This window comes from Myodes glareolus, chromosome 5, assembly GCF_982192425.1.
Source record: "Myodes glareolus chromosome 5, mMyoGla1.1, whole genome shotgun sequence".
NCBI classification, from domain to species: domain Eukaryota; kingdom Metazoa; phylum Chordata; class Mammalia; order Rodentia; family Cricetidae; genus Myodes; species Myodes glareolus.
Window position 1 is genome coordinate 87,649,056 of NC_142030.1, and position 71,807 is coordinate 87,720,862.

General features: G+C 43.7%; 2 protein-coding genes, 1 long non-coding RNA gene and 2 pseudogenes across 5 annotated transcripts; 3 read left to right on the top strand and 2 right to left on the bottom strand.

Annotated features, from left to right (window-relative positions):
- The first annotated feature begins 5,707 nt into the window (after nt 1-5,707).
- LOC125398363 (small nuclear ribonucleoprotein F pseudogene) lies at nt 5,708-5,959 on the top strand (annotated as a pseudogene).
- Nucleotides 5,960-6,193: 234 nt separating this feature from the next.
- LOC125398227 (uncharacterized) lies at nt 6,194-7,504 on the top strand. The gene is made up of 3 exons (XR_015001415.2): nt 6,194-6,400; nt 6,782-6,878; nt 7,397-7,504. It is a non-coding gene; the product is annotated as an uncharacterized LOC125398227 (long non-coding RNA).
- Nucleotides 7,505-8,318: 814 nt separating this feature from the next.
- Ddx59 (DEAD-box helicase 59) lies at nt 8,319-33,419 on the bottom strand. 3 transcript variants are annotated; one of them, XM_085688176.2, is made up of 9 exons: nt 33,264-33,419; nt 31,272-32,083; nt 29,502-29,669; nt 24,679-24,768; nt 18,793-19,044; nt 17,503-17,655; nt 16,714-16,842; nt 12,150-12,417; nt 8,319-8,457 (listed from the first exon to the last, which is right to left on the bottom strand). In XM_085688176.2, the coding sequence occupies exons 2-8, from the start codon at nt 32,070-32,072 to the stop codon at nt 12,154-12,156; spliced, it is 1,857 nt and encodes a 618-aa protein (XP_085544302.2). In that variant the 5' UTR covers nt 32,073-32,083; nt 33,264-33,419; the 3' UTR covers nt 8,319-8,457; nt 12,150-12,153. The 3 variants fall into 3 exon arrangements, with proteins under 3 accessions (XP_085544302.2, XP_085544301.2, XP_085544300.2); XM_085688175.2 differs by lacking the exon at nt 8,319-8,457 and adding an exon at nt 10,237-11,535; XM_085688174.2 differs by lacking the exon at nt 8,319-8,457 and having other exon boundaries at nt 11,580-12,417.
- Nucleotides 33,420-42,992: 9,573 nt separating this feature from the next.
- On the top strand, nt 42,993-43,062 carry LOC125398391 (U6 spliceosomal RNA; annotated as a pseudogene).
- A 6,580-nt stretch (nt 43,063-49,642) lies between these two features.
- LOC148122134 (large ribosomal subunit protein uL16-like) lies at nt 49,643-50,387 on the bottom strand. Its single transcript, XM_087906469.1, has one exon. It carries the CDS (start codon nt 50,347-50,349, stop codon nt 49,705-49,707), a length of 645 nt encoding a protein of 214 aa, XP_087762595.1. The 5' UTR covers nt 50,350-50,387; the 3' UTR covers nt 49,643-49,704.
- Between the last annotated feature and the right edge of the window lie 21,420 nt (nt 50,388-71,807).

The window sequence follows — 71,807 nt, forward strand, 5'->3', positions numbered from 1 at the left end:
CCTTCGCTGCTCCTGTCGCATGTGAAATAAAAGCTCGATCTTAAGACGCGGGTTCACAATGTATTTGCCAACCATAAGACAGCTGGGGTCCAACAGCAAGGCAAGGGGCAGAATTCCAGCTTCCAGTGCTCCCCCTGACTCATACTGCTTGGCCTTCCTACTAGTACTCTGTCCAGGCTTTTACTGGCCTTGGCTATTGAAGGTCTGTGTGTGATTTAAAGCTACCTCAGATACCATAAATTCGGAGCCCACCATGATTCTGCAGTAACCAGATACCTGACTGGGCTCAAGTCAGTGTTAGTTCAGAATTACTCCATGCCCAAAGCAGCCGTGATGACACCTGCCTGTAAGTGCAGAGCTGGGACATGGAGGCAGAAGATCAGAGCTCAGGGTTGAAGCCAGTCCAGGGTGTCTGAGACTCTCCAATTTCTTTTATTCTCAGCTTAAACCCCGTGTGCTTTCCCTGTGATTAATCCAAAAGCCTTGTGCCAAAACATACCAGCGACAAGGGACACATTTGTGCAAGAGGGAAGCGAAAGCATAAAAAGTATAGGGTCTCTATCCAGGACTCAGACCAAAGAGTGATTCTTCCGTACTGCAATCAGGAGGATGATGGAAAACGCCTCCTGAAAATACTGTGACCGCCGTGGGGCACATACCTCCAGTCCCAGCTGGATAGGCAGAGGCAGAAGGATTTGAAGTTAGAGGCATGTCTGGACTACAGAGTGAGACCTAGTCTCAAAAAACAGACAAGTAAACAAGTGATCACATTGCATTTCTGGGCCCCATAGCAACCCCTCCTTTTTTCTCTCCTTTTTTTTTTCTCTCCTTAGCTGGATGCTATTTCTGGGTAGCAAGCCTGGGGATTCACCAAGGTGCTAAATGAGATGTGGCCATTTACAGGGAAGCCATCACTCCCTCGTTCCACATGGAAGGTCCCTGTCAGCAGATAGACTCCGAAGGTGTCAACATCTAGCCCCGGGGCTCCTTTCTCATTATTTGCCGCAATTCTACCTATTGAAGCACCATTTGAAGTCTACCTTAATGCTTAACCGTACTCTTTGGGAGACTGGATTTCATTAGCTTCCTCTCTGCCCGGTTCCCCAAACGGTTGAAATCCTCAGTGACCTGACCTGTTCCTGGAATGTGGCAATCGATCCTCTCAGCACAGCTCCATCTGGAAGCTCAGCTTCCTCCCCAGGACACAATGGACTGATTCTCTCTGTGTGTGAAAGGTGTTAATATGGGATGGTAGGAGGTACAAAGAGGACATAGGGCTTCTCTGATGGGTCGCTCTGACCCGAGGGTGGGGCCCGGCCCCCTCACAGCTCTTCCTGGCTCTTGCTTCTCTGTGGAGTGAGTCAGGGAGCACTTTTCACATTCAGATTCCTACAAGTCCGGCATCCTACCCTGCTGTATATGGGATCGGCCCTGACTGGAGTTTCATTTCTGTTTCCGTTTCTGGGAAGGTTTTCACTGGAGAGCAAAAATGGGCAGTGATGCTGGGATTGTCTCCCTTCACCTGCCTTCCCAATGCACCCCTCCCTTCTCTCCCCAACATCCTGGCTTTCATCACAGCTGATTTTAACCTGGTGATGGAGTTGGAAGTGACCTGCTGCTGTGGGCTAGTGTTTCTGTCCTTGGTGTCACAAGCTGAGCCTTTAAGCCATGCTCAGCCTCAGTCACCTGTGTCTATGTTTGGCCCCCGTGGCAGAGTCTGCACAATGACAGAATGGCAAACTGGAATTCCAAATAAAGCCAGGCTTTGGGGAAACTCAGCAGACAATTGTGTGGAATCATAAGAAATATATATAGAGAGAGGTGTGGGTGGAGCCCCCAGGGCAGGGAGACCAGATGAGGTACTGAGTCAGGGTGATGAGTGACTTGATTGGCACTAGGGGTAGAAATGAGGCAGATGCCACGACATGTACGCTGAGGCTGAAGAAGAGGGAGATATAGCTGGCTGACACTCAGAGCACCGACCAAGGAGTCCAACACAGAGCTCAGCAATAAAGAGACGGCTCACGGTTCAGAGCTTACAAGAACACACTGCTTTCCAGAGGACTGGCGTACAGAGCACCCAGGTGGCTCACAACCACTGTAACACCAGCTCCAGGGAATCCTGCTCTCTCTTCTGGCCTCGGTGGTGGCCTCTGTGCCCCTGGCTGTGGGTGAAGCTCATTCCAGAATTGGCAGGAGGGCAGAGGGTTCAAGGTCCGCCTGGTCTACAAAGCTCCGGCTGAAAAAGAAAAGGGAGACCCTAAAGGGCATTGCCTGGGTTTGGATTCCTGCTGCGGCATTTAATTGTGTGATCTTGAACAGTTTAAGTCCTCTGTGACTCAGTTTCCTCACTTACCAATGCAGATAATAATAGCGCCCAGCTTACCGAGTCTTCAGAGGGTTAAATGAGACAACACATGTACCTGAGAAGCAATATTTAGTGATTCACGTAAACTATGTCTTGATTCCTAGTAGCCTACCTTTACAGTCTATCAGAAGAGCTCATTGCTTAGGAGGAACTGGTTCATCAGTCACTCTCACTGACCTGTAGCAGTTTGATCCAAAGCGGCTGGAATGACAGGCATGGGCCCCAGGACTGATGAGCAGAAATGGACAGAGCAAAAAGGTCCTGGATTTGGACAATGGGACAACAACAGGAGCCCAGAGGAGTGGGCAGCACTCTAGGATGGCAGAGCACAGAATGAAGAAGGTGCTGCAGCTCCCTAGCTCTGCAGCACTGGCCCACATGTCCAGATTTGAAACGCCGCATTCCTGGGGAAGCCAAAGCACGTGTGCACCCCCCAACACACACACATAAGACCAGGAGGACCCCAACCCCTCCTGTTCTCACTGGCCATAAGAGGGTGAGAGAGAGAACCAGTGGTCACTGAAGGGCAGAGGAACCATTGTAGGAAGCAGTTTGGGCGGCCGGCCTCCTGCCAGACTCACTCTGCTAAAAGAGAACAGGGCAGAAGGGCAACCGCTAGCCACAGCCCATTGCTCAGCTTCCCAAAGAACTTCTGAGGACAAGGCCGTTGTCCGCCCAGAAGGGGCTTTCTGGGCCAGAGAAGTGCTGACCCCAGCCCCTGTGGGGGAGTGGAAGAAGAGAATTAGTATTTCCAATTTTTCACAGTTACAGGATCTATTGTACCCTTTGCTCTTGTTCCTAGTGACTCTAAAAACTCTAAACTGGTTCTTCTATGTAGGTTTGTCTGTTTTACTACGACCTACAAAGACAGAATCTGTCTCCTCAAATGTCACTGAGTGTCACTGTCATTGAGCGTGCTCTCACAGCTAATGCTCAGTATCAATTACTAATATTAATATTTAAATATGTAAAATCAAATGTCTCTTAGCTCACATTGTCTTACACACACACACACACACACACACACACTCATATGAAGGAGGAAGGAGAGATCTGACTCCATAGATTTGTACTTTAATCTACACTTATGTACACACAGACTGCAGCATGCATTCCCACACATACATGATGTACAATAATAACAATAAGTGAAATGATAGTTTTAAAAAATAAGAAGCTTTATTATTCCAACAACAAAGCTGTTGGAATACTTAACGTTTAATGATCTTACAATAATATACGATGCAGGAGTGAAAAAAAGACTTGGATTTCTGTTTGATTGCTTTTGGGACAGGGTTTCTCTGTGTAGCCCTGGCTGCCCTGGAACTTGCTCTGTAGACCAGGCTGGCCTCGAACTCACAGAGATCCGCTTGCCTCTGCCTCCCAAGTGCTGGGATTAAAGGTGTGCAATGCCACTCCTGACTGAAAGTTTCTTTTCTTTAGCATTTAAAAAACTTTCTGTGTTTGTGTGCTTGGGTGCACGTGGGGGCCCACAGAGGTCAGAAGAGGGCATCAGAGGCCCTGACGCTGGAACCACAGGAGGTTGTGAGCCCCGTGACAAGAATGCTAGGAGCCCAACTCCAGGCTTTCTCCTAGCCACTGAGCCACCTCTCCAGCCACCTCTCCTGCCAGACTTGGGTTTTAACTCATGCTTTAGATGAGTAAATCTTGGGGATGATACTGACCTCCACTCTGCTTCCATTTCCTCATCTGTAAACTTCCCACCATGGAGTTGTTGGAAGGAGCGCATAGTAGGTGTTAGGAAACATCAGCACATAGTAGGTGTTAGCTAACATTGGTGCATAGTAGGTCTTAGCTAACATTGGTGCATAGTAGGTGTTAGGAAACATCAGCGCATAGTAGGTGTTAGGAAACATCAGCACATAGCTTTGGAGCCTGTTCTGGAACTTGCTCTGTAGACGAGGCTGGCCTCGAACTCACTTAGATCCACCTACCTTTGCTTTCCCGAGTGCTGTGATTAAAGGTCTGAACCACCACTGCCTGGCTTCATCTGTCTTTCTAATGCATAACTTTGCAGTCTTATTTTATTCCAAACCATATTCTTTGTAAATCCTCCTGAAGTATTCACTGGGAGCCAGCACAGAAATGAAGCAGGCACAACGAGTCACAGAGTCCAAGAGTTTGGGCTCTGGTCCTGGTCCTCCACAGGCCCTGGACTCTCCCAGCTTTCTTTGGGGAAGGTGAAAGTGGAGGAAGAAAACCCCAGACTACAGGTCTGGCTTCTCAAAAGTAAATGGTCCTGTCTTGGAGAAGAAAGAAGAATGTTGTAGGCACCGAGTAAGAAGCTTGGGTCCTGTCCTGCAGAAGTCCCAGCTGAGCACAGAGGAAAGGAGGATGTCCACGGGAAATGTTAAAGCCCACAGAACCTGGAACTGTCTTTGACCTTGGGCACGGGGGGGGGGGAGGGCTCTGAAATCTGGGTCATGAAGAATACCTACTCAAAGAGCTCTTGTGTGAAAAGTAATTAGGGTGTTTCTGATAGGCAGGGAAAGTTAGCAATGGGTTTTTCACTGCTTCTGCTAAAGTGCAGAAGTCTGGTTCATTGCTTTTGTTTCTTAAAAAAAAATCACTAAAGGTGCTGGAGAGATGGCTTAGCAGTTAAGAGCACTTGCTGCTCTTGCAGAGGATCTGGGTTCAGTTCCAAGGACCCACATGGTGGCTCACGACTGCCTGTAACCCCAGTATCAGAGATCCAATGTCCTCTTCTGAATTACATGGATACTGTACATGTGCACATATGTACAGACATTCATGCATGCAGTCAAAACCCTCATACATAAGAGTTAAAAATAAAGTTTTATTAACTTGATAAATAAACTTTAATTTCTATAGGCTCTTTTCGCTTATTGGAGAACCGGTGCCTGATACCTAGTCAGAAAGGAACCCCATGTTCTATTATCTTAGAAGTAATTTAATCATTAGCTTTGCAGCAGTCTTTAAATTGTGCAGCTAATAACCAGCCTATTTAAGAAAAGGCAATTACCTCGGTCTCTTGGGGCCACTGCCGCCCTGTTCGGGTTGCATTCTTGTTCTCCCTCCCTGCTGGCATGAGGAACAGTCAACCCAAAGGACCCTCACGCTCACATCCTCCGTAACCATCTCGTCACTGCTCGCACCGACTGCCACACTTTCAAATTCTTATGTCACTGCTTTCATTTCATTAAAAGCTTAAGAGAGTGACCATCTAATGCAACTGGGGGTTATTTGCTACTATTAAGAATTTTATTGGGTTTGGGTCAGTGGTAGCTGTTCCAGTCATGAGTGGCTTGCAGCGGCGGGTTGGTGGCAAGTGGGGTGCAGTGCTTGCGGGTGTTCGTGATGAATTTACCCCTCAATCCCAAGCCTTTTCTCAATGGGTTAAGAGGAAAGTCAGTCATGGTGAAACTCAAGTGGGGAATGGAAGATAAGGGTTACCTGGTCTCTGTAGATGGCTACATGAACATGCAGCTTGCAAACACAGAAAAATACATAGATGGTGCATTGCCTGGACATCTGGGGAAAGTGCTAATAAGGTGCAGTAATATCCTTTATATCAGAGATGTTGAAGAAGAGGAAGACTGGGAAACATGAGAATAACATCTTTGGGGTGTGTGTGTGTGTGTGTGTGTGTGTGTGTGTGTGTGTGTGTGTATTTCTATACAATAAAATTTGGGTTTTTTTTAAAAAAAAGAATTTTATTAAACCCACAGTGTTTTCATAATTTCCATTTTACACTTGATGATTTGAGATGAAATTGTGATGAAATAGAATTTCCCCACTGTGGTTGGAATGTTCCTTTGTCAGCATTGTTCAGAAACAGTCATACACATATGATTACAGGGAGTCTCAGGTGAGGAAGGTCTGACTTCAGGGACACCACCAAGCCAAGCCTGACCACAGACTCCAAAAGCAAATGGCAAGAGAGACAGTGAAGAGACAGGGAAATAGATTCATTCTGGTCCTATGCGGAAGCCAAGGGGTCAACCTGTGGAGCTCTGTCTCTAGGGAGTACTGCCATGGCCTTCAAGTGAGGTAGGGAAAACCTGGAGCCGGGAGCAGAGGGCACTTGTCTTGGCCAGTGTGGTGCCTGAGCCCAATCTCCAGCTGCTTCTGCAAGGCTTCGGGGAACCCTTATCACATCAACAGCCTGTTTGGTCCCCAGCATGAGATGAGACGATTTCTCCCTTCTTTGGGCACGTAGCTTGTCTCTTCGTGAGCTTAAGGGGCCAGTCTTATCATGGGTTAATCTGCCTGCAAGGCTCCACTATTCCTGGAACCCAAATTGACTGCAGGAATGGTGCCATTTGGTGGCCTAGAATAGGATGTTGTAAACGCCAGTACCATAATTATGATGTCCCTGCAAGTCTTGAAAGTGCCTCAGTTCTTCTTATCTCGGTGTCTTCATCCCTGAAGGTGAAGATTACCAGCTTCAAAAGAACACTCCTAAAATGATTGGCGTGATTGGCATGCTTATGTTCGGAGCTGAGGAACAGTCTGACCCAGTTTTAAGGTAGGACAGGAGGCAGAAGATGAAGGCAGAGAAACCAAGCTCTCTGCTGCTTTAAATCACCCACCGGGCATCTGCACACCAAAGTGAAACAGCTTCTACTCCAAAAGGATGTAAAGAAGATTGAGTAACCATTTATTGGTTAGCCAGTAAGAAATCTGTCCAGTGTTTTAAGACGGCATCCTGAAGGCCTCCCAGCTCCCTTCTCCCTTAAGCTCGCCTTTTTTACTATCCTCCTAAGAATACTTTCTTTGGGGGAGGAAAAGGGATGTTGAGACAGGGTGTGGCTATGTAGTCCTGACCTGACAACCATGCTGACCTTGAACACGCTACAACCCTTCTGCCTCAGCCTTCTGAGTGCTGGCCTCACAGGTCAGAGTCCAGTCAAGCACACTTTATGTAAGACATTATTTCCACTTGGAAATTTTCTGCATATAATATACTTGTGCGTTAATGAAAGTGATGAATGACTCCAATTAGGTAAAATGTCTTAAAAATTGTAACCTTTATCCATCACCCAGCTTCCTTTACCCAGAGTGCTTTAAGCAAACACACTGTGAGTGTTCCCTATGGCCTAACTCATCCATCATGGTGGCACCGTCAGCTGTACCACGCTTCTCCAGTTCCAGAACTTGCTCTGCTACCAGTTCCCAATTCCCATTCAACACTCAGGAACATCTCTAACCCCAAGGTAAATATCCCCGGATCCAGAACGGGAGAAGGGTGTGCAGTGTTTCCTCTGTAACTATAACAGGCCTTCCGTGAGCAGATTCTCCACTTCCCTTAGCTGGGCGAGGGCTCATCAATGACACATCAGTTCTCACTGACAGCAGTTAATTATTCCTATTGTGTTCTCGGAAGTTCTGATGAACTGCCCGAACCCCGAGCGGTGGTGCTCAGTACTGTTGGAGCACGCCGTCAGCCATGACAGATGGTTGGAGCTGGGGAACAGTGGGCAGAAAGCTGGAGGGTGGACTCGGACAGCAGCCAGAGGAGCGCAGACTCCTGTCAGCAGGGAGCGGCTGAAGCCTTCTGAGCAAGGAGACACCAGAGAAGGCGTTCAGTCACCCTCTGAACACACTGTGCTGCTCTGGTTGGAAAGACATGGAGAAGCAGAGCGGTCAATTCGAACACTACTAGAATCGTTCAGTTGGGAGGCAGTGGGGTCCAGGGCTTCAGTGGCAATGTGACAGTGTGGCCATTCTGAAAGCAAACCAGACAGGACTAGGTGACTAAACTGATGTGGAGATCAGAGGGAAGGTGAGTCCGTGATGACGTCATGGTTTGAGCATGTCCCAGGGAGTGGTGGCACTTCCAGCAACATGGAAGTCAGGAGGAGAATCAGACTCCAAGGAAGGAAGATGGTAAATGTGGCTTCAGACATGCTGGAGGTGAGCCCCAAGGTTAAGGTGGTAAGTTGAAGATTTAGTCAGGGCGCAGGTAGAAGGATGGGGTTGGAAACAGTATGGACAGCATGAACATCTTCATCTGAAACACTTCGGAACTTTAAGTTGACATGATGCCATAAATGGAAAATTCTGTACTTGTCCTCCTGTGATGAATCTCAGTCAAAATACAAGTACTCTAAAGATATACAAGATCAAGTCGGGTAAGACATGCATGAAAACATAAAGGAGTTGGTGTCTCAACTTCGGCTCCACCCTCAAGATAGCATTGCATATGTGTAAATATCCAAAATCAAACAATCTGAACCCCGGCAGTCAAGGGACACCCAAACATGGTGAATGAACCCCAAATCAATGGCCTTCTCTATACCCATCACCTAGCACTGGTGAGGAGCCCTTCTTGGTCAGTCTGTTTCATCTCTATTTTATACTCCAAGAACTCTGAAGCAAGTTTGAAATATGGAATAGGAAGGAAAGCATGAATCATAGAAAAAGGAGATTCGAAAAGACTTCTGAGAATCATAAAGCAAACCTCATTTTACAGATGAGGAAAGGTCAAGATTGGGATAGTAATTAATTTACGCTAGTTGAAAAAATTGGTGAAGTTCTATAATTGGAAGCTAATTATTCACAAGCAGTTGTTACTAAGTTTCTTTCTCTAAGGCGCAAAGAGAAAAATAAAGACAGGTGAAATCGTCATAAATTCAAATTCATTTTAAAGGCTGTTTTTGTCTCACATCTTATTTTTGATCTGGTCCAAAAATGCCACTAATACTGCATATTATAAAATGACTCCTGGCACCAACAACTGAACTAGAGAAGTGTGTTTACTTAATTATCATTGGCTGGTTTTCACACTGTGACCCTGGGCCTCTGGGGTCACTGTAAGTAAGGCTGGGAGACAACAAAAGAGAGCTATCTGTGTGGAGTCGGTTTACTTCAGGGTGCCAGGAAAGTCACCTCGTGTGACTTGTTACCCCTGGCACTATACCTACGTTGAAGGAGGAAATTTTGTGTAGTCTATGGAAAATAGAAAGGGGGGGGGGGGGGAAATGTGCTAATAGGAACCCAGAGCAGAGCCCCCCCCCCTCCCCGGCAGTGTTTGCCCCCCACCAGAAACAGTGAGGCCTCTTTGGAACATGAGTTAGTAAGTTGAGCCTAACTTATGACGTAGTGTGGGTTGTAGGTAAAAGATGTGGCACTGTTTTCTATAAGGTGACCTGAAGCCACAGATTAGAAAGGCCCTTCATCTTTCTGATTTAGGGAATGCGCTTGGCTTCAGGAGCACGAGAAGAATGATCTACAGCATCTGATAAAGTGGCTCCTGAGTAATTCACCGTCTAAAAGCCACTTACAGCTAAGCTGTTTACAACGGAAAAGTTGTTTGCTTCCACTCTGCAATAAAACAACCAAAGAATCGGTTCTGCACCTTTGTTGTATAATTACTGGAAAAGAAATGGCTGCATATATGTTAGTTATTTCAGCTAATTCGTATTTTGAACCATACAATAATTTCTACTAAACTATTGAAATATTTATAGTGTAGTTCCTTCTTGCCATTTCTGAGCACGATCCGTCCCTGTACGCGCACTCTTCCTTCTTGTTTTGCTTGGCATGTTCTTTCTTGCATGGAGTAATGACAGTAGAGGGTAACTAAAAATACCTGCCCTACCCTGCCCTGGCTACTGATGGATTCTGGAGGGGGGGGCATCGTCTTGAGCTGTGTCCCAATGCTGAGCTCACCAAGCTCCGGCGGGTAGTTTCCAACCCACGACCCCACAGATGGCCTGGGTAAACTCAGCGGGCCACAAACAAAACTAAAGTTGAGACTGTGGGAAGGAGACCGGTGGGGAGGGGGTGAGGGTGAGAGTACCCAGAAAGCACTGCGTGTGTGTATGCGTGAAACTGTCACAGAACAACTTAACTAAACAAATACTAGCAACGCTCTGACCAGCTTCCTTTGTAAAGTTTCATGTTCTGGTCTATATAAGAAGAACCATAGCACTGCCACGCCTAAAGACAATGAGTAAAAAAGGAGAGGAAGCTATGAAAAAATGGGAAGCAGAAGCCAAGATCTGAGATTTGGAGCAGGAAGAGCTTCAAGGTCTCACTGTGAGAAGGACCAGCAGGGAAACTGCACCAACAGTGCCCCCCCTCCCCCAGGGACTCAGGACAGGGGATGCACCAACAGTGGGCTCCCCCCCCAGGGACTCAGGCACTGAATTCAGTCCTCATGTGGGATGTGAGCTCTTTTCCTCCTCCACTGCACCTCTCACCTCTCACCTTAATACTTCACTCAACACAATGAAGTATTAAGCTTCCAGCGGGGTCCTAAGGAGACCAACAATCAGCTGAAAAGCCCCTGGAACACAGCAGTGGGACAGAAGCAACTGAGTTTAAATCACCAGTGAAGTCACCTTACTACTTGTGGTATTGTTTGTTCATTTGCTGTTGCTTTGTTTGATTTTTAAAAAATGGTTTCACTTTGTAGGCCAAGCTGGCCTTAAACTGGCAGGGATCCTCCTGCCTCAGACTGCTAATTCCTGGGATTACAGGCATGAATGAGCTACTTACTACACCTGACTCTCCCAGAAGGGGTGATTCAGAAAGTCATCTTACTTTTTTGGCTACCCCAATTTTCCTTAAAACAACTTTGAATCTAGTTTAAAACAAACAAGCAAACATGACTCAGCTGTCCTGCTGCCCAGAAATTATCAGCACTTAGCTCACTCTTGCAGCATCCCTGCTGTAGGTAGCACTTGGGACACTGAATCCTTGGCTTCCCAGGCTCCCCTGAAGTTACGCGTATAGACATATGCACACAGACACAGTGTCCAAGGGATGCACACTGGATCCGGCACTCGTTGGTGACAGCTCAGGGAAGATGTTCTATCTCAAAAGTTCCACCTCAACGTCTGTATGACTGCTCCTAAATCTCCCCAACAAATGCTACTGGTTTTTAATGAAAAGAGAGTCAATGGCCCCAGAGGTTCCTACATTCGACTGCTTGATCTCCTGTTGGTAGAACCATTTGGGGAAGAAGCTTTAAAAGTTGCTAACCAAGCCAAAGGGGAACAAAACTGGACACCTGTCCTTCTCTTCCAGGCACTTCGGAGTGTCACGTTGCGATCGTTCACTTCCTTCCTAACCAGCCAACGGGGACTCAAGCCTCACTGTGTTTCTGGTGCTGCTGGGCAGGGCAGGGGCAGTGCTGGGGAGGGTCCTGCCCTGCCAGCAATAGCTCTGGGAACTGCCTATTTAAACAACAGAGAATGCTGATCAGAGGACACAAACTGCATTTTTTTTTAGCAATTTATCTTCTGATTTTATTTTTAATAACAAAGTTGTGAATTGAAATAAATACACTATTGCTATACAAATTTTATTAAATTTAAAAACAATCTTAAAGATTCTTCTGTCCCTTGTAGTTTTTTTTTTTTATTTGTTTTTTAACCTTTTATCCCCACAAGAAAAACTAGCAGTCCTGGTTGTCCTAAAACTCACGTGGTAGACCAGGCTGGCCTTGAAATCATAGAAATCTGCCAGCCTTCACCTCTGAGTATTAGGATTAAAGTCATGTGCGACCACTGCCCAGCTCCTTGTACATTTTTTTTTTTGTTTTGTTTTTTGTTTTCCGAGACAGGATTTCTCTGTAGCTTTGGAGCCTGTCCTGGAACTAGCTCTTGTAGAATAGGCTGGCCTCGAACTCACAGAGATCTGCCTGCCTCTGCCTCCTGAGTGCTGGTATTAAAGGCTTGCGCCACCACCACCCAGCTTGCTCCTTGTACATTTTTATTTACTCAATCATATAGCAGTTATTAGAAATTTTACTGATAATACAAAGTAAAACCTGCTGGAAGTGGCATACCAGATCATTTTTGTGAATTGCTCCTTTCATGTTTCCTGATAATGTCCATGAGGTTAGCCCCTGTGACCAGGTTGCTCTGTGTCCGTTTGTCTTTCTGTTGCTCCTTTCTCTTTTGCTCATGAAGGTAAGGGGAATTGAGCAGTTGTGGGGGGAGAATGGATCCCGTGGGCTTCACTCTTTTGGCAACATCCCAGAAGAGTCGTTTAGAGTTGTTATTGATGAAAGTAATCGCGGTTCCATCTTGCCCGAGTCTCCCCACCCTGCCTACCTGAAACAAAGCAAAAAGACACTTTCGGGTCGCTTTCATTTCCAGAGAAATGAAGACTATCATTAAAGGTGTTTACACAGCTTAACATTCATTCAGATGCACGTTTTCTTCTGTGGGAGTGCACAAGTGTATGTTGGGTACTGAACCCAGCCTCAGGTGTGCCAAGCATTGAGCAGTAGCCCTGAGCTACAATCCTAATGGTGTTCTCTGGACTGTATGTCTTAATGTATTGATGAAATCAAGACAGAGGGTTGATGACAACATATGTATTTTTTTTTTGCTATTTTAATTTTAATGAAACAGCACAACAAGACTGTTTGTGCCTTGAAATGTTAGATTTAAGCTATTTCATTTTTACAGAGGTCTAAGTTTGACAGAAGGGACACAAGTTTGTGACTCAGATACTTAAATCTATAGCGAGCACAAAATCGACTTGTTTCTAAATACAAAATGAAAATATTCTGAGAAAGTTTTCAGAAGAGGGGAAACAGAGTCATGGTCAACTTCTGTTCATCAATTTAAATGTAAAATCTAAAGTCTATACTTAAAAATATTTAAGTGAGCCAGGTGTGGTGGCACATGCTTTGGATCCCAGCACTCAGGAGGCAGAGGCAGGCAGATCTCTGTGAGCTTGAGGCTAGCCTGGCCTACATAGCAGTTCCAGGTCAGCCAGGGATAGAGAGACCCTGTCATAAAAAACTAAAAAACAAAGAAAATATTGAAGAGAACTGATGGTTCCTATAGAAGGCAGTTTTAAGGTTACTAAAGACAAAAAAGCTCTGAAAAAGTGAAAAGGGCGGAAGGCCTCTAGGGAAGAGACTGGCAAAGCGAGGAAGCAGACGCCGAGGTGTGTGTCAGCTTTCCGCTTTAGCTGATCTGATGAATTATACTGCTGGATTGTTTTTTTTAAATATGGATTGTTCAAATAAAATACAAACTGATGAAAAATGGCTACAATCCACAAAAGAGGAGAAAGTATTAACAATCATGTATTTGATGCAAGTTTACTAGAATATGCAAAAAATATTTAAGGCTTAATAATAATGATAACCGAATTTAAAGACTGGACAAAGGATGCGAACCTTACCAAAGGAGATATACAAATATTGTATTGAAAATACAAGTATTGAAAAGATATTCCTACAGCTACCTTCACTATTGGGGAAATACAACCCAAAGCCATAACAAAACACCGTTTCATCCTTGCTAAGGGTGGCTATAATCAAGAAGGCGGGTTAGAATGTAGCTCAGCTGATAGAGTGCTTGCCTGCTAAGGAGGGGCCCTGGGTTAGATCCCCAGCAGGGCATAAACAAGGTGCAGTAATGTGTGTCTGTAATTCTAGCAAAAGGTTATCCTCAGTTACTTTGAAATTTAAGGTCAGCATGGAGTACGAGAATTCATGAAATCTTGACTTTAAAATCAGTCACTCAATCAATCAATCATCAATCAATCATCAATCAAGGAATAACAAGACTTGGCAGATGTAGAGAAACTGGAACTCACATATTGTTGAAGAATATGTAAAAGTTACTTTGGAAAACAGTCTATTCTAGGGTGGTAAACATTTTCTAGACTTGACTGGTTAAGTTGTACAACTGTACTGATATATTTATACACTTAATTGTTTGGATTCTCTTTAAATGAGTGGGTTGGACAGTTCCAGAACTGTATGTACTGATGATTACAACAAGATACAGAGTGCAGCGGGGAGTGGGAACACACCCCTGCAATCCCAGCTACTTGGGAGGCTGAGGCAAGAGAACCCTAAATTTGAGGTTAGCTTGATCAACTTGGAAAGACACAATCTCGAAATTAAAAGGGTGGGGGCAGGAATGGGGAATGTGGCTTAGTAGTTGAGTGTTTGCCCAGCATGCACGTAGCCCTGGGTCTAAAATCCCGCATAAAACAAAAACAACCTCCAATACTTTCCAAACTCTAAGGTAGCTGATGCTATCTAATATCAAATTACTTTTCCCAGAAACTTTCTACCATTAAAAATAAAAACTAGTCACATGGGAATTCCTATTATACTTATCTTTGACTTAGCAGTTCTACTAAAAAAAAATTTTTTTTTCTTTTTAAATCTAGATAGAGTCTTGCTATACTGCTCAGGTTATTCACAAACTTCTGGGTTCAAACAATCCTTCTGATCCAGCCTCTCCCATAGCTGCAAATACTGGTTTGACTACTGTGCCCATGGCCAGAGGAACTCGTTGTATACTAGCTCTCATAAAAAGACAAGTACATGGGTGATACTGCAGCATTCTTTAACAGTAAATCACTGGAAGCACAGCAATCAATACAGGGGTTGTTAACCCATAGTACATTCACACAGTGGATCATCTTGTAGCAGTCAAAATGGGACAAGCCAAGTAAGTTAGTGAAAACATTTAAAGAGCCTGGATTAACATCTAAATGGTTCCTATTATGTATGCTGATGAGAAAAGACATCTGAGATATATTTAATAAAGCAAGGCATGGAACAATAGTTATGATGTGGTCACATTCACATGTATGTAATAAATATGTGTACCTTATATGTATGTATGCTTATAATTTTTAAACTATTACCTGCCAAAACTCAAAGATAGAAGGAAATTGTAAAGAGGATTTGTTGCCAGGTGTGATGGTGCACACTTTTAATACCAGAGTTCAGGAGGCAGCAGCAGGCAGATCTCTGTGAGGTCTGCGGCAGGCAGGGCTATGTAGAGATCCTGTCTCAAAACATAAAAGAAGGCTTACTTCTCATTGTATGCCTTTTGTTATGTGTGATACTTGTTACCATGAATATGGACTTTAAGAACTGAAATAATCTAAGAGACAGAGCTGGAAAAGCAGCTAGTTCTAGAGTCATCTAAACAGAGTTAAGAAACCTTACACATTCACCAAGCCCAGAGGCCACCACTGTATTGTAGTAGGGGAATACGGAAAGCCAGAGTCAGCCTTGGGATGTCATGAAAGGTTAAATGACTATAACTAGCATATTCTAAGAGGCAAAGAGGCATCTCAATATTGTAACATTTTAGAAATGTTTCTATCTAAAATTATGAACTATTTGGAAGGAAACATTTCATTTGTTCTAATGCTACCTCTTGGAGGATATCTGATTCCCGACTAAGCCCAGTAAAACTCAAGCTGCACCGCAGTGTAGACACTGAAAAGTCAATGCGGCCATTGGGAGGTGAGCCCCAGAGCATCAGAGGAAGGCTGCGCTTGAGGGACTGTAAGTGATGCCGCAGAAGGAAGACAGGGCAGTCAGCGAGATAACAGCGCTAAGCGAAGGCTCTGTTTCTGCCAGAAAGAGGGGCCATTGTTACTTCTGGCAGCAAAGGAAACAAATGAAACTTTAACAGGTGAAAGACTAGGACAAGTAAGGCTATGAAGAGAAGACAAGACCCCTAAAACAAGCACTTTAGAGGATCACGTTTACTCTGGCCAGCTCAGCAACTTAAAGCAATCTTTTAAACAGGCTTCTTTTCTAAATATAAAAGCTACCAGTGGACTTGATGGAGGGAAAAAGAGAAAGTATCAAAAATGAAGCAATAATTTGGTGCCTAAAATGTTTTCTAAAGATTTAATTAATGCACATGTGTGTTTTGCCTCTTATGGCTGCGTATCATGTGCAGGCCCAGTGCCAGCAGAGCCAGAAGAGGGTGTCTGGACCTAAGAACTGGAGCTACAGATGCTTGTGAGCTGCTCTGGGGGTGCTGGGAAGTGAACCAGGTCCCCTGCAAGAGCAACAAGTACCCTTAGCCACTGAGCTATCTCTCCTACCCTTAACGTTAAAACAAATAAACAGAATTTTAGGTTTCTCACTTCTAGTTTTTATCATAGTTTAGGTATAAACTATGTTATACCAAAATTCTGCTTCTAAGTGCACATACTCACACATGTACGTGCACACACGCGCACACACACACACACACACAATTTTTTAATTTAAAAAATTTTTAAATAATTTTGTGTGTATGAATGAATGTTTTGTCTGTCTGTATGTATGTGCACTATGTGCACGGTACCCAAGGAGGTCAGAAGAGGGTGTCAGCTCCCCTGGGACCACAGTTACAGATGGTTGTTGGCCACCATGTAGGCTCTGAGAACTGACTGAGGGTCTTCTAGAGTAGACAGTGTTCTTAGCTGCTGAGTTAACTCTCCAGCTCTAAGTATTTATATTTTTTGAAGACTAAAATTATGCAAAGTTTTATGTCCCGCTTTTTAAAAAGTGTTTGCTCGACCTGACAAGGCCTTATCCAATCAAACTCATCAACAAACTGGCAGGACAGGAGGCTCCTTACCTGATGAACATACTCATCCATGCTTGAAGGCATATCAAAATTCACAACCAGCTTGACGTTGACCAAGTCCAGTCCTCGGCCCAGGACCCCCGTGCTCACCACCACCTCATAGTCTCCTTCCAGCAATCCCTTTCCAATAAATCAAAAAGTTCATTATTCAGCCAGGAGTAGTAAGGCATAGCTATAATTTCAGCTCTCAGGAGACAGAGGCCAGTAGATCTCTGAGTTCGAGGCCAGCATGGTCTAGATAAAGTTCTAGGCCAGCTAGTGGTACATAATGAAATCCTGGGTAAAAAAACAATAAACAGTAAAAAATTAAATCATTATCTAGAACTTATTTCATATGGCTTTGTGTAATTCTGACTTTTTTTAATGCTCACCTCAGTATTTTGTTGCAACAGCTTTCAATAAACAGAAGTCTTAAAGACCCTTGGAAACTGATCGTACCTTAAGCTCTCCCTAACCTCTGTGGAATTTATTTTACTAATTCACTCAAGTGAATCTCTTCCGAAGGTGAGCTTCTGCTCTGTCCCAGACCAAACTGACCTGATTTCCGAAAGAGTGAATTGTGAATTAGCTATCCACTTAGCACACACCCTCCAGAGAGCTGGCGTATTGCTCCCCACAGGCAGAGGCCTGAGCAAGAGGAACACTGAACTCCAGTCACCTCTTCGTCACGTTCCTGTCACTGAGGAGGTCTGCCTTACAACCAGCTGGCAGTAGGGCGTCTCTTGAAAACGCAGCAAAACAGATTTTGAAGACAGAGAATACAGAGTGCTATGAGCCAACCTTCAGTATGTCTCTTCTTTCCATCTGAGACTTCTCTGAGTGCATGGAGGTGCTGTTTAGACCTGTGATTTTCTGAACTGCTTCGCTCAACAGATCTGCACCTAGTTTGCAGTCCACAAATACCAACACTGGAGGCTTAAAGAGCTTCTTATCCTGAGGAAACAAGACAAGAAATTATTCATAGAGCATAATTCATGTGGAAAACTCTGAAATCATTAGCATGAGCTAACTATTGAAAGGTTTATAAATATTGCTAAAAGGAAATTATAATTATTTTATAAAATAAAAGCATATCTTCTAAAACTAATGTTCTCATTTAAGGATGTACAAACTCATCACTTCGCTTTTTCATCATTAATATCACAAATATATTTTAAAAATCTAAGGCCCATTACAAGTTTTAAACCCTGCTCACTAGTCAATGCAAGTTGTCTTTAACTTAATACCATATTTGTAAGTAATTTTCATATATTAGCCACTCTAACAAGTTTGTTCAAATTAGTTCAAAGATTCTTAAGGACAGAATATACAAAGAATACCTTGAAAAATATATATAAATTTTGAAAGTTAAAATATTGAAGAAGTGTGTGTGTGTGTGTGTGTGTGTGTGTATTGTGTGTTTGAGAAAGGATCACATTCTGTAGTCTAGGCTCACTGGAGCTCAATCTGTAGCCCTAGCTAGTTTCAAATACAAGGCTATTATTCTTCTGCCCCAGCCTTCCAAATACTGAGATTATAGGCATGAATCACTATACCTAACTCATGAGAAATAATCTTCAAAAGGAAATACTTTTTATAGTAAGGAAAAGAAAAGCAGGTTCGGAGTCAAAAGGGATGGCACAGACACTGACAACTACAAACTCCACGAGCTGAAGGAGGATTGTGAGTTCCAAGCCAGCTTGGCCTGTAAAGTGAGACCTCAAAACAAAATAAAATGTGTACCCTAACAAAGCAGCAACTAGGCATCTACACTACATATTTCCAGAATCAAAACTTTGAACTGGGCAAGGCAGCAAATGCCTTTAACCCCAATACTAAGGAGAGGGAGGTGGAAGGGTTGTGTGAGTCCAGGCTACACGGTATCAGGCAAGTCAGGGATACATAGAAAAAGTCTGCCTCAAACGAACATCAGAAGCAAAATTCAATTTGATCCTTACAGAATTCTGATGCACACAGAAGGATTTACTATTAACTATATGCACCAAAATTCCTCCAAAGCTTAAATATCACTCTGCAGCTGAGGAAACACAAACACAGGCCACAAACATGGCTACCTGCTTAAATACTCACATTTAAGATTTCAAATAGCTTCTTCTTTTTGCCTGGGTCTTCCACCCATAGGATGATCTGCCGCACGCTGGGGCAAGGCAGGTTCTTGTCCCCGGTGATGATCCTCACAGGGTTGTGCAGAAGCTGCTCCGCAAGCTGCTCTATGCTGCCTGGGACCGTGGCAGAAACCAAGATGGTCTGACAGTCAGCAGGAGTGTTGTCCAAAACGTCAAGCACTTGCTGTTGAAAGCCCATCTTTAACATGGTGTCGGCCTAAGAGGAAGGCATTCTAAACTCAGCTTATTCAGCACTGCAACCCAGAACCACTCATGATAAGACTGAATAATTAGGAACAGAAAAAAATAATAAAAAAAAAACACAGAAAAAATGCAAAATTACAGTGCCAAAAGACCAACAGGGAAATGTTTATGCAAAATTATAAACTATATAACTTAATGATATGGATTATTATTATTAATAATAGCTACTAAAGAGACATTCTTATCCATAAGGCACTTGTTAAATTAAGGCAACACATAACACTGTGTCATTATGAAAACAAACAGAAAGCTCTTTACTAGACAATGAATGATCGCATGGAGAAAAGAAATGAACACTGTACAACACAATACTATTTATATTACATAGTCAAGAAATTAATTAATCTGGGGGAATGGTTTACACTGTAATCCAACCACTCAGGAGGCCAAGGCAAGAGGACTGAGTTCAGGGTCAGAATGAACTACAGAGCGAAACCCTGAAAACTAAACTGCTACTATGGAGAAGCCTAGAGAACTGCTGTGTGGCTTCCTGCGGTGAGAATCTAACCCAGGTCTGTGTGTGCTAGTGTCCCACTACTAAAGCGCATCTGTCAGCCTTGGACTTTGGAAATGGAGTCTTGGTAGGTGGGCTGGGCTGGCTTTGAATTCATGATCTTTCTGAGATAGCTTCCCAAGTGTTGGGTTTATAGGCAAGAGCCACCATGCCTATCAGGGTTCACTTTTTGCTTTTCAAATTTTTATTACCTTCTAGCTATGGATATGTCCTATATAATAAAATTATTTTATTAAAAAAATAATGTTGAGATAGCTATGGCTTAAATGTTGACTATGGTCCTAATGTTGGTATTTCTCAATTCACATTGAAGCCTTCCCTACCACAGGGTTGTCCATGGATGTGCACTGGCTGCCCACTGATGTGCACTGGCTGTCTTCTTTCTTCCCTCCAGAAGTGTCTCCATCAAATCTCTATATTACACATCACCTTCCCAGAGAGCCTCTGGTTACCAACCTAAGAAAATATGTCCCTGCCATATTGCCATGGACTGGTACACTCGCCACAGCTCCATGGGGCAGAGCTCATCAGCATTCCTTTCCATACATCCACTAACCAACAGTATCCGGCATGATGAAAGCCCCCAAAGAATACTTTTCATAGATATAGGGACATCCTTAATTCTTTTTTTAAAGATTTATTTATTTATTATGTATAGTGTTATGGCTGCATATGTGCCTATACTTCAGAAGAGGGCACCAGATCTCATTACAGATGGTTGTGAGCCACCATGTGGTTGCTGGGAATTGAACTCAGGACCTCTGGAAGTAAAATCAGTGCTCTTAACCTCTGAGCCATCTCTCCAGCCCCGACATCCTTAATTCTAAGTACTAAATAAGACCTAATTTTGTAAAAGGCCACATGCCAGTGTCCCAAACCTCTTAAAATCCAGGAATTACGTGGGATGAGTTTTTCAAGATCCCTGGGCTGCTGAATCACTGTCCCAGTGAAAAAGACAGTCTAGATTGCATTCACTGGCACGCCACGCAGTTCTGTTTTTGAATGTTTGTCACTTCCTTTTATTTGGAGATATGGTTTCCTGGTAGCCCAGGCTGACTTTGGATTCACTAATTTTATATGTTTGACATTTTTCTGGCAGGCAATCTGTGCTCCATGCACGTGCCTAGACTTGTAGAGGTCAGAAAAGGGTGTTGGATCCCCTGGACCTAGGATTAGAGCCACCAGGTGAGTGCTGGGAACTGAACTCTGGTCCTCTGTAAGAGTAGCAAGTGCTCTTAATTACTGAGCCATCTCTCCAGTGCCCTCAGACTGGCTTTGAACCCACCCTCTAGCATCTGCCTACTAAGTGCTGGGGTCACAAGCCAGCACATACTATCTGAACCCCAGGTGATTTTTATCACTAGGCCAAGTTGGACAGGCCAATGCTTATCCACTGCAACACCGTGTAAGTGAAACAGTACAGTCTGTGCATAGTCCAACAGAGTGAAGGAAGAAGGCCTCAACCCTCCTCTTGAGAGACAGGGGAGTTTCAGAGTCTCTCATTCTGAAGCAGTGAGGAAGGAGCAGGATCGGGGTAGTGGAGACTTCTAGGCCAAAGGGAAGATCTGACAAGAGACAGGATGGTGACATTGAGCAGAGGTTTCAAACGGCAGGAAACGACCTGAGTCCTTGCCCTCCCTCCTTGAGAGGCATGGCTGGCTCTCAGCTTCTGTCCCAGGCTACTGTGCTGACTCAGCTGCTCACTACTTCCCTCCAGTCTTCTCTTGAAGAAACAAGACAGCACATAGACTCCAATACACGCTTTCTGCGTGGAGAAACATTTCCCTTCGTCTACTGGTGAGAGGAAGGGCAAACTCAGAGAGTGTAACCAGGACCCAGCATTTATTCACTTACCCTGTGCTAAAATTAAAAGCACACTATAATTTATGGAGTCACCTCTCCAGCTGCCTCCTTCCTTCCCCACATGAAGTCTTCAGAAGGCTCATAAATGATGACTTTACATGGCGACTCTCAGACTTAACCCTTTGGTCCCAGGGCCTCCACCCTGCCCTTGACCCCTTCATACCTTGGCTGGTTTGTTGATGGCTCAGTCTCTGAGTCCTTCTTCTTTAACTTCTCTTGTACTGAGTAGGGAATGGCTTCCCTAAACCACCACTTTTACCAAGCTACACCCAACTCGTAATTTAGAGAGCCTCATTGTCTCCCACATCAAATCCAGAAGCTTCTGCCTCCCTTTCAGGGCCCTCTATAATTTGACTCCACCCGAACTGCCCCACTCTACTTCCTATTATTTCTCAGGAAGGGTTGATCTCCCTCCTCCCTCCACAAGACACTTGGGCTTTCTGACAGTGCTGCTTATCTCGTTATGAGAATATCTCATCTGTCCTCTGGTTTTTAAATCTTCTGAGGAGCAGTCCAAATCCCATTACTATTTTTAATTTTTTTTAAAACAACTTTTTTTAATTTTAATTTTACATACCAATTCCAGTTCCTCCTCCTTTTCATCCTCCCAATCCTCCCATTTCCTCCACCTTCTCCCTACCCCACCCCCTTCCACTCCTCAAAGACAGACCATTACTATATATATGTATATGTACACACATACACACATGTATATATTGGATTACTATATATATGTATATGTACACAGACACAGACACACACACAGACACACACACAGACACACACACACACAGACACACACACACACGTATTATTGGATTTTCGAGACAGGATTTCTCTGTAGCTTTGGAGCCTGTCCTGGAACTCACTTCGTAGACCAGGCTGTCCTCAAACTCACAGAGATCCGCCTGCCTCTGCCTTCTGAGTGCTGGGATTAAAGGTGTGCACACCTACCACTTGGCTCCATTACTATTAATAGTGCCAAAGCATTTACTCTCTTAATTCTACTCAAGACCTTAATTGCCCTAGACAATTAGCACATCATTTACATAATGCAGTATTTATTTTATTGTAGTCTCCCCCACTAGTTCATGGTATTCAAGACAAATTCAACCTTTACCTGTTCTGTGGAAATCCATCATATCCAATCGTTTTCCTCTTCTTCTAATACATTTTTTCAATGGTGGGACAGATAGAATCCAATACCTTGCAAATGCTAGGCAAGCACTTTACAATCCTTTTAAAAAGATTTTTAGTTTATGTGTATTGTGTTTGTCTGTATGTATGAAGATGTACATGTGGCCTGGTGCCCACAGAAACTATAAAGTGTCAGGTCCCATGGAACAGAGTTACAGACAGCTGAGAGCTATGGTGTAGGTGCTGGGAATCAAATCCAAATCCTCATAAGAGCAGCAGGTCCTCTTAATCATGGGGCCATATATCCTTCCCCAGTCCTTGGTACTTTGGATCAGAGTATCTCTAGATAACTCAGGCTAGTCTAATACTTGAAATCCTCCTGTCTCTCCTTCTCTAGGTGAGTACTGCGTTAACAGGCATGTGCCCCATGCCTGTGTGACTTTTTTTTAATTCCTTTTTTTTATTTGTGTGTGTGTGTGTGTGTGTGTGTGTGTGTATGTGTGTATGCGTGTGTGTGTATGTGTGTGGTGTTCATGTGGGTGTACCTGTATATGTATAGACATTCATGCCTGCATGAAGGTCAGGGGTTAACCTTGGTGCCATTCTTTAGGTACTCTTCACCTTGTTTTTTGAGCCTCCCAGTGGCCTGAAGCTTGTCAAGCAGGGTAGAATGGCTGGCTCCTGAGACAGGGCTCTGCCTATCTCCACCAACCCAGTTCTAGGATTGCATGAGTGATGTAGGACGTCCTTCTGTCTACGTGTTGATTTCATTGGTTAATAAAGGAACTGCTTTGGAGGATACAAGATCAACTCAAAAAAAAAATCAGTAGCCCTCTTGTACACAGATGATAACAGGGCTGGAGAAGAAGTCAGAGAATCAATACCCTTCACTATAGCCACAAATAGCATAAAATATCTCGGAGTAACTCTAACCAAACAAGTGGAAGACTTGTATAAAAAGAACTTTAAATCTTTGAAGAAAGAAATTGAAGAAGACACCAGAAAGTGTAAATATCTCCTATGCTCTTGGGTAGGCAGAATTAACATAGTAAAAATGGTAAACTTACCAAAAGCAATCTACAGATTCAACACAATGCCGATCAAAATCCCAGCAAAATTCTTCAAAGACCTCAAAAGAATGGTACTCAACTTCATTTGGAAAAGCAAAAATCCCAGGATAACCAAAACAATCCTGCACAATAAAAGAACTTCTGGAGGCATCACAATCCCTGACTTTAAACTCTACTACAGAGCTACAGTACTGAAAAACAGCCTGGTATTGGCATAAGAACAAACAGGAGGACCAATGGAACCGAATAGAGGACCCAGATATCAATCTACACACCTTCGAACACCTGATCTTTGATAAAGAAGCAAAAACTATAAAAAGGAAAAAAGAAAGCAGATTTAACAAGTGGTGCTGGCTTAACTGGATATCAACATGTAGAAGAGTTAAAATAGATCCATATCTATCACCTTGCACAAAACTCAAGTTCAAATGGATCAAAGACCTCAACATAAAGCCAGCCACACTGAACCTTATAGAAGAGAAAGTGGAAAGTATACTTGAACACATTGGCACAGGGAACCACTTCCTAACTATAACCCCAGCAGCACAGACACTGAGAGAAACAATTAATAAATGGGACCTCCTGAAACTGAAAAGCTTCTGTAAAGCAAAAGACATGGTCAACAAGGCAAAACAACAGCCTACAGAATGGGAAAAGATCTTCACTAACCCTACATCAGACAGAGGTCTCTGTTACTATTTATTACTGCTAGTGAACATGGCTCTTACTCATGTTATCAGGCTTGACTGGCAAAGGCCCTTACCCCCCGGCCATCTTCCCAGACCTTCACCTTAGTTTTGCAGACAGAGTCCCTCACTGCGCCCAGAGCTCCAGGAGCCCCCGTCTGCCCTCCTCGCACTGCGGTTTCACATATACACCTCCATGCCCAGACTTCACGTGAGTGCTGAGGACTTGAACTCAGGTCCTCACGCTGACACAGCACACACTAACCATGGAGCCATTGCTTCAACCTCATCAATAGGTTTTAAACATTACTACTTACTTCGTCCACCACCACAATTTTTATGGTACAAAGCGATACGGAGTTCTGTTTTATTATATCCAGAAGTCGTCCAGGGGTTGCTATGATAACCTGAAGAAAAGAGCAAAGGCAAATTTAAAATTAGATAATATTCATTCGTTTACTCAATCTTTGTTGCTTTCTTTTGGGATAGGGTCTCACTATGTACTCCTGGCTTGCCTCCATGTTCTGAGTAGTGGGGTTACAGGTACACACTACCACACCTGGCCTTTCATTCTATTTTTTACTGGGTAGCTAGTATATACAAGATACTGTGTAAAGTACCACAATGCTGTAAATAGAAAGCGGGCTGCTTTTCGTCCTGCCCGGCTCCTGGCTCGCGGTTAGCTTTACCCAAAATAATTACATGAAAACTGTATTCATTTAAACACTGCCTGGCCCATTAGTTCCAACCTCTTATTGGCTAACTCTTACATATTCTTTTAACCCATTTCTAATAATCTGTATAGCCACTTGACTGTGGTTTACCAGCATGAGTCCATCTCGGAGAGGAGCTTCATGGCTGACTCTGCTTTTTTCTCCCAGCATTCTGTTCTGTCTACTCCATCTATTTAAGCTACTATCCTATCAAAGGCCAAGGCAGTCTCTTTATTTGACCAATGAAAGTAACATATAGACAGAAGACCCACCTACATCACCAAAATGAATAAATCATATACTGTTTCTGCTCTCAGAAAATAGTCATCTACAGGAAGAAACAAATAAAAAAATGCTATTGTGATACATATACAATAAATGGAGAAGTCTGTGCAGGTCATAAAACATAAAGATGAATCCAAAGGACCAATGGGAGGAAGGTGAGTACTTCAAAAACAACAACAAAAATACACCTACATAGTTCCTGAAGGGGGTGTCTACAAAGGACTCCTTGGAGAAAGGCAAGATCCCAGCACTGGCCAGGGAAAAAATAAGGCAGCCAGGAACCTCCTTAAGTAGACAGTAAGTGCTCAGAGATAATGGAGAGATGACCTAAGGCCACAAAAACCAGCTCCAGGTACATCTACCATTCAAATCATGGCCAAACCAAATCACAATATGAGACTATACCTTTAGACAAAACAGGAATCCTGACACCATATCAATGAATACCAGACATCATGTATCTCAAAAAACTTTTCTCAAAATATTTACTAAACACAAAAGGAAAAAATAAACTATACAGTTTAAAGACAAGTTAATCTTCTGCAAGGTAGTGGCACGTAGAGTGTTTCCCTAGTGAGGTGATCTGAAAGAAAATGGCACGGCCTTGTTAGATCAGGTGTGGTCTCATTGGTCAAAGTGTGTCACTGTGGAGGCACGGTTTGAGGTTTCATATGCACTCAAGATACCATCCAGTGTCTCAGTTTACTTCCTGTTGCCTGCAAGTTGTAGGACTCTCAGCTCCTTCTCCAGCACCATGTCTGCCTGTATGCCGCCATGTCCCACCTTGATGATAATGGACTGAATGTCTGAAAATGCAAGCCACCCCATTAAAGGCTTTCCTTACATAAGAGCTGCCATGGTCATGGTGTCTCTTCACAGCAATAGAAACCCTAACTAAGACACCTAGCATGCATGAGACCTGGAGTTCCTCCCCAGTTCCTCAAGGAAGGAAAAAAAAAAAAGTAAAAGCTGCCAAAAAAGGTGCAATGAAAAGAACAACGTATATTTCACTCTGAAGTGGTTCGTCAGCTGGGCATGGTGGAGCACACCTGTAACCTCAGCCCTTCAGATGCAGGAGGACGGCTGTAAGTCTGAGACCAGGAGACAGATGGAGGGGCGGGGCTGGCTCAGCAGGCAAGAGCACGTGCTGTACAAGCACAAGGACCTGAGTGCAAGGCCTCAGCACCCACAGAAGTTGGACACGGCCGCACATGTGCCTGCAACCCCAGCACTATGGAATTTCAGCTTCAGTAAGAGAATCTGTCTCAAGGGAATGACTCAGGAAGTGAAAAAGTATGACAACCAGTGTCCTCCTCTGGCCCCTATCAGTGCATAGGCGTACATACCTGCACACACACACGTGCACATACATCTCAATACACACCATACACATAGAAAAATGTAAAAAGAACAACCTGAAAGGATGGCTCATGGCTAGAAGCACTAGCTGTTCCCAGCACCCACCTGGTGGCTCCCAACCATGTGTGACTCCAGCTCCTCCACACTAGGTACTCACACGGTGCATATACATACAAGGAGGTAAAACACGCATATGCATAAAAAACTAAAAGTACAATAAGAAAAATCAGAGCAACAACAACAAAAAGAAGTGACTTGTAAAACTTAGAAGTGTCAAAATCATGAAAAAAAAAACCCAAATGTAAAGACCACAGCAAACTGAAGAGGACAGATATACACTGTTTCAGCTTCTTTCCCCACCGCTATAAGAAAATACCCTAACAAAGCAACGTAAGGGTAAAGGGTTTGTTCTGGGTCCCAGTTCAAAGGTGCAATCCACTTGTGGCAAGGACACTCTCAACCAGCGGGCAGAGAACCATAACTGTGTGCTAGCGCTCAGCTTGATTTTCCAATTTTATACAGTCCAGGAGCCCCTGCGCAGGGAATGCTGGCCTACAATTAAGATGGGTCTTCCCACACTGGTCGCTGTAATCAACACAGTCCCCCAGGGGCATGCCCAAAGGCCCATCTCTCAGGTGACCCAAGATCCTGTCAAGTTGACAACATTAACCATGACACACACCATCCAAATATATCATACAATCCTGTACCTATTTATTTTTTAATGCTTATTTTTTGAGACAGGCTTTTACTCTGTAGACCAGGCTAGCCTTGAACATTCAATCTTCTTGCCTCCAAAGCCATAGTGCTAGAATTAGAGGTGCTGCCATTACATCAGCTTGAGCTGGATTCTTACGCTACAGGACCAGGTATAGGGTATGGTGTGTGTGTGCACGCATGTGTGCATGTGGGTATGTGTGTGTGTGTGTGTGTAGGTGGCAGAATTATAAAAATGTGAATGGGATCCAAAGTGTAGATGACATGTTAATTTCTGATCTATTCTAATATGTCAGTGTTAACTTCCTGAATCTATAATTGCATTATGGACATGCAGAGTAATGTCCTTGGTTATAGGAATCACATTCTGAAATACATAAAACTGACAAAACACTAAGTCAGAAATGTACTTCCAAGAATCCTGGGAGAAAGAACTTTCTTATATTGTACTGGTTTCTTTTGTTCAAGTTGATTTTTTAAAAAATGCGTGAAAACACTGCATCCAGTCATCTAAATGACTGAATACTGCGAACTGTAGTTTACCCCCAATGTAGGAACTATTCTTTCTGAGAATGAACTGCAGGCAGCACGATGGAGCAAGCTCAACACTCAGAAGGCTGGGTGGATGAACTTAAGCTGGAGGCCAGCCAGCACACCACAACTTGTCTTGGAAAGCCAAAAGAAGGCCAGGCGGTGATGGTGCACGCCTTTAATCCCAGCACTCGAGAGGCAGAGGCAGGAGAGTTCAAGACCAGCCTGGTCTACACAGCGAGTTCCAGGACAGACTCCAAAGCTATAGAGAAACTGCACACATGTTTCTATGCATCATAATGTTCAAAGCTGTGCAATAAAATAGATTGGACGCTTACATGAGACTCCAGCAAGTTCTCCTAACCCAATGCAGGGTTCATAACGTGTTCATATGGTAAAGGTTTGCCTTATAAACAAATACTGCTGCTGAACTTATGATTTTTCACTAGCAAAATATCACTTTTCTCTGTATATATAGTGGAGGTTTATGAAGAAAATCAATGACCCAATTCCCCACTAACTGCCAATCAAAAATGTCTTACAGGTGTATTTGACATGCATTAAATCTCTCAGACATATCTGATGAGATGTCTGAAAAGCATGACAGGTATTAATACAGAGGTTTTTCAATATTGCAGCATTTTTACACCTGTTGGTAAGTACCCGTTGTCCCTTCTCCACACAGGGTTCTCTGACAACTGTTTCTCCCTTGGGATGTCCAGAACAGTAGGGGACCCCGGGACAATGTCTGCACCTAGGCTACAGTCCAATCTTTGCTAACCTTGCCTTAAGCTGAATCGACAAGGATGTACAGCCATTCTAACTCAAGAAAACCAGAGCTCACCAAAGCCAAGCCGGCTCTCTGTGACACTGTCAGCAAGTTCCCAAGCTGCTAGATCACATCCCTCCCCCATCAGAAAACAGCCCCCACACAGCAGCACGGTGAAGAGGGTAGCAGAGTCAGAGAAACTAAGGTTCCAGTTTGGGAAATTATTATTTAGTAGCTAGGAATATTTAATTAAATCCCACCTTCTGAGATCTGCTTCCCAATCACGTAAGATGGGATAAACAGAACTATCTTCAGAGCAAACGTGGTTGCACGAGATGAAGTATACGAGCACTCAGGAAGCGGCGGTCCATTCTCTTCCTACGTGAAATGAACCTTTGATTTAATTTTTTTTTTTTTTGAGACAAAGCCTCACTCTGCAGCTGTGTGCTGGCCTAGAACTCACTATGTTGCTCAGACTAACTACAAACTCTCCTGCTTCAACCTCCAGGGCGGGGTTACAGAGGAATCACTACAGCTGGCTATAAAATTAACTCGAGGTAAAAAAGACCTAGTTGGCAAAAACCTAAAAGCTACCTAAAATCACATCCTCAAGGGGAATCATGCACACACACACACACACACACACACACACACACACACACACACACAGAGAGAGAGAGAGAGAGAGAGAGAGAGAGAGAGAGAGAGAGACGTTCCTCTATTGCTTACAAAACTGTCAGAGGCCTTCTCCCGAACAGGTGCTTACCTTCACCTGCTGGCGTAAGCGATGGAGCTGTGGGGGTAAAGGCAAGCCCCCCACGAGAAGCACTGTCTTCATGCGTGGCAGACCACTCATCAGTTCCTTGGCTTGCCTCTCTATCTGGATGGCCAGTTCTCTCGTTGGTGTAAGAATGAGCGCCGATGGAGTTTTGTCCTGCAGAGAGGAGAAAAACAACTTGGAAAGCCTAACGAGGAATCCCTGCTGCTATGAACTATGCCCTTTGCAGTGACACCATCAGTCCCTGATATGAGCCGTTTGCTCACCCTGTGCAGTTTTCCTCCAAAATTGATCAGAAATTGAACTCATTTCTTACATTACAGATAAACAACTGAAAATCAAAAGTGGGCAAGGCAAGAAAGGTCTCCTCTTTCCAGGAGGAGTCCCACGGTCACATGAAGACCCACCCAAACTTGGCACTGTATTTTGATTCTCCACTCTCGTGCTTTTACATCTTTACATCTTTTTTGGGGGGGAGGGGGACAAAGAACTTGAGTCTATGTATGGCTGCATGAGAGGCGTCCCCACCCCACCCTCTCCCTCAGCTCTCTCGTCACCCATGTCTGAGCTCACCTGAGACACCTGGCGCCTCCCCTCGCGCCATCCTCTACTGCCTTCTCTTTTCTCTCCGCCTGCCCTTCTCACTCTTTTTGCCCCATGCACAGCCCACAAGCCCCCAGGACAGGCTGAGCATCCTCAGCCCAGAAGTCATAAACTAAAATGCACTTTAAATACTAAGGCTTTGGAGCACCGACACGGTCCAAAGTTTCAGATCCTGGGAGCAGTGGGGAGGGCTCAGTGGTTAAGAGAACTGGCTGGCCCTGCAGAGGACCCAGGTTTGGTGCCCAGCACTCCCAGGGTAGCTCACTACATCCTGCAACTCCAGTTAAGGGAGTGCCAACATCCTCTTCTGGCAAGGACACATATGTGATCCACTGACACATAGAGAGGAAAGCACCCAGACACTTAAATAAAATTATAATTTTTTTTTTTAAAAAAAATGTTTCAGATTCTGGAACATTTTGTACTTTGGATTTCTGAACTAGGGATGCTCACCCAGTAAAGTCTATGCAAATATTCTAAAGCTGGAAAAACTCCCAAATCTTAAATATCTCTGGGTCCAAACCATTTCAGATGACACTTGGCAAGGACTAGGAAAACAAATCTGCAGAGCCTGTGAAACTGTGCGTGAGAACGCTTTATGCACTACAAACTAACAAAGAAGTTAGTATTTCTTGTTTTGCTTTGCTTGAGACATGGTCTTACTACAAAGCCTAGGCTGTCGGGAACCCAGTTCTCCTGCCTCAGCGCTGGGATACAGGCTTGTGCTACCAGGCCCAGCAGCACTAGTTAAAGATGAAGCATGGTCACAACTAAGAGGGCACCAGCATTATAACATACAATGCCAGTTTCTCTAACCCAAGCGGCTTAGCTGACATAAACCGCAGCTCATCCATCTGGTAAGCAGGGTTTTTCCTCCAGATCAAAACTTTGTTCTTTTATAGAAAACCTGCTAAAAATAAAAATGTTTAGTAAGGAAATTAATTTTTAGGCCTTCCAGGAAGAGAGCTTTGGTTCAACACAATAAAAAGAATATTCTTTGAAATTATGCCTCACATACGAAACAGAAGCAAAACCACCAGGCTTGTCGGTGACTTATACAGACGCTGAAATGCAGCTTGCAAATTTATTAATTATGAAGAAACCTGGTAAATACCGCGTCTGATTGTGAGAATACACGTCAGGTCTGTACATTACCTCGAATAAAGCTCGGATGATAACGGGAAGGAGGAAAGCAGCTGTCTTTCCTGAGCCGGTGTCTGCGCTGGCTAGAATGTCTCTTCCCAGAAGCCCCACAGGGATCATCTGCATCTGGATGGGAGTTGGCACCTCGTAGCCTGACTTCTTCAAGTTCTGATTTAAAGTCTCAGGGAAGCCACAGTGCTCAAAGTCAATAATAGGTCTGGCAACTTCTTGTCCTTGAACCGAGATTCCCAGCTGCTGTTTGAGTGTTTCAATCTGGTCCTCTCTCAGGGTCCCAATAAATGGGTGCTCTCTATAGACATAAAAGGCACCCAGTGGGGACTCGGGCTCGGAAGCGGCTCTCTGCGGGCTGCTGGCCTTCAGCGACTGCTCGTCTCCCTTAACCTGCAGCAGATGTTTCGCTTTGCACTCCAAGCTGCACACATCCTCATCAGTCTTATCGCAGATGTACTCGCCATAGCGACCACAGACAACGCACACCGGCTCCCCAGGCTCCGGCCAGCGCTGGCTTTTGGAGAATGACTTCACAGGCTCTTCGGAATGATCGCTGTCCTTCGCACCCTGTTCAGGTCCTGCCAGACAAGCCTCGGCCAACTGGCCAGAGGGCCTGGGTGAGGGGCTTGAGGCACTGCCGGGCCTGTCCACAGCTTCTTTGGTAGCCGAAGCATGAACTGGAAAGGCTCCGGCGCTGTCCAGCTGAAGGTCTTCCGCTTCCGGTTTACTTTTCTTACCTACACAGCCTTTGAGGTCATCATTAGAATTCCTCTTGATTTTCAATGATCTTGGAATAAACATTCTTCAATAGTCTGTTGAGGAAATTGCACCAAGAGATATATTTTACCCTCAGTTAAGTTCACATGTTAGTTAGTACCTCATGATGTGTTGGCGAGTTTTACTCAAAGCAATAGTGAAGACATCATGTCACTACTTATGCCAAACTTTTCTTCCACTTACCAATTTCCTCTGGGGTCCAGGATACGGTCCTTCTCCCCTGCCCCCCCCCCACGACCCTGCTGTGCATAGCACCTATTTCTGTTTACTGATCAATTGTGCTTTCAAGAATCGGACATCATAGACACTCTACAGCCAATCCCTTCAACAGCATTTTCACAAAAGAAAATTAGAATCTTAAATTGGATTAGAATCTTAAAAATCAAAACTATGGGCCAAACAGGAAAAAAAGGCTATTATGTTTATCTAAGTAACAGAGTGCTCATTCTGGGTATTGCCTTTTCTAATCTTCACAACCAGGGAAAGTAAGCCAATGCAACCTTAAATTCACACACATATATATACAGACATGTAATGTTTTATATTACATATATCAACATAATAAATACATGTATACACACATATGATTGGAAATGTACTTTAATGGTAGAGGGCTCTGCTAGCACACGAGGGCCTAAGTTTTACATTCCAAAGAAAAACACTAATATTCACACACACACACACAGATGAAGACTCTCAGGCACCTAAGGATTACGTATACTTATTTAAAAGAAAACAACAACAACAACAACAAAAAACGATTTCTAAGTGTTAGAAACCAAGTATTCTTACTCTGGAGACCATTAAAAATGTTTTTACAAATTATTCAGTGGGGAATGTTTAGCTTATTTGTGGACTAAGAAATACACTGATAATTTTTTCAAAAAAAAAAAAACTTAAGAACTCGCTAGATCCCATTTTCTATTAAAAAACAAAAAACATGGCCCCCAAACCGCCTAGACTAGACTCTGGCAGGGCCATCAGGAAGGGGTGGGGCCGCCGAGAGCCGGCAACCCCCTCCTCCCGCTCTCGGCAACGCCCGCACCCGGCGCGTTCCCGCCCTCCCCATCCGCCCGCGGGCCCGCGCTCCGGGCGCGCGCACGTAGGAGGACCACGGGGAGCGGCGCGGTTCTGCCGGCTGCCGCCTCGCGCCGGGGTTACGGAGCACAAGAGCGGGAGCCGGAGGCCCGAGTTGCCAGGGCGGCGCACGCTCACCCGCGCGGACCCGACCGCGTCCGTTCTCGCTAGGGCCGCTCCTTTCCAGGCGCTGGGCCGAACTTCCGGCCGACTGGCCCGCGCAGCTCCGCGTCCCCGGCGGGGGATTCTGAGGGCCCGACGCGTGCGCGCGGCAGGAGGCGGGGCTCCGACGGGGCACGCCCTCGCGGTGACGCGACTGCGGCGGGCAGGCGGAGGGGAGGGCGGGGGAATCCTTTTGGAAGAGTGAACGTCAGGGAGTAGGCTGGTGGAAAAGCAGAACTGCCAGGAAGGGCGGGGGCCGCCACGCTCGAAAAGTGGGAAGTTTGAGTGGGCCAGAAAACCCTCTTCTCCTTTCAGCGGCTGAAAATAACTCCAGAATCCGAGCAACGTGATATGGCGTAGTTGATATGCCAAATATTCACCGCCACAGCACTACGCCCCGCCCTGTGCAAAACTAAACCAAAAAGGAAGAAAAAAGATAAAAACCCTCAAAGTCTGTTCCCAGTTCCAGCGGGTGGTGGCCTTTGCGCTGCCAACTTCTTGAACAGCCGGACAAGTCCCAGGACGCTTGCGCTTCTGTTGGGGTGGGGAGGAAGGAGAGGGAAGCAGGGAAATTGAGGTAATGGGTGTCAAGTCAGGTTTTGTTTGTTTTTTAAAACATATTTTGATCTAATATTTGATGCATACAAAAACTAAATTTAGCAATTATATTAAGTGTGAACATACTAACAAAACAAAAATCCTACTTTACGTTGCCATTAGTAAATTAAATGCTAAAGCATTTGTTTCTGTATCTCTGGAAGTCTGCCGCTTGCTTTGGCCTGATTTTGTGTGTTTGTGTGTGTGTGTGTGTATTTAGCTTGCCCTTTTCTTTAGATATATTTTGGCTGACAATGTTTCATTTCACTTTAGAGATTTCTAAAAATAATATATACCATATATATGCATATAGCCTTTCAATATTTGTTTTTATTAACTTTTTTCTATGATTCGCTGAAGTTGCTAAGTGTACTAGTAACGATTCACTTTACTGACCAGACAAATGGGCTATCATTTCCTGTCAGGAATGTATTCGGTTCCGTAGCAGATGTGAATATGAAAACACTTTACATCCTTTGTCTATAAGAACACACTAAATGTATGGTTTTTCTGCGTTTTGAGGGTTATAAACTTGCAGTAACTCTTACTTGAGTTAGGTGACTTGTAATTTGCCTTTTCTCATTATAAATACTCACTTTTGAAGTTAATGTTTGTTCATAATTTTGTTTTTTTCCCTTACTTTGGTCTTTTAAGACAGAATCTTATGTCTGACGTCAGACATGATCTTCCTGCCTACACCTTCCAAGTGCTGGGCTTACTGTCTTGTGCCCCTGTTGCCAGTGTCTTTGTCCTTGAAAGCTTCCTCCTCCAATCATATAAACCCTTGCCCCACAAGGCACGCTTTGCCCTGGAAATCATAAACAAGGCACCCAAAAATACTGTTGTTTACCTCCAACAGAGAAGCCCATTTGCCCTTCAGATGCATTGTAGGGTCGAAGGATTTAGAGGTGTTCGACTTTCAACTTTTAATTTTTAAAATTGTATTTGTTACTTTTAGATGGAGGGCTTTAGGAAGCCCATTCTCTCTCCACCTTGGGGAGGTGGTGTCTCTTGTTTCTGCCACACTAGGTGGTCCAGGCTAGCTGGCTAGTGAGCTAGCTGGTCTCCTGTGTCTCCATCTCGCTGTAGGGATCCTAGGATTACAGATGAGTGCTACACCCAGATTTTTAAAGGGGTCAGATTTATGGCACAAGTGATTTTTCACCCTCTGAACTATCGCCCAGGCTGGGAGGTGCTCAGTTTCACAAGACGGTTCTGCAATATTCCCAAAGTGGTTGCGCCAGTCTCTATTACTCTCACATTCCTTTTGATAGCCTACCAAAAATAAGTAACTATCACATTATTTTAATATGAATTCCCTAATTACTGGTAAGGTTGAACTTTTATAAATAATTTTTTCATCCATAGTTCTTCATCTCAACATTTACAACTTACACACATATTATTTATACCAATCTTTCGTCAACTGTATACATCGTAAATATGTTCTGTTTGTATCATGTATTTTCTGTTTTATACTAGCATCCCACTTTATATTAAAACTGACTTATATGAACATTTAACTATATAAAATACATCTACATGTGTCTATATAGGTTTCTGTAAGATCACCCATCGGGAAAAAAGCAGCCGTAGTTTTCATTAGAAACTCAGGATTTTGTTTTCATTTTGCAGTTGTCCATTTTGTTGTGTGCATTTTGAAATATGCATGCTGAAGGAGTTTTACACGTACTTTTTAAAATTTAAATTTATTTTAGCAGGTATATAAAAACAGAAATTTGGGGCTCAGAGGTTAAGAGCACTAGCTGCTCCTCCAGGGGTCCCGAGCTCATTTCTCATCAACCACATGGTGGCTCACAACTATCTATAATGAATGAATCTGGTGGCCTTTTCTGTATGCAAACAGAACACTGCATACATATAAATAAATAAATAAACAAACAAACAAATAAATAAATCTTTAAAAAATTCTACATATGTATGGGATTCTACGTTTTCATTTTTAAAAAACATATACGTATATGAAAGAAATCTAAATGAAGTCACCAGAAACTGGGTTGACAATGCCTCAACTCAATGTCTTTTGCCACCAAGTGCCAGGGATGGGCTACATCTAGTTGAATCATTGACCAAAGAGGCCCCATGGGAACCCCCAAACATCTCAGGCTGCTGCTGAGGATGTAATTGCTCCCCACAAACCGATGGAAAGGCCCTCTTGCTGAAGACAGTGTTAACATACCTCACTGAACACAGAGAAGTCAAACTGGTGCCTGACCAGAGCTCTCACTCCTACCGACTAGTGTTCCTGGTACTGGAAGGTACTCTGCTGCTGCCGGAGAAGAGTAGCAATCAGCCTAGCTACAAACCCTGCGCTTTTACCATGGGAACCTGCCTGCAGGGCATGCTGGTGCAATAATGACACAAACGTGGGAGTAACCAACCACTCTGGTTGGATTTAAGATCCACTCCATGAGATGGAACTCGTAGCTGACACTGCTCAGGTGGCCAAGAACCTGAGGCTAGCTAGGCCATGGGTCTAGGGGAAAACCAAATGGTATCATTCTGCTAGAGGAGTATAACATGGAAATGACTCCTAATGACTCTGCTATAGGCATAGATCAGTGCTCCACTCAGCCAGCATCAGAGACACTTGCTCTTGCAGTAGAGGAGAACTAACACACAGACTCCCCACTGGACTATGTGAAGAGAGAGAGATTTTGGAACACTCAGTCCTAGATGATAGGGTATAAGGGTATCTTCATGAAACCTCTTCTCTTAGGGGTTCAGGGAGCTGGGGGAAGAAGAGGCAAAAGATTGTAAGAGTCAGAGATGACAACAAGAAAGCATTCTCTCTCTCTCTCTCTCTCTCTCTCTCTCTCTCTCTCTCTCTCACACACACACACACACACACACACACACACACACACAACTGTGGCAGCATGCTCAGGGCCTGCAAAGTTTCAAGCCAGGTGGGGCCCCAGCACTGAGAGGAGCACATAGGTATGAGCTTCCACCCCTCACCAGGAAGTTATCTCCAACTGACATCTGCTTGCAAAGAAAAACTAATTTTCTCCAATGGAGTCTCACAGGGTATATAAACCATACTTATGGGTATATCTCATGTCCAGCAGTGGATGGCCAACTCAAAAAACAAACTCACTGGTATTTTTGGAGACATGTCTCATACTGCTTTCTTTCTGCTTTTTTTTCTTTCTGATCTTTTGCTTGTATATTACAGTTTCTGGTTTTGTGTTATTATGGGTTTTGTTTGTGTGTTTCTGTGTGTGTGTGTGTTTCTTGTGTTTTCTTTCTTTTTTAAAATCTGGTTTCTTTGCCTGCCTGTTTGTTTTCTAAAGACAGAGAGAGAGAAAGGCATGGAGTTGAATGGATGGTGAGGTGAGGAGGATCTGGGAAGAACTGAGAGAGGGGAAACTATGATCACAATATATTGTATGAAAAAAATATTTTCAACAAAAATAAAAGGTTTATTTTACGTTTGTTTATAGGTGTTTTACTTACATATGTGTCTGTATACCACATGTGTGCAGAAAAAGATTTTGGATCCCCATAGAACTGGAGTTACAGATGGTTGTGAGCTACCATGTGGGTGCTGGGAATGGAACCTGGGTCCTCTGGAAGAGCAGTCAGTGCTCTTAATTACTGAGCTGTCTCTCCAGCTCCTATGTTTTCAACTTTTAAAGTTGACTTTGAAAAGAATCGGACTTATGAAAAGCTTTGGCTACTACAGCATTCATGTGCACTCAGTGTGTGCTCTTCACATGGTCACAGCTTGTGTATTTGGAACAAGGACTTTTTTATTGAACAATTACAGAATGAATTATAGCATGCATAAATGAAGGCAGAGCCATTCTTTCATGACTCCACAGAACAATGTTCAGAGTTAGATAATCTATCATTAAAATAACCCTATGACTGTTATCCAGTCTTTACTTTAAAATTTCCAGTTGAAGTTCAAGGCAGGATCTCACTTCCTAGCTCAGACTGGCCTGAAACTCCAAGCTCTGGGATTCCAGCCTGTGACTCCACACCAGGCTCTCTTCTTACTCTCTTTATGGAGTCTTTTGATGAATACAAGCTATCAAGTTTAATATAATTATGTTTGCCAATCTCTTCTACAGCTAGCAACATTGATGTCCAAAATGCCTTGAGGATCCTAAAGCAAGAGAAGTTTTTTTCTTAGTCATTTTGGGAAAGTTTTAGTTTTCTCTCTTATATTTAAATTGTGGATCCACATTGGAATTAGTTTGTGTTTGCTATGAAGTAAGAATCTACTTCTTGGTTTTCCAGATGGTCAACTAGTTGTCTAAATAGTATTAATTGACTAGTATCCTTTCTCAAATGATTGCCATTCCATCTGGAATGTATCAATCAATGCTTCAAAATGCACGGGTATGTTTCAGGGCTCTTTATTCTCCATCTCTCCTATTGCCAGTACTACCCTGCCTTATTATTATAGCATTATAGGCTTTGCTAGCTGGTGGAACACGTTCCTCCACTTTGGCACTCTCTAAGAATGTCTTAATTATCTGTAATTGTTCTTCAGTAAAGATGTTAGAACCAGCTTGTCTTTTTTCAGTGTCTTGATATGATGATGTTTGGAAACACATCATTTCTCCATAATGATGAATGTAGAAGAATTCATAGTTGGACAGGATGGCATTCTCCTATACTCCTAGCACTCGGAAGGGTAAAGCGGAGAATTTGAGGCCATTCTGTGGAGGAGGAGGGAGAAGCAGACCTTAACTGGACAAATCTCTTACATCTTTTTGAGTATCCAGCTTCAGATTTGTTCATCGGTTTGCCTCAAGTCCATCCGTAGTCAAAAATAGACCAGTCACGCTCCATTAAAATGGTAGATTTATCCTAGCCTTTTAGTTCTATAAACTTGAAGGCCATTTTGTTTTAGAACAATATTTGTAAAGCAATCTAAACTTTCATATATTTTAGGAATTTAGATTCGAATGCATTCATTCACCAGAGTCCATTCATCATATCTCCCGCCATGTTCCATACCCAAGCAGGAGAAAGGATTTTTGTCACTCTGCTGCATGCCTGGCTGACTTTATAAAGCAGAAGCTCACCTTCCAGGGCAGTCCAATTCCTCACTGAAGTGCTTGTCCTACCCAGACATCATCAGGAAATTTTACATACATCGTCATGTTTCATTTTCAGTATAATACCATAAAGTAGAAATTTTATCCCCATGGTACCAATGAAGAAAAAGGTTAAGGTACTTACACAACTTTTCCATGGTCACGCAGGTAGTGACACCACAAGGTTTTAATCCCAGATTTGTGTCCTAAATTCTTCAGACTACAATACTATGCACATTAAATTCTGTTACCTTGACACAAACTAGAGTTATTAGGGAAGAACAAGCCTCAACTCTTGCCCACATCAGATTGGCTTGTAGGCTGTCTGTGGAGGGACTGTCCTGGTTAGTGGCTGATGTTGGGTGGGGGGCCTAGTCCGCTGTGGGGGGCCCTAGCCTGGAAGCAAGCTAGTGAGCAACATTTCTTCACGGTCTGTGCTTCCGTCCCTTCTCCAGGTCCCTGGCTTCAGTTCTTCTCTGACTTTCCTCAGTGATGGACGGGGCATGGAAGTATAAGTCAAGCAAACCCTTTCCTCCCCAGGTTGGTTTGGTCATGGTTTTATGACAGCGACAGAGGGCAAACTAGCATAACCTACTGTGAGTTCCTCCTGTTATGACTCCACAAGCCCATCCCGTGTCTGTCAATCAAAGGACATGGCTCTAACCACCATTCTTAGGGTTTCTAGCATATCCCAACCCCTTTGAAACCTTGCAAACATCCAAACCCAACCTCAGAAACACTCATGCCTACGTGTTCCCCCGCCCTCCCCTTTCCTTGGTTTTCCCACGGAAGCTTTTAGGCTGTGCCCCGAGTACTCATATTTGTAATGTGAACTCAGAGGCAAGGGTGGGGTGATTTATTACAATGTGCTGTCTGGTGAGCAGCCACTCATTTCTGCATACGAGCTGGGCAAAGCCGGGTTAATAGTTAATATACAACCCACTTTTCAGGACCACTCCAGTCTTAGACTCTGTCTCTACTCCTTTAATTCTCTTTAATAGGAGGCTCCTATTAGAATTTCCTCACAGATCTCACCAGAGAGCAGTCTGATTCAGCTAATCAATCAGTGTCTAATTCAGTGTCAGTTTTTGTTTTCTTCACAGAGAGTCTTTGCTGAAATGGTGTATGGTGGACATTTAGTCATCAGATTGTGGGAGACGTTACTTGTGATAGACCACATGGAAATCACAGATAGTATTACTAATGCTGTCTTAGTATACATTATGCTTTATGGCAAGGAGGGGCAGGAAAATACTCAGGAATGACTCCATCAGACAAGAGTTGTGGACAGCCTCTGCACGCATCCTCAGAGTTTGCCTTAAGCTGAATTTAGAGCAGGAAATGCTACACTAATCTGAGCTGACCTCTGTATTACTCTCGTGTTCTGCAGAGACATGTGCAGAAATAACAATGGTTAGCATTCTTTCATGTCAGGGATCTTCCGTCTCATACCTATTCGCTGAGAGCTACTCCTTACTCCTTCCCGATGCAAGCTTGGAACGCCTGGATGAAGTTACAACAAGTCAGGCAGGAAAGCGTGATTGATAGCCTTGGGCCTGTCTGAATTCTTCCCACTTGTTTCTTCATGATGAATCAGACCAGGAATTGGCGGTCTCTATGAGTTATAGTCTTTAAGACTTGTTTCCGATACATAGATTTCAGATGCTATAAGTTGAATTATATACTCAGTCAGTAGATTCATGGCACCTACCATGAACCAGACCTGGGGATATAATAATGAAAAAGCAAGTCGTAACAATCTCTGCCCTCATCAACCTTGGAGCAGAGGAGAGGAGATATAATTACACAGCAAGGGGGATGCCATAGGTGGTACAGGACGCCATGGACACATAGGATGGTACATATGATGAACATGGGAGATCATGGGAAGCTTGCAGAGAAAATGGCACCTAAAGACTGGATGTAGATGTGGAAACAAAACAGAAAAGAGAGAGCGACAGACGGCATATCTAAGGATCTAATAGAGGCAGGTTTCAGTCGGTTTAGTTCAAGGTATGTTTCATTAACAAATGATTGGAAATATCAGTGACATGTAACAGGAAACATTTATTTGCCATTCATGCCGCAATATGAAGAAAGGGATGTTAAACATAAGAAATTATTGAGGAGTAAGTATATCTGAGGTAGTGAATCTAGACGGTCTAGAGAAGATGTGCTGAACCAAAGTAGTAGGAGTCGGACCCCCGAGAAGGGGGCAGAATCAAGAGCTACAAAGAAAGCAGAATCTCTCTCTGACTATACTCATATTTATGAAAACCACAAAGCATAACATGATGATTAAAGCTCTCTCTTTTGGGTTGTTGTTTTTGACAAAGGATCGCTCTGTGTAACTGAAACTCGCTATGTAAACCAGGCTGGCCTCCAACTCAGAACCCCGCCAGGCTTTGCCTCAAGAGTGCTAGAATTAAAAGTATGCATCACTATGTCCAACTTGATAAAATATCTTACATAGATGAACTTAATACTTACAACAACATGACTGATAGTAAATAAAATAACAGATTTGTCGTCATACGAATCTCAGTGGTCTCACTGTCAATACGATTCTTTACTACCTCAACTTTACTCCAACAGGTCTGAGGAGTTAACTCTCCAGCACCCTCTGGGTTACAGGTCTATTCATGTCCCTCTTGACAGCGAAATTTCTGAGATGACAAATCAGGAAATGCTCAATTAAGCTTAGGTCTATTTTATAGCTCCACCTCCAGCCAACATCATACATTTTGCAAAGATGTCATTTGATGGTTAGGAAAAATGGACTGGAAATGAGCTATAAAGTCTACTTTTGTAAACTTTAGCAAAAGGGAGGCCACAGGCAGGGTTTACTAGATTTTACACAGCAAGGCCACTGACCCCTGAAGGGACCATTGCCTCCATGGCCATGTGAACACTTAGAACCCTACTGCTAAAATGTGTTGATTTTCCATAGATAAAGACTCTACGTTAGATTTCTTTCTTTCAATATTAAGCACATGGATGGAGCACTAATTTTTTAAAAAATTCAAAGAAATATTGTATTCAAAAATGAAAAGAGAGGATCTTACATTTCTATGGTGGTTCTAAATTCCTCAGCAGTGACTAGAGAGAACCAATTCATATTCTCTGTAAAGTTCTCAGGATCATCCCATGGCCCTGCATATCCTAGGCAACTGTTCTACCCCTGAGCCATGTCCTGTCTCTCAAATATTCTTTTATATGGAAACAACTTTTTCATCTAGCCTTACTTGTCTAACTGGAGCATCGTGTTGCTTTGCAGCACATGGGGAACTAGTCATGGCTTTCTCTGTTTTCTTTACTGTCTCTGGCTTACTTTTCTACTGCTGTTCCATCCTGGGGACTGAGGTCATCATGCCAGTGACAAGTCTAAGCGGCTTGGTGGAAATAAAAAAACCCCAGCATTGGACAGAAAGCTACGAATGGCCAGAGATGGACGGAAGGTTGTGCTTTACAACCGTAGGTCTGAGGGGCTGTTTCCCAGAGTTCCCTGATGGTAACCTGAGGGTTTTTATTTTCTTCAATCTCATGAATTCAAGAATTTTAAAAACATATCTATACATTTCAGTTTATTCTACTTACTATTCTTTCTGAAGTGTTAGTTGTTCCCAAAGCCTCCAGGGTCTCTTCAACACACAGTCCCAAAAGTCTTTGATAGTTCCCTTGTTTCACCCTAAACACGCACACTCACGCACGTGCGCGCGCACACGCGCACACACACACACACACCTGTGCATGCTCACGGGCCCACATACACAGAGTAGCTGAACTGCAAGCAACTTTTCCTGTCTCTGCCTCCCACCCCACCCTAGGAACACTGGAATTGCAGCTGTGTGCCACAACACAATTTTTAAAATATATTTTTATTTTATGTGCATTGATGTCTGTCTGCATGTATATCTGTATGAGGGTCAGATCTTGGAGTTACAGACAGTTGTGAGCTGACATGTGGGTACTGGGAACTGAACCTGGTCCTCTGGAAGGGCAGTCAGTGCTTTTAACCACTGAGCCATCTCTTGTGGTCCGCTTCAGCAGCACATATACTAAAACTGGAACGAGACAGAGAAGATTAGCATGGCCCGAGCACATCCAGCTTTCTACGTGGATTCCCAGGATCAAACTCACGTTCTCAGGCCTGTGTGGCACACCAAGTGCTGTCATCAGCCAGAGGGCATCCCTCCCACCCATCTATATATTTTGGCTCAGGCTGGGAATCAGCCACTTCTCCCTGAAACTTAGGCATCTGGTTCCCTTTGCTGAAGACAGGATTGGCATGTTACAAATGTCTATGTATGAGACATGTTAGTTGTTACTAAGTTTGTTATAAATTCTGATCCTTTTCAGTGGACAGAACTAAGATATCGCTCTCCCCTTTCCTCTCCCATCTAAACACTCTGAGTTCATTCAGTTCAAATATAGAAATGCAAGGCTTAGAAGTTGAATCTTATTTTTATATTACTTATGTTACACTGATAGTACTAGTTTCAAAGACTATTAATATACTTCTTTTCTCTAAGTGGAAAAACCAGAGTAACAATGCCGAAATTATGAATACATATACTACTGAAAACAGTTTAAATACATCTATTGCTGTTTCCTTAATTCCAGCTATATCTTAATGAGAATATATAGTCAACTTAGTGCATTTTAAAACCAATATAAACTCCCTTGTGTATGATTAGATCATAAGTTAATATACATATATGAACTCGATTGTTTCCCATAGTTTTTGATATTTTAGGATTACTCTTTTCTATTTTGTTTTAATAAGACTTGAAATAAAATCTACAAAAACAATGTATATTCTGAAAAGTTTACTTTTATTCTTGCTCCTTCTTCTTTATTCTTTCCCTTTCCATAGATTGCTGACAACCTTTTTCATACAATTAGACCTTTTTGTCTCATTTTGATTTCAAATATATAAGAATATTTATAAGTATGCATAAATATGTATATCCCCATCTTGCATATACACAGGAGCATCTGACTGCCATTTTCCCTCCACCTTCTTTCAGTTAGTAGACGTTCTGGTTATCGCAGCAGGGTATAGAATTATTTTTCATTCTTCTCCCGCATCCGTCAGATGCTTGCACCACAGCCCCAGTCTTTTCTCCGGAATTTGCTGATATTTGGCTACTGCAGAGCTGCAGTGTGAAGACATCCAGCAAGCTTTTACAGCATGAGCAAATTTTACTAAATCCACTGTCTAATGCGCGCCATAATTCTATGTAACACTTAGAAACACAATCACCCTGGCAGTCAATTGGGCTGACACTGATTGTAAGACAAATCCCAAGTTCAGAGACTGAAAATGTTTTGGCTAAAGCTAACCTTTTAAAATTTAAGACATTCAAATCCCTTCTAAAACTCATAAGAACCCAAGAGAAAAGTAAAACCATGAAAGACGTTTTCTTGTTTTGGCCCCACCCCCAGCCCCTGGCACTTAAATAAATATTTGTTAAATAAATTCTGAAGTTTGAAGTTTAACAAACTTGCCTGAGGTTCGACAATCACTACTGGTAGAGCCTGGATTTGAACCAGGAAGTCGTGACTCATCGCTGCCGTCCTCCGCACCACACATTCAGAAACGTCTGCTGAAAACACCCTCAACAAGCCCATTGCTGTTCTCAGGACAGCTTGCGTTTCCACTTGCCCTTGCTGCATTCTTACACAGGTCTCTTCCCCAACTCCCTCACTCCACGGAGAAGCTAGTCTCACGACGCTAGCAGGACGCCACCACATAAGCACCATCTCAGCTTAGTCACACAGATCCCCCTCTGCTGTGGCCCCCACCACACTCACACACCTGGCCACACACAGATCCCCCTCTGCTGTGACACCCCCGCCCCCGCCCCCCCAACCCAACACACCAAGGAAAGACAGGCCCTTTCTGTCTGCCTTCTAGGTCTGACTCCTCCACAGGGATTTGGGATTCAGGTCTAGAACCCTCACACTAGCACTGATCAGCTCTGCCCTGTAGTCTCAAACTGCCCTTCTCTATTAGGTAGGGTAGCTTGGCCCCAAGAAGAAGAATCCCAACTCACTGTGGTCTTTTGTCTCTTGTACAACTCTTTACATTTTACTTTGTCATTGTAGCAAAATTAAAAGGTACAGGCTGCCCTTGTTGGCCTTTACCTCGGCTGCCTTTTCCCCAGGCACTTTTACCAGCTCAGAAGTGCTTTGTTGCTGTTGTCGTTGTTGTTTTTGCTGGGGTTTTTTGGTGTGTGTGTGTGTGTGACATATATATATATATATATATATATATATATATATATATATATATATATATTATATTTCCGAGACAGGTTTTCTCTATGTAACAGTTCTGGCTGTCCTAGAACTCGCGCTGTAGACCAGACTGGCCTTGAACTCACAGAGATCTGCTTGCCTCTGCCTCCCCAGTGCTGGGATTAAAGGCATGTGACACTGACTGGCCAGAGTGGTTTTTAAAGTCTTTGAAAAGATCCTTCACTTGCACATTTGGGCAGTATGGGAACTATTAAAAACAATAGGGACCTATAGGGCTAGAAAGTTGCCTCAGCAGGTAAGAACACTTGCTGCTCTTCCAGAGGATCTTCCTGAGTTTGGATCCCAGCACCCACACTGGGAGGCCCACAACTACCTGTAACTCTAACTACAGAGGAATCCAACACCTTTTCTGGCCTCTGCAGGCCTTCCTGTCTCACTTAGACACATAGACAGGCACATTTAAAAACTCTTAAAAAGGACTCCAGATCTGATCGAGAGGGCACATACAGAGAGAAGAGGGGGCCTGGGGGACATCCACACTCTAGCATAAGAGACAGACAAGAAGAGGAGTCGACAAAGTGTTTGAGAATAGGCTTCATGGAACATGGAAAACCCAGAGATTCTTTTTCCTGGTGAATCACGGGAAGAAAGCACTGGAAGATGAAAGGCTGTCTCAGACGGGCGGAAATCTGCAACATGGAAGCTGTCAGCAACTTGGACCTGAAGAGACTCAGGGGACACAGACCAAGGAGAAAACAGGTCAAAGGTGAAGTTAGCTACTACGGACAACTCAAGAAGTTTTATTAGTGAGGGGGGTAGAGAGATGCTGACTGAGGCTGCAGAGACCTAAGCAAACAAGGTGACTTTCCTCTCTCTTTTAAGATAAGCACTCATAAGACATTGTTTACCAACGGCAATAAGCCACGAGAAAGCGATCAAGATGCACAGTCTTAAAGATGTGAGATCTGCCTCATGTCTCAGTGTCTGCTTCAGTGTCTCAGACATAGGCAGCAACACTGGCCTTCCAAATGACAGGGCATTTGATCTACAAAGCTAGGCAGCTCCTAAAGGGTGCAAGGTAGATTGTAGTTTGGATAGTCTTTGCTTTTAGTTTTCAGTTTATGGTCCAAACCCAGTAGGCAAGTGTGGGACTATAAATTGGGGTTGGGTGGTGTAACCAAATGGTTTGAAAAGATGAAAGACATGAAATAATTTTCATTTAGGCACAGGAACAAGAACACTCGAAGAAATCTGCTAAGATTGCCAAGTGTGCTAGGCTCTCGCTTGAGATCTATGGGGCAAGAGTGGCTGAGCAAGATTCAGCAACTCTTATCTCAGGCCTAAGTGGGCAGAGCAGTCAGGGCTGGAACCTCACCTGCTGCAGGGAGGCTCAGGGAGAAAGAGAACAACTAAGTTCTAGTGTTTGCAAGGGAATAGTTTAAACACTTCCCTGGTCTTCTACCTGAGAAAACTGAGAGATGAGGACATGGGTCAAGGATTATAATTAGGAACAAGGTCTAGTCTGTAGACAAGCATTCTTTTTTCTTTATTTTGTTCTAAGAGAATGTTTTAATAATTCAGTTTATTTTAAATTTGCGTGTGTGTGTGTGCACATGTGTTTGTCTGTGCAAGTACACGTGAGTGCTTGTGCCCAAGGAGACTAGAGGTGTCAGATACAGGCTGCTGTAAACCTCTCTAAGGGGCTTCTGGGAACCTGACTCGAAGTCCTCTGTAAGAGTAGTACACATTCTCAACGGCTAAACCCTTCCTCCAGCACTTAATTTATTATTTTATTTTAAGTTTATTTATTTATTTGTGTGTGTGTGTGTGAAGTGCCCTTGGTGGCTAGAAGAGTGTACTGCATCCCCCGGAACTGAAGTTACAGGCAGTTAGCTATGACCGTCTCAGACTGGGTACTTGGAACTGAACTCCCATCTTGTGAAAGAGCAGTGTGTGCTTTTAACTGCTGAGCCATCTCCCCAGCTTCCAACAGACATTCTTCAGAAAGTCGGGAACTAATGGACCAGAAATTCTGAAGAAGGGGCACCGGAGGGTGGGGCCAGCGGTCAGAGTGGGATCTAGGAAGTCCAGTCGGAACCTCTGAGGTGCTCAGTGGTTTTCAGGACAAAGCCAAAAATATGAGCACGGCCTTGGTAGTGTGTAGAGTTAGATTACCATGGGGAAGCGAGGTTGTGAGAGGTCAGGATGTAAGGTACACTAGCTCCATGAACACAGAAGGAAGAAAGAGGGAGGAAGGGTGAGCTAAGAAGGAAAGCAGTGTGTCGGAGGGCCTGAGAGCCAGGTGCACCATCCCTTAGGGGAAGTCTGGGTTTTAGATTCCAATTTCCGAGGGGAGAGTATTTTCAAAAGAGAAGACAGCCACAAAGTACAAGAGAATAGAGAGCCACAAGGGTTTCCACCAGGCCGGTCCGTGGCATGAAAATTTGATCATGAACTCTGAGCACGTTCTACTCTTAACCCAGGAGCACGCGAGTCAGCATTTTCCCTCTGGAAGGTGGAAGACTTGAGTGTCCACAGGGAGCAGAAGAGAAGTTCTTGGCCTCAAACAGTCTCCATGTGTATGGAAAACCCTGCTCCTGCCAAGGGTGCTACAGAGTACATCAGAGTCGTAACCTCCAACAGTCTCCATACGTATGGAAAACCCTGCTCCTGCCAAGGGTGCTACAGAGTACATCAGAGTCGTAGCCTCCGACAGTCTCCATATGTATGGAAAACCCTGCTCCTGCCAAGGGTGCTACAGAGTACATCAGAGTCTTAGCCTCCAACAGTCTTCATATGCATGGAAAACCCTGCTCCTGCCAAAGGTGCCTATGGAGTACATCAGAGTCTTAGGCTCCAACAGTCTTCATATGCATGGAAAACCCTGCTCCTGCCAAAGGTGCCTACGGAGTACAGCAGAGTCTCAGCTAAGGGTTCTGACCCCCAAAGTCAGAATCACTTAATAAAGTAGGATCGTGGGACCCAACCAGATGATTCAGTGGGTAAAGTGCCCTCTGCCTGAGGACCCAAGTTCCACATCTGGAACCCACAGTGTGGCCGGCACACACACATCTGCACTCCTCCCCGCCAACAAGTAAATTCTTTTAAAAGATTATATTCTCAATAAAGAAGAAAGAACCAACTAATAATCACTGAACTCCACAATGCTAATAATAACAATGATGATAAAACAGCAGTAATTCTGGACGACCTTCATTGGGTATTCTCTAATCATCACATCTCATGACATCATGAGGAACCTGATTAGTACTCAGTTCAAGTAAGACTGGGAGAACTTTTGAACTTTGCTAGAAGAGAAGTATGATGGAGTCTGTAGCAAATGCTTCAAAGGATGAAGATACGGGCTGGGAATATAGCTCAGTAGGAGCGTGCTGTGCCTATCATGTGAGAAAGGGTTTTGGCTTAATCCTTAGCACCATTAAAATCTATTGTGTGAAGGACCAAGAACAATTTGTGGGAGTCAGCTCTTTCCTTCTACCATGTGGGCTCCCAGGATGGAGCTCAGGCCATCAGGCTTGGTGGTGCCATCAAATGGTGGTGAGCCATCTCGCCAGCCTTGGAGATGGCTATTGCTACAGATAGAGGTATTGGAGGGCTGTCTTTTATATTCCTTGAAAGTAATGGTGTTCTGACACAGCTTAAATGTTCCACAACTAGGAGATTAAAGTGGTTGTTATACATCTCCATAGAGGAATACAGCGTAAACCATGACAATAGGTCATCATGTTAAGAGAAAATCAGTCAGATCAAGAAGACAAGTATTGCCTGTTTTCTTTCTTATTGTACCCTAGGTTTAAGAAAGAAGAATGGCAAGAAAGGAGAAAGGGGACTGTTTGAGAAGAGGTAAGACACCAGTGAGAGGTGCACAAGAGAGGGTAATGGGAGGTGAATGTATATATTATGTGCACATATAGAAATGTCATGACAAAGCTACTCACTTATTTTTATTGATGAATTTTGTTATTTAAAACTTTCACACAAGTGTCTAATGCATTCTGACTATCCTCCCAACCTCTGTTCTGAAACAAACTATTTGACTTTTGGAAACAGAGTCTCCTGCAGGCCAGGCTTGTCTTGAACCCCTGATCTTCTGGATCCTACCTCCTAACTGCTGGGATGCACCTCTATGCCTGACTTCAAACTCTTTAAAAAACATTTATTTTATTTTATTTATATGTTTGAGTGCTTGCCTGCATGGGCATATGTGCACCACATGTACCCTTGGTGCCTGCAGAGTTCAGAAGAAGGCTTAAGATTGCCTAGGATTAGAGGTACGGATGATTGTGAGCCACCATGTAGGAGCTGAGAACTAAACTCAGGGCCTTTGCAAAAGCAGAAAGTTCTCCTAACCACTGAGTAATCTCTCCAACCCCCAGGGAATTTTTTTTTTAAGCAGGCTGGATGTGAGATTTATTACTGAACATGATTTGGTAGGGTATAGGAGAGCACCGAGAAAGCCCTCAGGAGTGTAGGGCTCGCCACTTGTCCAGGGGACCACGATTAGGAATATATTTGACCCCACAGTCATCAGGAATCAGTCGCTTCTCAGCAACCATGTCTTCAAATTCAGCTGCATTAAACTTAGTAAAGCCCCATTTCTTTGAGATGTGGATCTTCTGGCGACCAGGGAACTTGAACTTGGCTCTACGAAGAGCCTCAATCACATGTTCCTTATTCTGCAGCTTAGTGCGGATGGACATGATGACCTGGCCAATATGAACCCTGGCCACTGTGCCCTGGGGCTTCCCAAAGGCACCACGCATACCTGTCTGGAGCCTGTCAGCCCCAGCACAGGACAACATCTTGTTGATTCGGATGACATGAAAAGGGTGAAGCCTCACTCGAATATGAAAGCCATCCTTGCCACAACTCTTTACCATGTACTTGTTGGCACAAATATGGGCAGCCTCCAGAGCTTCGGAAGAGAGTTGTTCGTATTCATCTGACACCATGTGGCCACAAAGTGGGAATTCATCAACTTTTGCCTTCTTCCGCCCCAAGTCAAAGATGCGGATTTTAGCATCAGGGACACCTCGGCAGAAGCGAGACTTTGGGTACGGCTTGTTTTTACAATACCGGTAACACCGGGCGGGGCGGTGACCCATGATGACAAAAGGATCGTCGGTAGCGCGCTGGAGGAAAAGAGACGGGAATTATTTTTTTGAGACAGGGTCTCATATTCTTGGCTAATCTCAAACTTGCTATGTAACTAAGGGTGACCTTGAACAATTCCTGCTCCTCCTGGCTCTACCCGCTTCATGATGGTTCTACAGAAATGTACCACCACACCAAGAGTGATGTGATGCCCAAGATCAAACCCAGGGTTTTGTGCATACTAGGCAAGCACTGTATCCTCATCCCTTCAGGCAATTGTTACCGTAGTTATAGAAAACTAGATGGAGATGAGAAAGATACAAAGTGAAGTCCAGGAATAAGCTCATATTAATAGTCTGTTGATTTCCTACAAAGGTACCAAAAACAGTTCAGTGGGGTAAATAATGTGTTTAAAAAGCACAAAGTACTGGGGTGACTGGGTACTCACCTGAAAAAGAATACCACAATCCCTAATGTACAAAATCAATTCAAAACGGATCACAACCCCCCCCCCCAGGAGGAAAGAGGAGATTAATCTCCATTATCTTGGGTTAGGCAACACCTACTCAAAGACAACATGGGAAGGATGGAGCAGCAGTGAGAACAGATGCCTCGGACTGCAGCAGACATTTGTGCCGTGAGCTCCACCACCGAGACAGGGAATGATGACTCAGAATAAGGGAGACAATTTGTAATTCATATTTGTGTGAAAAATTTGTACCCATAATATAAAAAAGCCCAACAAAAAAAATATGACCTAAATTTTAAAAGGGCAAAGAATGAGAGTAAACATTTCTCCCTAGGAGACTTACAGGTAGCTAACGAACACAGGAAAAAGCGCTCACCATGTCCAATCAGTAGGGGAATGCAAATCAAAACCAAAATGAGATGCTACTTCAGGTGCACTGGGATAGACTTTCACTCCACAGGTAATAACAAGTGTTGATAAGTTACAGAGAACTAGAATTGTCATGCATGGCTGCGTGCCATGCAAAAGGACAGAGCCATTTTTGCAAGATAAGCTAGCACGGTCTCAAACTAGTAAACAATGTCAGCATGAGACTCAGAAATGCAGCCCTAGATTCCAGAAGACAGTTGGGTATGGTAGGATATACCTATCACACCAGCATCTAGGACAAGGAGGCTGGAGAATCAGGAGGTCAAGCCTTAGGTACATAGTAAGTTTGAGGCCAGCCTGACATGAAACCATTCAAAAGTTAAACAAAATAACTTCTGTGTTGCTCTTAACAGCGCCTTTCCTTGACCCAGGAAACAGCCACAAGCCAACATTCACAATAACGGAAAAATGAAAACGTATTAAATGGATTCACTGAATTGCAGCAATAAAAAAAATCAATTGCACGCAGTGTGTGGAAAAGTCTTAAACTCACTTGGCTGAGTCAGAGAAACCTGCTCTTCATAATGAAATATTGTGTTCAGATTTATATGACAAGCTCCGAAGAGAAAAACCGATAGAAGTAGATTAGAGTTCAGGGCAGGGTAAGAAGGGATGTGTGCTAGGGGAGATGAGGAATAATTACAAATGGGGTTCTTTTAGGATGGTAACATGGCCTCAAATCAGATGCAATGATTATACAACTCAGGAAAAAAATCAAAATATATTGAAACTGTGTCTTTTAAATATGTAATACACATCATGGGTCTCGGTGACATCAACAGAACAAATTCTGCATAGTGGGCTTGTGGTAGCTTTTCTTTTGCTCTTTGTCCTTGTCATCCACAATCAAAACGTATCTCTAATTGCAGGGGAAAAAAAGCAAAGGTGTTTAACCTTCACAGGATAATCTCTGAGAGTTCATTGTGAGTGTTCCTGGGTTTAAGTTGTCATCCCTTCAGAAGCGTGCTACTGGGGCTGGAGCCATGGCTCAGCAGTTAAAAGCACTGGCTGCTCTTTCAGAGGGTTCTAATTTGAGTCCCAGGACCTACGGGGTGACATACAACAATCTGTGACCACAGCTCCAGGGGATCTGACACTGTGTCCTGGCCATGGGCACTGCACGCATGCGGTGTATAGACGTACATGCAGGCAAACCACTCACACGTATAAAATTAAATCGAATTTTTTTTTTAAAAAAGAGCACACTGCATTCTCCTTCCCTTTTCCCAAGTCACTTCTCTCTACTGTAAAATCAAGAGAGCTTATTTTTCTCTTAAAATAATGAACCCGTGGGTGTTATGTTTCTTCTCTGATGCGGTGATTCACTCCGGCTGAGTCTTTTCTGTGTCTGACTTTTCATTGTTTGCTGCAGCACCGAGCCTCCCGCACTTTGCAAGTTCTTGCTTGGATGGTAACACATTTGATGCCTTTCTCAAGTGAAGTTTACTGCTTTAATCTAATGAAGCGGTTGCGTTCTAGCTCCTTTCGTTACCTTGACAAGTTAATCATTTGGTTATAATCCCCTAACAGTTGTTTTTTACAATGAAACAACCAGTTCAGGTTGCAAAAAAAAAAAAAACAAAAAATCTTCAGTGTCAATTTGAGAGTGTAATATGCTGTACAATTGCAATGGTTGAATTAAGATAGTTTATATACAGGGGCTTGAGATGGTTCAGAGGTTACGAGCACTTGTTGCTCTTTGAGGACCCAGGTTTGATTCTCAGCATGCACATAGTGACTCATTGTGGGCACCAAGCAAGCATATGGCACACAGACCTAATGCAAGCAAAATATTCATAAAAATGTAAAAAGAAATATAAAGAAAAATGTAAGATAGATTATATACAGTCAAAAATTACAGAGAAGTAATCAAGAATTTTCTCTTCGTTACAGAATGCATAAATATATCTGTGGTGATTTGAATGACAATGATGCTCATAGGTTCAAATGCTTGCGTACGTGGTTCCAGTTGGTAGAACTGTTTGAAAAGGATGGTGTGGCCCCTCATTGGAGGAAGTGTCCCACTGGGACTGGGCTTTAAGGTTTCAAAAACCCGCAGCATCACCAGTTAGATTATGTGTTCTCCCCACATGCTTCCATCTAAATAGGAAGCTCTCGGCTACTGCTCCAGAACCATGACAGCCTGCCTGTTGACATCCTCCCCGTCGTAATGGTCATGGGCTTTAAGTCCCTGGAACCATAGCCCCAAGTAAACTGTCCCTTCTCTAAGTGTCCGTGGTCACAGTGTCCCTTCACAGCAATAGAAAAGTAACCGAGACAGTATCAGTCGATGGCTTCATTCCGGGTGGGTAATCAATCGGTATCAGATGAGGACCACATCTGAGGTAGTGGTTCTCAACCGTCTAGTGCTGCGACCCTTTAATACAGTTCCTCAGGTGTTGGGGTGACCCCCAACTGTAACATTATTATCGCTGCGACTTCATAACTGCGATTCTGCTACTGCTATGATTGTAAGATAAACACCTGATATGCAGGGATAGCTGATATGTGACCCTTGTGAAAGGGTCATTCGACTCTCCCAAAGGAACCTCAACCCACAGGTTGAGAACCATTGACCTAGTGTAATCACTGTTCATTTAGACAGGCTCAGAAGGCAATAGGACTTAAACGGAGGTGCGCACAATCTATGCCTATAATATTAACTATCAAACTACCTTAGACACATACTAAACTTAAAACTGCAGAGGATGCAGCCCTCTAAAAACTGAGACAATCGATGGGAAAAAACTGAGAGGAACTGAAAGTTTTACAGCTACTCTGTCATCAGCACCGCAAGTAGGTTGTTCTTGAAGAGCATGGGGACAGCTCCCACCAGAAAGTCTATAACCAAGAGTTTCTGCCTGTTGTTCTTGAAGTCGGTGTCAGGACCAACAGCAAAAATTCTGTAGAAGTGCATGGGAAACCAGAGGAAGGTAGCTGCCTTCGGTTTTACCTCAATGGCTGATTCCATTTAAACATGACCTGTGCTTAAAAGAGGAAAGTTTAGAAAAACTGGCATCCACTTAGGTCCATCTTTAAGTTTTCCATATGTGACCTGACCTTGAGTTATTTTTTTTTGTAAATTAAGTACTGTTTATTTATTCAGCATATTATCATTGTGGGTTTAAGGCCTTATCTGTTTGAGATATAAATTGAGTACAAACGTGAAAAGTATTAGTAATATACATCTTTCTGGTATGTATTTTATATATATATAAAAAGCAATGATATAGGGATGGCAGATAGATAATATAACAAACCAGAGTATTTTAATGCCCCTGTTATCTGCAATAAACAAACTATTGAGAGATTTTATGTCCCTGTACAAAGTACCTGGTGTAATGTGCCAGACTGTTGAGGGACACTGCTATCAGCTTATGATGGGGAGTCACCTGCACTGGGGAAGAGGTGCTGGGGGTGGGCAGGGAGAGCCAGAAGGAATTCATTGGAGCCAGAGTCTCCTACAACTCTGGAAGATCAACAATGGCCATTATGTCAGCGTTAATGCATCATGAAGATAGAGTTGAGGGGGAGCCGTTCCTGCTCTGCCAGGCTGGAAAGCGAAGAAGGGAGGCCTTATGTGGTGAGGTAGGCAAACCTGCTGCCGGAAGTGTCAGAAGCCATGTGATTCATCCCCCCCCCCTTATCCACAAGGACCATGTTTCAAGACCCACAAAGGATGCCCCACACCGCAGAGTACTGAACTCATGTATGCTAGGTTTTCCCTACACATACAGACCTACAGTAAGGCTTGATGTATAAAGTGAGCTCAGTAAGAGATACCAACAAGCAATTAAAATAGCGTAGACTATTATAAAGGTTATGTAAACTCCCCCCCCCCTTATAATTTGCCCAATTAAACTCATTGAATCACCAGGGCCGGAAGAAAACAAGAAAATGAAGGGCAACTAGCTGGGAAGAGGAGGGAATTAGAAGGAGTAGGAGGGTGAGTAACAAGAGGCTACAGAGGGTGAAGATGATCAAAACAGGTAATAACAAAATATGTACGAAAATGTCAGAATGAAACCTGTCATTATGTACAATTAATATATGTCGATAAATACTTATATCAAAATAAGCAAATACACTTATTTTATGAAAAGTGAAAATAAAACAAGATGTATTCTGAATATTGCGATAATCTGAATTTGATGCCAATTTTCTGTTATCCCAGCATGGGAGGTGAAAGCAGAAATATCAGGTGCTCAAGGTCGTCCTCAGCTACGTAAGGAAGCTAAGGCAAACCTTAGACCCTGTTTCAATAAACAAAACCAAAAATATCCTTTAAAAATTGTTTAAATTATGTGTCTCTGTGTGTGCATATGCGCACGTGGGTGTTGATGTCCAAAGAGGCCAAGGCTTCACTTCTCCTGGAGCCGAATGACAGGCAGATATGAGCCACCTGACAGAGGTTCCAGGATCCAAACTCAGGTTCTCTACAAGAGCAATACCTGCCTTTGACCTCTAAGTCACCTTTCTAGGTCCCAGACAAAAATACACTAATTCTTCACTGCACCATTGTTATATTTTTAGACTGTACCTGCCTTCAGGGAACTCCAACCATGAAATCAAACAGGGTTGAATAATGGCTCACATTCACTTCCAGAGCCAAGGATGTACGTGTGTTCCCTTCATTGTCTTGAAGACTATTTTTAAGCAAAGGCTGTGTTGTGTGTGTGTGTGGGGGGGGGTTGCCTTGCAGGGTGCTCTCATGCTAAAATACAAGACACACAGTGTTTTCGCCCCTGTGTTAAAATATAATAGTTACTTTGGGAGATCAGTGATCCTCTATGATTTTGTACACTCCCTCCCTAAGACTGCCTGCTCCTTATCCCCAGTGCCTCACCTATTCTGACGCAAAGTTTTTGAGGAGGGATTTGAATTTAGATTGATTTCTTTGCCTTTGGGTCACTGGCACCTTGGCAGCAACTGACACACTAAACTTTTAGAATTACTTACCAGGATTTAACCATCTAGCTATTTACCAACATAGAGATGGAAATCTGTTTTTAAGTCAAGGCAATTGCTGGATGTTGGGGTAAAGAAAACCATTCTCCAGCACCATTTGTGGGTGCTCTTTCGACAGGAACATAACCGCAGGGAGTTTCTGGCCCTCGTTACTCTCTCTCCTAAACAATCTTGTTCCTACACCCAGAATTAAATACGTTTATGAACTGGGTCATACACAAGCTGGTACCACAATCTGGCGAGCCTGTTTCTCTAGAAGGTTCTAGATAGGCGTTCCATCCCAATTATTCCTAAAGCACTATCTCAAGGAGGGAGGCATTAAGATGACTTTGGATCTTGATTAGATTTTTACAAGTCTTGAGTCTGCTACATTTCCTGAGTCAAAATTTCCTCTGAACATGCTTTCAATGTCTTCACCTCATTTGCTTTCTTTAACAGGATAAAGTCAAACTTTCTGTCTATAGTTTTCTAAATTTATACTTTTTATGTTGCTACTAAAATGTTTAGTGTTCAGTTTACCTTTCTAGTACTGTAAAAATCACCATGGTAGTTCACATTAAGATGTAAAGCAGGTTTTCTCTCATATGGAGAAACTGAATGTCATCAATAACAATACCGCTTGATCTTATATGTAGGTAAATTCCACAATTACTGGAGAAGAGAAAGTAGAGGAGGAAAAGAATGAATGTCCATAGTTAACTCGGGGAAGAGCCTAGAAAACTAACTTAGCAAGTGAAAAATAAAGATCCAGCTGTTTCCTGTACAAACTGGTCTAGCTAAAACTATCCGGGCATGATGGATTTAGGATACCACAGTGCTGCTTGCTCTAATGACTTAATGGGTGTGAGCAGAGACCATCAGCAATTGCTAAAAGCATCAGGCAGAAGCTGAGTGAGAACTTGGCAGCGTCCCACTCAGCACAGCAGGGCCTGCCTCTGCCCACCCATCCATCACAGCACACAGAAAGAGCCAGGCAGGTAGCTTATGCTTCCTGACGTGGACAAAATAGGAAGCTTTTGTTTTGATTTATTTTGTCTTTTTCCACGTGTTCTGAAGCGATTGATAGCTTAGAGGGCCAACTATTTTGTGTAGTTTAAACGTTTTGCTTGTTTATATTTATGTGTTTGTGTGTGTGTGTGTGTGTGTGTGTGTGTGTGTGTGTGTGTGTGTGTACACCACAGCAAATGTATGGATGAGTCAGAGGACAACTTACAGAAATCCGTTTTATTTCTCCACCTTGTTTTGAGGCAGGGTCTCTCTTAGCCTTTCTGTCATGCTGTATACTTTTGGCCAGCTGGCCAGCAAGCTTCTGGGTGATTCTCCTCTTTCCATCTCCCATCTCACTAGTACGAGTGCTGGGATTACACAGCATGTCCATTTAACAAAACAGTCATTAGAGTTTGTGACCTTCCTCGCTGTGGACGTTTGACCACATTTTCAGTGCCTAACATGGGTTCCCTCCTGTGGAGCGGTCCTCGCTTCCAATCAGAAAATGGTTGTTTAACCCCATAGCAGAGTTGTACTATTGCACCAGAGTGCTCGTCTTACCTGAGTAAGCAGAAACGTAGCACACAGAGTCCGTGGCTGGGTAACTTTTGATGACCGTGTTTCCCAAGCGGCTTGCATAGCGCCTTGCATCATGGTGAGGACTACTGAGCTTCCAGCTCAGTTCCAACTGAAATCTTTATATCCTAGTAATGAAAGCATGTGATTTCTTCAACAACAGGGTCTCAGTATTGGTGGGCAGTCAGGTTAAATGAAAAACTACATAATAAAAAGTAATTTTTTTGTGGTTTGTGATTTTTCAAGACAGGGTTTCTCTGTAGCTTTGGCGCCTGTCCTGGAACTAGCTCTTGTAGACCAAGATGGCCTCAAACTCACAGAGATTCGCCTATCTTTGCCTCCCAAATGCTGGGATTAAAGGTGTGCGTCACCACCGCCTGGTATAATATAGTAAGTTTTGCACATGATCTAATTTCTTTATATACTTAAGTGAATTTAGCATTATTACACAGCAAGGAAGTAGAGTATGGTTTCTAGGCTGCACTTTCCGAAGCTGAAGCACTAGTAAGATTTCAGACTTCAAAACCTAGTTTAATAGTCTTCCTCAGACCAGGGAAACGGCTCAGCAGGGAAGGACACTCACTGCACGAGGCCTTGAGTTCAGTTCTTAGAACACGTGTGAAATTGGGTGGAGAGAACGGGCTCTGCAGAGTTGTCCTCTGACCTCCACACACACACACTGCAATTATAACACACCCCATGTGCATACACATATCTCACACACACTCATACATTAAATAATACATTAATTTTGCAAAGCATCCTTTAGCCTACGCATTACTAAGTATCTAATATTACCTTAGATTCAAGAGTTAAAATTTCAGTGACTGTCTGAGCTTTCTCTCTGCTGCTGTGATAAAATGCTCAGCCCAAATCAACTTAGGAGGTTTACAAATCCAGGTCGCAATCACTCTTTGCCTGCTCTGGTCTCTGGGGGCATCAGGTTAGCACACAGTGCACAGACAGACAGACAGACAGACAGACAGACATGCAGGCAAACAGTGATTATGCACAAAGTAAAAATAAACAAACCTTAAATTTTTTTTAATAACGAATTCAGCATAGTTGAAGCGGATTTACGAATGAGTCTAAACAGGCCTTAGTCTGTTTCTCCCTACTGGCTTCTTCTCTGAGCACAACGCTCCTTCCACACGGACCCTAGATTCTCATCCTGTGGTCAAGAGCACAGGAGCACTTTTTCTTGCCACTTAGAGGAAGTAAACAATTCAGAATAATATAATCTCCAATACAACACAGAATGAATCGAACTCCCTCCACATCCCTTTAGATATAGCTTTGAAAGAACACATTGAGGGACAATGTTGCTTGTTTTGTGACATCTTACTCGGTAGTTCAGACTGGCCAGAGAGTCACAGTGTAGCCTAGGTTAGCCTTTGCACTCACGGTAAGCTTCGTGCCCCAGCTTCCCAAGTTCTGGGCTTACAGGTGTGAGCGACCATGTCCAGGTGACATGGCTTTCTGAAAAAATATCCTAGTTTTCCCAATAATGTCAAAACAACAACAACAACAACAAAATCATCTGTAGTTAGTGTTTTCTGTTTGGAAAATCCCCCCCCCCCTTTTTTTAAAAAGCAATGGCACAGTGGCTCTGGTGTTCCAAGATCCCCACAGTTGGTCACTGTGTAAGAAGCAGAGTCCTTCTGGCACCTGTCTTCTCAGGGATGGTGGCCCCAGAATGTCCTAGAAACAAGGACCTCTCTCTTTTTGAAGACCAGCAGAAAAAAGAATTCCATTTCCACGTAGGAGTAAATTTAGTGCACACCAGTCTCACAAGAAATTTATGAAATATGTCTCCTTCATATTTGCTCCAAAATGCCTCTGCCTGTGTTCAGTGCAAAGGTAAGTGGTTGGTGACCATCATCTAGTGCCTGTGTGCAGCGTAAGCATAAGAGGCCGGTGACTGTCACCCACGTGAGAGCACTTCACAGGCCCAGGCCTGAGACCTCCTTCCCTGCCTTTGAAAGCTCAGTCTGCAACAAGACTTTACTTGGTTGCTGTTTTCCACATTTGTTGATTTTCTTTTTCATTTAAAAAAAAAAATCCACATCTTGCTGCGTGTCCCAGGCTGTCCTCAAATGCTCCACCCTGCTGCTGCGGCCTCCCAAGTGCTGGAGAGACATCGCGGCACAATGCCTGGTTGATTTCTAGATGTTGGTGTTCCTTAAATCTAAGTGAATTTACATTTCCTTTGGATTTTCATCACATAAGGTTAGTTGTTATTTCCAATTAAGCTCATTCTCCTCCTCTTCCCCTTCCCTTATCCATCTTGCCTACCGCAGTGATTTCTTTCCTACCTGACTGGCAAAGCCTTACATATCTAAAGCGTGCTGTCTGAGTACTGCTGAGTGCCATATGTCTTGTTTTCTGCTGTCATTCTTTCTCGGTCAGATGCGGCATCACCAGTGACTGCTATGTTTTCATCAGCTTACCCACAAATGCTGTTGCTTACATTAAAAAAAAAAAGCAATTAGCCAGGCAGTGGTGGCACTTTAACCCAGCACTCGGGAGGCAGAGGCAGGCAGATCTCTGTGAGTTCCAGAGCAGAGAGAAACCCTCTGTATAAAAAAAATAAGCAAAAACAAAACAAAACAAAACCCCATAAAGCAATTAAAAATGGATATGATGCTTAGAGTATTTTATTGCTGCATTGAAACACAGTGACCAAAAAGCAAGTTTGGGAGGAAAGGGTTTACTTACTCTACACTATAACTGTTCATCATCTGTGGAGGTCAGGACAGGAACTCACACAGGGCAGGAGCCTGGAGGCAGAAGCTGCTGCAAAGGCCGTGGAAGGGTGCTGCCTACTGGCTTGCTCCCTATGTCTTTCTTGCTCAGCCTGTTTTCTTATAGAATTCAGGACCACCTGCCCAGCAATGGCACCACCCACAGTGGGCTGGGCCCTCTCCCATCAATCACTAAGAAGATAAAGAAGATGCCCTATAGGCTTGCCTCCAACCCTATCATATGGAGGCATTTTTCAATAGAGCCTCCCTCCTTTGAAAACTAGCTTGTGTCAAGATGACTTAATCACTAGCCAGTAGAGTTATTTGCAGCAAGGAGCAGATTTTTCCAGTCCAGCACTTAGTTTGTGTACAAATGTAATTATATTCGTTGTACATGTATTATATAATGAGTTTGTGTAGTGCGCGAGAGGATACTTGGTATTATTAAAATGCAAATGTTCGTTGCTCGTTTCTATTTTATTATGTTAAAAAAAACAATCTTAAAAATAAAGCAGTTCGGGTTGGTGAGCTGACTCAGCACATAAAGGCACTTGTCCGGCCTGATGACCTGAGTTTGAGCCATGCAACCTCCATAGTGGAAGGAGAGACCTAATTTCTGTGAATTCTCCTCTGACCTCCACATGCTTGCTGACACAAGCACACACATACATATAAGACATATATTCATTTTCAAAATGAAAAAAAATTCTTCTTTATGAAACATATTTCAACTCATGCAATTCAATGCTTATCAACCAGAGGCAGTTTTACCCTCAACAGATCAAAGGACATTTGGCAATATCTACAGTGTTTATTTATTTGTTTACAAACAGATCAAAGGACATTTGGTAGTGTTTATTTATTTGTTTACTTATTTACTTATCTTGAGACAGGTTTCACTATGTGACCCAGGGTGGCTGGTCTTGAACTCAGCAGTCCTCCTGCCTCAACCTTGTAAGAGCTGGCATGAGCTACCAGGCTTGGTTTGCAGTCTTTGTGGGTTATTACAGCTAGAGAGGAACTACTGTTAGTTTTTCTTTCCAGACCATAAAAAGCATTTGAATTTCCTTTGAACCACCTTCAAATTTACATTATCCCATTTAGGCTTGAGGCTATGAATTATACATGGTCTGACCATTCCTGAATCAGTCGGCCACTTCGTAGTCCTTCAGGCTCTGGTACTTACTAAGGAGTATTCAAAAGTGACAGTGTTGTATGAGGATTATAGGACGGAACTCAGTGTGCATTTAGATGAACACGTCCTGGCGCTACACAGATACACACAGAATGTCTGGGACCGAGAGCAAAATGTGGGAGCTGAGGGCCTAGGGTGGGGGAAAAGGAGCCATCTGAGTTGGAGGCACTGAATGAAAATCATGGCATTGGGAGGGGAGTTCCCAAGACTCTGAAAACTCTCAAACTGTCAACAAGGGCCACCAAAGAAAAGGGGCTGAGTAAGGCTTCCTCGCCCCATTAGGGGCATGTGGCCTCAATTCGGTATTTAAGATGACTTTGGTGACTTCTTCAGTGTTTTTCCAAGGCTTGTTTCCTGTTAACCCCCACTTGTCAATAACGCGACAGAGAGGCAACAACTCCGAGATGCACAGGGAATCTCTGGGTGGGGGCGGGGGCGTGAAGGAAGGGGAACAACCAAGAAAAAAACCCTGAGATGGGTGTACTACTAGAAACTGGGGGTTCCGAATGGCTAATGCTCTGGCTGGAGAAAGGACTCCAGGGTCTCAGAGACAAGTTCTGCTCTACACAGCATCTCACTCGTGAGAGAATTTAATGCATGGTTTTCTCATTCTGATTAGCATTTTGCTTCTAACTACTGCTCTTAAATTCAAATTATAGCTTTTTGGAGGACACAAAGAGAAAAAAGAAGACGAAGAAGGAATATGCTGACGTCTGCGTGAGATCGAATAACCAGTCCTTTCAAAACCATAGACCCTGCCATGGGCCGGCTTTCAGCGCCAGGGCTGACATTTTCCGTGCTTGGTGTCTGCATATAAACAATCGCGTTGGAGAGTTTGAGCCAACTCTGTCGGTTGGCTTGAGCTCTGTGAGGAATATGCAAAATGTTCCATGAGATTCTGGTTCCCAAAGTGTTCTGTATTTACATGGCTCTCAAAATCTTATCTGCAGCCAGGCGGTGGTGGTGTATACCTTTAATCTTAGCACTTGGGAGGCAAAAGCAGGCAGATTGCTGTGAGTTCAAGGCCAGCCTGGTCTACAAGAGCTAGTTCCAGGACAGGCTCCAAAACTACAGAGAAACCCTGTCTCAAAAAACAAAGACAAAAAAAAAAAAATCTTACCTGTGCATTGCTCATCTAGAATGGAAATCTGGGTGGATATGGAAAATGGTGAATTTCAATTTTATGCAAGGGGAAGACAGCAGTTTAGTGTTTCACATTCCATCCATTTCTGGCTCCACTCCAACTCCATCTGCTGGACCATTCAGTAGACCCGAAGGATAAGAATTACAGACCTGAAAGAATTTTGTGTCCTGTGGGCAGGACAGGAGCTGAGAGTGAGGGTCTGAGAATTCCGGTGGCTGCTGGGAGTCTCCTATGGTACTGTGATAACTGCCCAAGGTCCCTCTGAAGCCCGTGCGAGTGTGCCTATGCTCCCTGACCTCTAGCTGCTGGTGAAGAGGCAAGCTGAGACCTGAGGACTCCTCACTTCTTTTCCCTATCTCTCCTCTCCCTTCTTTAGATCTCTCTGCCACTATAAAGACTAGACTCTCTCATACTCCCTCCCTGTCAAGACCGCTGACATATGCTGCTCCCATAGCGTCAGAATGAGAGTGGCGGATCAAACCACCCAGGCCCCTGCAGAAAGTGTTGCTGGAACAGACAGGCAACAGGTTTATAGCAAGAAAGAAACACCAGTAAGGAGCCCTGAGCACAGCACAAGAGACTCTGGAGAGAAACAAGAGTAAAATGTTCAGACTAGTCTAGTGGAAGAAATAAGCCTACAGCAAAAACACAGTAAAAAAACAAGCAAACAAACAAACAAAAAAACTGTTACTCAGAGGGAAGGGAAAAGGGAATTTGGAGGATAGACCCTGGATGTTGGATTCTGAAGGGAAAAAAAGGACCAGATGGGAGAGAGATGATAAGGGGAAATGTTTCTGTGTTGAAGGAGGGCTTGTATCTACAATTCAGGTGTAATTAGTGAGAAACATATGAACCAAGCAAAATTCTTGAACTTCAAGATAAACAGAAAATCTTACATTCAAAAAATAAATAATTAGAAAAGGGTGAAGTACAAGAAATAGCATCAGATAAGCATATGACTGATCTTCAGCGTTTTAAGTTGAAAGAAAGGGGAGCAAAAGCCAGGCGTGACATACTCACGAAGCCCTGACTCTTAGAAAGCTGAGGCAAGAGAATTATGACTTGAAGAGACTCTGGCTACATATGAGACCCTGTCTCAGAAACAAAGAAAAGACAAAGAATGAAAGGGAAAGAATGTGGAATGGAAGGAAGTGAATTACAAACTTCTGAGAAGAAAAGATTAAAATCCTAGAACTCTCACCCAGGTGAGTATTTTAAAAGCTACTGTTCAGCACTATTTACCTGTTAGCTGCAAGGGGAAGACATTTATACATATTCACAGGATAGAGCAGGTCTCAGACATTTCACTGGTAAGCAAAAGTCTTAAATAACAAATTAAGCTGGGGTGGCGGCGCACAGCTTTAATCCCAGCACTTGGGAGGCAGAGGCAGGAGGATCTCTGTGAGTTTGAGGCTAGCCTGGTCTACAAAGTGAGCTCCAAGATAGCTAGGATTGTTACCTGGAAACCCTGTCAAAAAACAAAAACAAAACAAAACAACAAAATTTACTATGCACTGTAACATGAGGGGCCGGCTTGTTGGGGGTATCTGTTCCTGCCTGGTACCCCACAGCCCGCGTATCCCAAAGAGAAAATCACACACAGGACTCCAAAAGGTTATAAACTGATTGGCCCATTAGGTCAGACTACTTATTAGCTCTTATAACTTATGTTACCCCATTTTCCTTATCTACGTTAGCACATGGCTTGGTACCTTTTTCAGCGGGGCAGCTTACATGTTTCCTCTTCGGTGGTCTGTGCAGGAGTGGCAGAGGAACCTCCCTGCTTCCCAGAATTCTCCTGTTCTCAGTGCATCACCTCTTCTTCCTGTCTGGTTTTCCCGCCTATACTGCCTGCCTGGCCAATCAGCGTTTTATTAAAATATGATTGACAGAATACAGACAATTCTCCCACACCAATGCACATACACAATTATTTATCATTAACTGCACAGCAAATCACATTTGAGTGACGTAATGCAGCAGTAAGCACGCACCGTCTCTCAGTTCCTGAGGCCAGAGTGACTTAGCTGTGGAATCCTGGTTTGAAATTTCTCACAAAGACTGGTGACCCAGGGGGGCTGGAGAGATGGCTCAGTGGTTAAGAGCATTGCCTGCTCTTCCAAAGGTCCTGAGTTCAATTCCCGGCAACCACATGGTGGCTCACAACCATCTGTAATGAGGTCTGGTGCCGTCTTCTGGCTTGCAGACATACACACAGGCAGAATCTTGTATACATAATAAATAAATAAATATTAAAAAAAAAAGACTGGTGACCCATTATGAGAGCTGGCCCTGCAGTCACTTGAGGTGAAGGTGGTCGCTCGGTCACTGACACGTTGCTATCTCCTGGCAGAGGGCCTCAGACCCACCAGTGTGCGGTTCTAGGTCTGCCAAATGTCCTCCTGAGATAACAGCAGTGCCAGCCAGAGCCCAAGAAGAATCAGCTGCCACACCACATCGCCCTGCCGATGTAAGCCAGACACCAAACACAACCCAGATTTGGAAGGCAAGAGTCAGGTGCTATCCCCGAGGGAGACGGACTTAAGGTCATCATATAGATCAGGTAAGACTAAAACCATTTAAACTCTGGGACTACAGCTCAGTGGCATAATGTGGGCTTAGCATAAGTGAGGCCCTGAGTTCTGGGTTCAGTTGACAGCACAAAACACCAACCAAGAAGCAAACCCAGAAGAAACAAAACTGTATGTTATACTTACTACATATACATAAAGACTTATAGTCCCCCAAAGATATACATCCTTAGACTCATGAAATAAATGATAGAAAAAAAGATTAAAGGAAAGCTATCCAGTGGTGAATCTGCCACCATTGTGTGTCTTCAGTTGACTCTGGATGTTAGGTGTTGTTCTGAATACAGTGTGTTGACTTACCACCCAAACTCATGGTTTTCCCACCTAGTTCTATTCTGCCCTGTCATAGACCAAAATAGCTTCTTTATTAACCAATGGTAATAAAGCACATTCACAGCATACAGAGAGGAATCCCTCAGCAGTTATATCCTCTTCCTGGTAGAATTCAGCATACCATTTGGAAGTATAGTCAATACTGTAGGGTAAGAAGAACTAGAAGGTGCAGATTGGGAATAAAGGAAACACAACCACTCCTATTTACAGATGATAAAACTTTCCACATAAAAATCTCAGCATGTCTATCATAACAGCAAAAAGAAATCACCCTTAAACAAATTTTCTGCAACTAGTAAGTGACTTTAACAGGAGCACATGATACGAAGTCAATAACCAAAAATCGATCACACTTATGTATTCTAATAATGAACAAGCAAGCAGGCAGAATTTAAAGTCCAGCGCTCTTCATAATCACTCCGAAAATGAAATGAATTTACACATGACCTGTGCACCAGTGATTGTTGACGAGGACCTAAACAAATGAGCAGACAACGGTGCTCAGTGGCTGGGAGCCCAAACAAAATAAGAATGGCACTTCCCCCAAATTAATCCACAGGTTTAGTTTAATTCCTATCACAATGGTAATATATTTTTGAGGCATGGGTTTATTTCAATATTGTGTTGAAGGGACTTCATCTCAGAGCCATCAAAATCGTCTTCAGAAAGAAATAAAGCAGAAGGGACCACGGTGCCTGGCACGGAGCCTCGTAATCCCGATGAAGGGCATGGTGTTGGCGGGGGAGGGACAGAATGAGGACCCAGCTGTGGAGTCAGTGAACGTGAACACATGTGGGGAGAGATGGAAAGGCAGTGGAGAAAGCTAATCTTTCAACAGTGGTGCTGGAGCAAAAGGACACATGGAAAGGGGAAACAAAGAAAGAAAAGAAACAATGTAAATCTTAAACTTCCTACCAAAATCATATCAGTGGACTGAATTCTTAACTGTAAAATGTAAAACTTTTTGAAAAACTAGTGAGAAATCTTTAGGATATAAGACTAGACAGAGTTCTTAGACTTAACATTGAACATATGAACCACAAAAGGAAAAAAATGAATCAATTGGATCTCATAAAAATTAAAAATGCATTCTGCCAAAGGCCCCATAAAGAAGATACAAAAATCAAAGTCTGACTGGGAACAAAGATTTTCAAATTCTCAACCGGGGAAAGAATCACATGTAGAAAATACAGACGTTCCCTTTAGATTCAATAACAAAAAGCCAGCTAATCCAGAAAGCAAGTAGGCGGAGGCACAGGTGTTCTGTTACGCAGGCTGTAGACGGTGAAGGAGCAGGTGAAAGATGTCAGTGGACCAGGAGTGGGTAGCTCAGATATAGTCCCAGCACTCTGGAGGCTGAGGCAGGAGGATTCCTGTGAGTTTGAGGCCAGCCTGGACTACGTCTGTGTAACAAGTTCCAGACTGGGTTACAGAGTGAGACCTTGTGTAAAACAAATATCATTCAATACGCTGGCAAAGACGCAAAGAAAATCGGACCTCCATCTACTACTGGAAGGAACGCAGAGTAGCGTGGTCACTCAGGAAGGGCTTTTCCTTGCTTTTCTTCCTTTTCCTTATAAAACTGAAAATGCAATTTTACATAAAATTTACATATAAAACTACCCTTGACAATTATACTCATGAACCTCTACCCTCGGGACTTGAAAACTTATGTATTCACTCAAAAACCTGTGAGTGTTTAGACCGGCTTTATTCCTAATGAAGAAAACAACCCGAGGCCTGGGTGCAACTACGATTGCCTTCGATGGGTGAATGATGAACTAAGCCATGCCATCACTATGGAATACCCAACAATAAAAAGGAAGAATAAATGCAAAAATAACTGAAATGAATTACCAGGGAATTCTGCAGAGGGAAAAAGCGAGTTCCTAAGGCTATGTGTAATTCCCTGTATTTGACACTTCTGAAATGATACAATTTTAGAAGCAGAGAACAGTTAATTGGGTGCTAGGGGCTGGGGGGCAGGGGATCTGGAGTGAGGTCACCAGAGAAGAGCATCATGTGGGATCTTGTGGTAAAAGCATGTACCACTTTGCATCATCTTGATCATCTTGATCATGGTAAACACACTGTCCTATACATACAGTATCTATGAAGCCAGACTCAGGGGCACAGATGAATGAATGCAAGCAGATGGTGGAGGTACAACGTCACTATTCTGATGCTGGGCTTGTACTCAAGTTGTGTACAATGTTACTATGGTGACAAATCGGTAAGGCCCATGGGATCTCCCCAACTCTGTATCTTTTTGAGGATCTCACGTGGCCTAGACCAGCCACAAACTCCCTACGTGGCTAACGACGACCTTAAACTTCTGATCTTACTACCTCTCCCTCCTAAATACTAGAATTACAGGTCTGTACTTCCTCCACACTCATCTTGGAAGCCAGGGCCTTCATAGGCAAGCCCTTTCCCAACTGAGCTCCTCTCCTGCACTTTCTGTGCTGTGCCTTGTGTGGGGGGTAAGGAGTGGGGAGGGAAATACTGGAAAGTATGAGAAAGAGAAGAAAAATTGAGACACAGCACGGATTCTTCAGAGGCCTGAACCATATAGAGCATGATTAGATGTCTACAATGACCAGCAAGCACATCTCGGATGCATCTAGACGTGTGTTTGAACATTTGTCAAGAAACACGGAAGCTGCAATGGACCGACACCGGGTGGCAGAGTAAAGAGGCGGTCATTGGCTTTGTCTTTTCTGTATACTTGTGCCACGTTATTGCACTTGTTAATGGAAGCCTGGGCTACGGCCACAGCGTCTTTAAAAGTGGAACACTTTAGAGAAACTCAACCCAAGCTTTCCCACACGATACCACACAGATGTGCACTCTAACCCACATGGAGAGCACGTGGTACACACCAATTCCGAGGATAGTTTATAGGTGCTATGGGCTTAAAATGGACCTTAAGCTAGAAAAGAACATAGTATCCAAATTTGGGTGCAAAAGCAGATATTTAAACTTAGTCTTGGAAAAATATTAAATAGCAACTGATAGGAAAGAAAGCATGCCTGTGATCCCTGATGCAGAGTTCAGAGAAAGACTGACTCGGTGTGGCTGGAAAGATGCTGTTCACGACAGAGGCAGAGCAAGACTCAGCTCCGGTTAGGCAGCCTGAGAGCCAGGCAGCAAGCCAAAGCTGCATTCAAGATGCTCAGCAAAGGCCCATGGGAAAGCACCAGGGCCCCAGGCCCACAGCACAGATCTGCCAGCTCCCTTTACTGTCTCCCTTCCCTTCTTCAGATGCCTGCAGCCTCGTCACAGGATGTCGAATGGGAGTTTGTTTTCTCAGAACTGAAGCTTAAGCCTCAAAGCTGTGGACAGCAGGTAACAATTGCGCCCACACTCAAAAGAAAGCCGTCAAAGCAGCCATGGCGGCACAGAGAGGGATCTTCCGTGACCGGGGCTATCATCCGTTTCCAGCTTCCGGAAGGAGAGATTCTGCAACAAGATTTTTGGTAGCAGAGGGCTGTTGTGAGCAGGAAGCCTTATGTTTTCTATCACACCAAATCAAAGCTGGCCTCTTCTGGAAGGGGACCAAGTGACCTGATTTAGAGATTGGCTCTCACTACAAGAGGGGAGGGCTGTTATCTTATTTTCCAGCTGGAAGCTAGATGCCCTGCTACCACAATGAACCACACATGAACATTTGGGGAGGAAAATGTTTTCAGGAAATTGGATCCTATGGGATGAAAGTCGAGGCTGGGGCCACCCTCCCTCCTGGAAAACTCAGAGCAGGGATGCTAGCTAGTTGGCCATGGAGGAAGGCGAGGGGGGGAGGCTTCGGTGGGAGCAGCTCGCCTCTCCATTCAGTCTCAGAGTGTCCCGTATGAACACCACAGACGTGACGGGGTGAGCAGCTAGAAGCAAACCATCCACATGGGGAGGAGAGTCACACAGATGTTGGCGACACATCTGAGGGTGGCGTGGGAAAGATCAGGAAAGTGTCGTGGTCAGATGGAAGGTGTTAAGCAAGACCACTTATGCACGGAGTGAAGCAAACGCATTTAAACGCCTGCCGAGCATTGGCTACCAAGGAAAACTTCAGCTACAACCTTTGCCTCTGTCCCTCTCCATCACTGTCCCCAACCCTAGGGAAGGAAGGAGTAGTGGCAGGGGTGGGGGTGGGATGGGGGAAGAAGCAGGACAGAGGGGAGACCTCTCACCCAGTGCTGGCTCCAAACCCACAGGTCTGGCCTGAGAGAGAGAGGCTTAAATTGGAGGAAGGATTGGAATGTTAATTTAGATCTACAAGAAAACCCTAAAATTGTTCTGAAAACTACGGATCTAGCTCAAAAATCATTTAAGAAACAAGGTAGAGAAATCTTATTTACAGAATGCTTGATAAGAAATGGAAAATAGGGGGCTGGAGAGATGGCTCAGAGGTTAAGAGCACCGCCTGATTTTCCAAAGGTCCCGAGTTCAATTCCCAGCAACCACATGGTGACTCACAACTGGTGCGGGAGAATTGTCTGTATTCTGTCAATCATATTTTAATAAAACACTGATTGGCCAGGCAGGCAGTATAGGCGGGAAAGCCAGACAGGAAGTAGGGGTGGAGCAAAGAGACTGGGAGTTTTCTGGGACACAGGAAGCTCTCTCGCCACTCTTGCGCAGATCACTGAAGAGGCAGCATGTAACTTGCCCAGCTGAGAAAGGTACGGAGCCATTATGGCTAACATAGATGAAAATAATGGGTTAATATAAGTTATAAGAGTTAACAAGAAGCCTGACCTAATGGGCCAATCAGTCTATAATCTTATGGAGTCCTGTGTGTAATTTCTCTTTGGGATTTGCCGGCTGTTGGGGTACCGGGTGGGACGAAAACCCCAACAAGCCGGCCCCTCATGTTACACACAACCATCTATATTGAGATCTGGTGCCTTGCAGGCATACATGCAAACAGAACACTGTATACAAAATAAACAAATAAACAATAAAAAAAAAGAAATGGAAAATAGGGGGCCGGAGAGATGGCTCAGTGGTTAAGAGCATTGCCTGCTCTTCCAAAGGTCCTGAGTTCAATTCCCAGCAACCACATGGTAGCTCACAACCATCTGTAATGAGATCTGGTGCCCTCTTCTGGCCTTCAGGCAAACACACAGACAGAGCATTGTAATAAATAAATATTTTTTTTAAAAGAAATGGAAAATAGGATTGTTCCCTAATTGCCCTCAGCCAGTGTCAACCCATCCAATGGTGGTGTCATAGCTACAGCATCCTTAGCGTTAGCTGGCACAAACTGCCTTTGACCACTTGGTCATTAAATACTCTTCAAGTTTATTTAATATTTTCCCCTCCATTCCAAGCAAACATGACATGTGACTCCCAGTGCCGATGACATTTCCTCCTTTTGGAAAGCCCTGGGCCCTGTTCTGTCTGGCCCCTACCTCCTTCACGAAGCCTGCCTAGCTGGCCCAGATTCATAAAAGTCACTGCTTTCTCTGAGTTTCATATCGCTGACTGTCAATGAAACGAATTCTTCAATCCCACCCCTGCCCTTCAACCACACAGCCCAATACTCCTTTGAAAAATGTAGTCACAGCACGCACCTCGCTCTTGTGTGTGACGTGGTAGTCACCTTCAGGCCTCAACTGCCATTCATCATGGGCTTCCTAAGGGCAGTGCAGCTGCTAGCTTTTCACCGCTCTCCTCATCCTATTCCCAGTGGTGGATTCTGGGTAAAGGTGTGCTCTGGGTGTTGATGCTGCTGATGAGCCTGGCTTTGCCCTCTTTTCCATGTCTGTGTCTGACTTCCTGGAGCCCCTCCCTCCCGGTGCTGACTGCCCATGAGCTGTCGGTCTGGATGAACTAGGAATGAGCCGTGAGCCCACTGCTGCGCCAGTGTTCTGTGGACCAGGTTTCTAAAAGAGTTTTATGCCACTTTCTCTATTTTTAAAAGGGGGAACAACAGCATGTTTTCCTCCGCATAACCACTAATTATATTAGCGGAACCAAACAAGATGACGCTAATTGTATTTCTCTGTAAATCTGATTATGTATCATTAGCAC

Coding starts and splice junctions, on each gene's coding strand:
- Ddx59 (XM_085688176.2), bottom strand. CDS start 32,072: ATGTTTATTCCAAGATCATTGAAAATCAAGAGGAATTCTAATGATGAC. Junction 29,670..31,271: donor TCATCCGAGCTTTATTCGAG/GTAATGTACAGA, acceptor TCCTCTCTGCAG/GACAAAACTCCATCGGCGCT. Junction 24,769..29,501: donor GCTTACGCCAGCAGGTGAAG/GTAAGCACCTGT, acceptor TCTTTTCTTCAG/GTTATCATAGCAACCCCTGG.
- LOC148122134 (XM_087906469.1), bottom strand. CDS start 50,349: ATGGGTCACCGCCCCGCCCGGTGTTACCGGTATTGTAAAAACAAGCCG.